This window comes from Pinus tabuliformis, chromosome 7 (genome assembly GCF_031772625.1).
Source record: "Pinus tabuliformis cultivar Carrire ecotype Pingquan chromosome 7, CPIR1, whole genome shotgun sequence".
NCBI classification, from domain to species: Eukaryota; Viridiplantae; Streptophyta; class Pinopsida; order Pinales; family Pinaceae; genus Pinus; species Pinus tabuliformis.
In genome coordinates, this window is record NC_142293.1 from 648428454 (window position 1) to 648500542 (window position 72089).

Consider the following 72089-nt stretch of genomic DNA (forward strand, 5'->3'; position numbering starts at 1 on the left):
TGATCGTAGACCTCCGCGAGGGTTTGAAGGATATTTTAACAGAGTTTCAATAACATGCCCCAAGAGTTTATCGATTTGGCATGAAGGAAGATCCGAGGCGTTGGAAGACATCAAACTAGTCTTTGGATGTAGAAACTTGGTTCTTGCATCCCCCCATATTGCGTCGGGTGAGACTGCAGCATGTTTTGCATAGGTTGTTGCCGAAAGGGCCAGTAGTGTAGGGTTTTGTTGATTAGTGCAACTAAATTTGAACTTGGGTCAGGACCCCCTAAGCCAACAAATGGTTCTGTTGCCGAGATCAGGATCTGCTTGAAAGAGATGTGTGATGTCGCATCATTGGGATTCGACCAAGAAAGAGATTGAAAAGTGGTTGGATCAGAAGATTCACAAGTTTGCGGTGAAATAAAATAGGAACATGCACCTGTGTAAGGAAGAGTGGTTGAACATGTACCTGTATACAGAGATACACAATATCTTCTTCTGCATCTTCCCCATCAAACTGTACAAGTGGTTAGCCAAATTGACAAACAGTCAAGGAAGGTGGAAGCTTGATAGTCCTATAGTGTGGACTCTAGAATTAATGCGATGACTAGAAGCCTTTGAAAAAAAGATTGCACAGGTTATCGATCATTGGATCGATCAAATTCTAGGAGGATTTGTTACATAATTTACAATTTATACCTCAGTTAGCTATGGCGAAGCGGAGCGACGATTTTTCAAAGGACCATGATGTAAGTACTTAAGATCATTGAATACTTGGATTAAAACACTTTTATGTGAAAAATGAGTGATGCCATTGCCTTGATGTTCAGAGCTACGCGAAGTGGAAAATTATTTAGAAATTACGAAGGATCAGGACTAGAGTATAGTCCATTGATTGGACCTCCTTCAAGTGACGACGAAGGGGTGGGGCAGACTACACCGCGAAGCATTGTTCAGCTAATCACTCAAGGGATTCCTCGATAAAATCATCCTTCCACTCCACCTCCAACTCCAACTCCACCACATACACCTTCGCCCACACCCCCACCTCCACCACCACCATTCAACATGGGGAACACAACGAAGATGCCGATCTTCAAGGGCATATGAAGTGAAGATGTAGAGTAGTCTTGGTTTGTTGCAAAAATTGTATGGGAAATGCAATAGATTACTGATGACAATATAAAGAAGGCACAGTTGGTTACCGCTTTGCAGGATCGCATGCTAACTTGGTACTTTAAGTATTTTTTTGATAATCCTCTTGCAACACTAGCAGAAACTAAGGCGGATTTAAACAAAGAGTTTAGTAAGCCTTAGTCTAACTCTCATTCAATAATTAGATTTAAAGAGATTATGATGAGGGTCGATGAGACGTCTTGGGAATTTGATCAGAGGTTGAAGTGTCAGATCAGAGAGGCTAATATGCAGATCATAGATAGCCAACATTGCGAATGATTTATAGCATCGCTTTTGCCCCACTTGAGAATCACCCTATCACAATAGAAAATATAAACATAGGCATAATATTTACATATTACAATGAGGTTGCAGACATCCCCTATTCATGATACAAACTTGGGAGTACAACAGATCCACTCACAATTAGCAAGCTTACACCTATAGTTACAAAGTTTGAAGAAAGACAAGGAGATTAAACCAAAAGTGTGGACAGAAGTTTTGTGTTTGAAGTGCAAGGGCCATGGGCACGATAAGGATCACTTTCCTGTGTATGCTAATTATATTACCAGAGGGGGGCCAATTCCCCTGAAGCCAAAAGCTCTAGCAGGGTTGAGCATGGGGGCTACACTATGGTGTGCGATTTGTCAGGTTGTTGGAAAACATGCGACAAATAATTTCCATTTACTTCAAAAGTTTGTCTAGACACCCCAGTAGTTGTTCTATAACTTCTACAAACCAGTGGGCCACAATGAGCACCAATGTCGAAGCTATGAGCTGATGATGGAAAGAATACCTACATACCAGATGCAAGCAAAAACTTGGCCTCCAGATCAAGGCTCAGGAGGAGCGCGTGGAGGATATCAGGGTCAAGGATGGGGCTGAGGAGGAGGAGGACCTGGTAGAGGTTGCAGTCAGAATATCTGCTACAACTGTGGACAATCGGGGCACTATGCGCATGAGTGCCAGAATCCTACACACCCATCATGTCAATATTGTAGATAGTTTGACCATACTATAGAAGAATTCCCGGTGCTAATAGCTAAAATGAAAGAGAAGAAAACAAAACCTCAACAACCTACACAGAATCTACAAATGATGAGGGTTGAGCCCTGCGAAGAAGATAAAAGAATTAATATTGTGCTAAGAATTGGAATGACGACTAGCGTTGATAAGGGTAAACATCCCGAAGAAGAAGGATGGGTCTGCAAAGCACCAGAGAAAGAAGCCGAATTTGACCTAGACCGTGCTAAGGAAACTTTTATGGAAGCTAAGAAGAGATTCGCAGAGGCCTCCACCTTAGGAAGCTAAGAAAATATAAGAACCAGCGCGCCTGGAGAGGTTGGTCCTTCTATACTCAGTAAGTTTTTGGAAACTTACATAAAGATTGTGCAATAGCAAGGCTGTGGAAGGCCTGAAAGAATTAATAAAAAAATGTGCCAGCAAAGAGAAAGACCTTGATGGTGAGAAATGCGATTAACAGCATAGATAGGTGATTATGAAATGGACCAGGTCATTTTGGATCAGGGGTCCAATGCCAACGTATTATTGAAAGAGACATGGGAAAGGATGGGGAGGCATGTGTTGCAATGGTCTCTGATTCAGCTTAAAATGGTGAACCAAAAGAAAATCATCCCCATGGGATGACTATATGGAGTAACATTTGACATTGAAGGTGTGAGCACGGTGGCAGACTTTGAAGTTATAGAAATTGTTGATGACAGTAATCCCTATCCTGCGCTCTTGGGAATTAATTGCGCAATATATATGAATGGGGTAATTAATTTAAAGAAGAGGACAATGTCGTTTGAAAGAAAGCCACTTCAAGTTATAGTGCCACTAGATCCCGCAGAAGGGGCATTCTATATTGAACTAATCCATGGTTATGTAGAAAGTGATGAATGAACTGGATCATATTTACAAGATAACAGCACAAGATCAGGACAGGATCAATCCAATAGAAGATGGATAGATTTCATGGGATTGGGAGAGTTCGTACATCTTTGATTCAGAAGAGGAGTTAGAGCATTCGCAGAATCGCTTGCATAAATTGTCTACATTGTGATGCAATATGATGATGAAGTCGTTGCACTGTGTTTCGTCAGAGGTAAGAAAATTACCTTATTATGATGGTTTAACTGACATAGATATGTTTTTGTATGAATTTGAGCATGAAGTCCCTGAATACCACTGCTTCCAAGCATTAGAGTTGGCACTGCGTGCTACGCCTGCACGATGGTGGGGAATGCATAAGGATAGTTTTGCTGGATGGAAAGATTACAAAAGAATGATGAAGCTATGGTTTGGGTTTGATAACACTAGAATGACTGAGAAATATAAGGGAAGGGACGATCCACGTGATCACCTAGTGAAATGGACTAAACCGTGGGGAACAAAACCACAAATAGAGAGGGTACACATATTTTTCCATACCTTGGATACCATCCCCATGAACTAGTATGTTGAGATGGAGCTCTGCCATGGCATCGCCGAATGGGATATATTGAAGGAAGGGTTCTTATTGACTTTTAGTTTTGAGGACAGGTTTGCGAGTATCGATGACACACTACAGGAAATTAAAGAGGTTATCTTCAGAACACCGACGAAACCTATGGAATGGACCTAACCAGACTAGAGCACCCAGCTGTGCCATGTATTAGAGTGCTATAATGTGACCACTAAAGAAGAAGAAGAAGACCCAAGGAACATCAATATTCTGGAGGTGGAAGGGCATCGCGAAGTCGAAGGACCACAAATAGAAAACCTAAACATCTCCACACCTTTAAAGACAAAACAAGTAAACATTGGCACTAAAGAAGAACCAAAGTTTGCAAAAATGTGAGATTACTAGGATGACACTACAGTAGATAAAGTTGTTGAATTACTCCACGAATACCAGGATCTCTTTCCCACTAAGTTTTCAGATCTAAAGGCCATAATCGATGATTTGGGTATTATGAAGATCACATTGAAACTAGACGCGAAGCCTATTAAACAGAGGACTTACCCCCTTAATCCTAAGTATAAGGAAAAGGTTCGCCACGAGATGGATAAAATATTTGAGGCAAGCATCATAGAACCTATTAAATAATTTGACTGGGTGAGCCCAATGGTGGTTCAAGAAAAGAAACAAAAAGGCGAAATAAGGATCTGCATAGATCTGCGAAAGCTTAATGATGCATGCGTCCATGATCCATTTTAGACATTCTTTAGAGAGAAAGCACTAGACAACATTGGAGGGTAGGAGGCCTATTCCTTTATTGACAGATTTTCAAGGTATCATAAAATTAGGATCATGCAGAGGATAGAAGAAAAATGACCTTCGCAATGGAGTGGGTTTGTTTTCAGTACACTGTGATGCCATTTGGACTAAAGAATGTGTCTGAGATATTTTCCCAGGTAGTCATCACTGGATGGTGTTTGGATTAGTGAAGCGCCACATAGCAAGTCTACACCTGATGTTGGATACATGTCGCAGATACCAGATCGCATTGAATTTGAAAAAATGCATATTTTGTGTTCTTTTTGGGATCTTGCTAGGTCATGTCATGTGCAAGAAAGGATTTTTGGTGGACCCTACAAAGATTGCGGTAATTGTGAACTTGAAGGTCCATAGGAATGTTGAGCAGCTAAATGCAACTTTGGGACATATGCGATATTATAGAAAATGTATTAAAGCCTATGCTCAAATTACTGCACCCATTTTTAAGGGAGAATGTCCCCTAGGGTCTTGGGTTAATACCCTAGCAGAGCGGGGCTCATATATAGAGAAAAAAAAGCATTCCACATGACCATGATGCTAATATAAATAAACTAAGCAAAGAGGGGTGCACCTGGGGGTCCTTCATTTGAGAAGATCCAGCTAGGGTCCAAACCCTCTTGGAGTTCCTTTTGCTCCTTTAACCTGCAAAACAATCAATTCAAGAATTCACAACAGTATATGGACTAAACATCATAAAGAAATCAACTTCATATCATATTGAAATTTAGTTATGCAATTGAAATAATCATTCATTTGTAAATCATAACATTGATATCATAAACATGAAGAAGATTCATATCACGAACAAGACAAGTGTTTCTTTTATTATAGATAACTAAAGTTCAAAAAGGAATGATTTCACCTGAGTCTTCCTTTCACAAGCTCCAAGCGGAACCATCCTCTGGATTCGTCCAATCTCAAGCCTTCAACAAGATCCTTCCATAACTCACTCAAGGATATCTCAACAAATGGAAAGACATCATAACTCAAGGAAACAAGGGTTTCCCGTAATGGGGGAAGTGTTGGAAGCACAGGGATCTTCAGACCTAATCTGGGATAATCTCAACAGAGTGATTTTTCTCTCTATTCTCTCTTCCCTTAGGCCTTCCCATTGAAACCTTTTTATACTTCTCCCAAAGTAGTTTTTTAGTTGGGAATTCATTGGGAATAGTTGGGCCATGGGCACCAATTGGTAAACAACAGGTAAAACCCACGATCTCTGCCCAAAATTAAGGAGATTTAATTCTTTTAAGTGTTTTAAGACATATACGCAGGTTGGGTATAGACAGACCCATGTACACACACGTTTAGCTCAGGGAAATGTCGCGTATAGGGAGTAAAACACTGTTTTTTAAGTATTTGGACCAGGTTTGGAAGGAGAGGTTGCCCTAGGCCATGAGTGCAACATCACAAACATCAAGAGTGATATTTGGAGCTATAACAGATGCCCCCTAATATATGAGGTCAAAAGGGGTACATGATGGCTGAAATATATCATGTAAGTGCATGGAAAGGAAACCTGTCAAAAGCTGAGAAGGACTTCACCAGAGTTCAGCCTGCTAAGCCACAAAAGGAGATCAGAAAGAAGCATCGTCTGAGGCAGCCATACCCATTCTCAGAGAAGGTAAAGCATGTCTACATATCAAGTACAAGTGGATCCATCAAATATACAAGTATAAAGCACTGGAAGATACATAATGGATCATCTGATCATGATCGAACAAGTACATGTCTGAATATCACATATAAGAATGTCAATGATGCTAAAGAATGAAATGGATCACTGATAGAAAAGACTGATCCCCAAAAGTACCAAATGAACATGATGGAGTAAGATGGTACTACACTACAAACTCAGGTGCCAGCATATAAAATGTCGCCATGAATGACTGCAACATATAAGGTGGAGTGGTATCAACCAGCAGCAACAAGAGCAACTGTCCAGTGAACCAATGAATGTTGATGCAACCTGAGGTCTTCACCAACTACCGTGGTACATTTATACACCATGGGAATAAATGATCTAAAGTTAACCATGTGAGAGATCATTTTATTACTGGTCATTGATGTATACCGTTAACAAACACGAGACTACTCATCAATAATGATAATGGCGTCAAGGTACCCAGTACAATATAACAAGTGTGAATAGATGAGCTGGAGTTGAACACCTGTAAGAATCTATCAATTAGGAGACAATGATGATTTCCCACTATCGATAGCGAAGGATCTGCCACTAATGACTACAAACCCCAAGGTACTGCCAAATGGACTCTAGATCTTTGCCCCAAAGCAATGAGTCATAGTCGATAGGGAAATATCCACTAGAAGGAAGGCACTAAGGCATCCTTCATCAATATAATGCGAGTGTAACCTGTAGGCCAATTATGTGGAAGGAATCGGATGAAAAAAGATGTAGTAACCCGACCAAAGCACGCTTCCGGCGTACACAAGATGTGGCTAGCGCATGACAGAAACCTTGTGAACCAACCAATAATGAAAGCTGACACAGAGGAGAGGTATCCACCAATAGGGTCAAATGGAGACCAAGGTACTGCACAAATCTCAATGTGTGATAGTGTAAGCTGATGTCGAACACAAGGGAAACCACTCAGTCAAAGACCCATGATGTTGATCGATGATGAGCACAAGGTGACCTATCAATAATGAAAATAGGGCTAGGGTGCGGCTCTAGGCCTATCCTTAGAGCAAGATGTCATTGTTGATAAGGAAAAGACCCGCCAACAAGAATTCAATGAGGACCTTCTCAAACCGGCACAAGCAAAGGACCAATATAACTAATGTGATGATAGACAATATACTGACAACCAAGGATGCCCAACTGAAAAATGAGTCAAGAGACACCGTAGAGAGGCCAACTTAGGCTGACTTCCCCTGAAAAAAAGCATGACTCAATGTGACTATGTGGTAGCATATGATGACTTTGTATAAGTTTGCCATGCAGGAGGCACAAGCGAACCCTCCATATGATTGGAAGAGATAACCAATCGGGGGAGAACTGACTCAATAACAAGGTTGAGGTGTACCTAAGTCAAACTAAACCCCACCCAAATGGAGGAGACTTTGTTTTGAGTGCTCTGTTCAAGGGCGACACGACTGACTCTAGCTACTAATAATAAGTGGAAATACTGTCCCGTTCCCTCTCCTTTTGGAATATATAATTTTTTTTGTCTTTTTATTTAAGCTGGAAAAAGAATAAAAGAATGCTATAGTACAGTGGAAAGAACGAGTGTCTGTGAAACATATGATCTAGTTCCTGGGTTTGGCACATTCCTATGCTCAATGCCGGGAGGTGAAAACTGGTTAAAGACACTCAAAGGTGTGTTCCTTCCACAGGTCAAGGTGTGTCAAGTTGCAAAAGTCAACGGCATGCAAGTTTGATTTTGCAGTTGTCATGGTCAAAAGTTGGCTTAAACATGAGTCCAAGTGAAGCCGACTCAAGGCCAAAAGGTGCAAATGGTCAAAATGCAATGCAGTAGTACAACTTAACACAAAGGAGCCTCTAGGGTGTAAGGTCAGAACAAAGCGGAGAAGCAAAGAGGAATGAGTCTTCAACGCATATGTCATGGTGGGACTACAAAGGACTCCCGAGCCTACTCAGATTGAAGCGGCATGGGCAACAAATGTCAGTGAGGTGCTAACTATGATGCCCATGAAAAGGATGGCTCTACCATTGTGTTATGATTTAAAAAATGGCGAGTGAAGGTGGTTTACAAACCATAACACGATGGGATCGACCCTATGGCAAGTGTATCAGCAAATGGAGGCTAGTATGCATAATGCAACGGAAAAAATGGCTTCCCTAACCTATATGCTAGTGAAAAACGATACCTGCCATGATGGTTCAGCAGTCATGGAACCATCTCGAAACTGTCAAAAAAGCGTCCAAAATGTCATGAAAATCAAACCATTCTCGACATTCCAAGCTCCCAAGTTAAAAGTTACCTGAGACAAAAAAAAAATGAAGGTTTGAAATTTTTTTGCATTTTAAAAGCCTATAAACTAGTTTTTTGACTCACCATTATCATAAAGGAGTGGAGCAAAAGGAGAAAGCATTGCCATTCGCCAAAACCGACCGTTCAAATTGTTCCAAAATCACCAGGTAACCCTTAAACTTATCTTGCATTCAATTGTGATTGGTTTTAGAATTTTTACTTTAAGTTTTGCTGTTGAATTTTTGTTAAAAATTTCGTTGCGGCGTATACGTGGGTTGGATATAAACAACCCATGTATACGTAGGTCCTACACGCGACTGTGTGTAAAATGGACCAACGTATACGCCGCGAAAACTTCAAACAAAAAATCTAATGGTCCAAATTCATTTTTTCTTCAAGATGCCAGTCACTTGGAGAGAAAGAGAGCATACCTTAGTGGATGATGAGGTTATGAACGATCCTAATGCTTTGGATTCCTTACGAGGATGTGGTTTGCTAAAGTTTTTTAAAATGCCGAATATGAAAGCAAACACCTGCCTGCTTGACATGCTCATTCACTACTGGAGCATCGAGGATGACGCGTTTATGATTGATCAGATGCTGCTCAGGATAGAGGTTGAAGATATTTATTTCATCACTAGCCTTTCTCAGAGGGGAGAGGTGGTACATTCCACGGGCAGGTCACGAGGCAGTCTCTCCATCGAGGACTACGTACATATCTATTGCCCGGGTCATCCTGAAAAGGTTGGAAGTCAAATTCCAATCAAACATGTGGAGAGTTTATCTTTGAGAATAATCCTATTCACCATAGCTAGAGTGAATGGATCAGCTTCTTTGCACCAGGCATCACGGCTAGCCATGAGCTTTGTGGTAGACTGCCTCACCACCATCTTTGATTGGTAAACTCTTGTTGCTAACCTGATGAGCCAACTTACTTCTATTAAGAAGGGACAGACCAAAAACTTCGGATATGGAACTATCTTGTGCTATTTCTTCTTTGAGATGGTCCCAACACTTCATCCTAGAGTACCGGTTTTGATCAGCACCCCACGAGATCCACGCATGGGTAGGTGGGATGACTTGATGAAACGTCTAGGAGGTGGGGATGTCCCATGCACTGCTTTCGACGATGACTTTTTCTCCTGGTGGGAGAAATAGATCATCACCATAGATGACTACCCTTATGCTGGGTTGGATTTCTGAGGAGATCTTGATCTAGCCTTACCACCGACCGTAGCATGGGGTGGCATAGGTAACAAATATTTTTGATTTTACGATTTTTTTTGTGATTTTTCAAATATAATAATAAATTTTGAAAAATATTTTTGATAGGATTCAAATGATTAACATGATGATCATGTTCTAGATATTAGGCCAGTGCAACTAGATGGGTTCCCACGACATGGACGTCGTGGCCGAGGGGCCGAAGAGGTGGCCGCAAACATAGAGCGACTTCTACACACTATTCATCAGCACTTGGTGAGACTAGCTCACCGAGTACTGATGGAGGCCGTAGAGGATCTCCCTATAGATATGCAACGTCATGTGGTTGGCATGCCATGAGACTGGGTTCGCACTCTTAGGCATGTGGCCAAAGCAGTAGTTGCATACTTAGCCACTCATCCTGAGTCGGGGCATTAGATGTACTGGACATGATTATGGGCATTTGAGTCCCAATTTTTGTATATTATTTTGGATACACATATGTACACTCGAGATGCTTTATGACATATATATACAGTTTTGACTTTTTGATGCTTGATTTTATTGTGATGAATGATTGATATGCCAGTCTAATTCTTAACTAGCGATAGAATCTGCTAACCAATTATGAGATCTTGGAATGTGCAAATAATTCATGTAAGTAAATGATCTTTGCAACAACCTCACCCTTAAATACTGGCGATATAAACATGGATCCCTTACCCGATAAATGTTCTTCAGTTGTGACACTATCAATTGTGAATCAAGATAAACTACCAACAAATCAATTTCATAAGAAATTGCTTCGGATAGTAAATTAATGACAGTAGTATACTCAGCCATATTATTTGAAGTAGGACCAATGCATACCCATCTTGACACCATTAATTGACCAGTTGGATAGTGGATTACCCAAGTTGTGGAAGCAAGGTTCCGAGTGTGCTGACTAGCACCATCGGCGAATCCAAAATAGACCAACTCATCCATCAACACCTGCCACAACAGATCAAAAAGTGTTGATATCAAAAAACTCTCGATGTGATATGTACAAATATACAAAATGTACAAAAAATTAATTGCCTAGCTACTACTTAAGCAAAATACTTCTTGAGGTAGAGCCCGTTTCAGGGCTCTGCCAACTTCTTTCCTTCAAAATCGATTAACTCATATGCCCCTTTTTCTAAAACTCGTTTAGTTATAAAGGGACTGTACCACATAGGTTTTAACTTGCCTACCCCCAAGGTGTCCTTATCTTGGTCATAGACCAAGACAAGGTCACCTTCAAAAAAGACTCAAGGACGGAAAGCTTTGTCATACTGAGTTTTAACCCTTTTCTTATGAGCCTCATTGATTGTGGCGGCATCTCGACGCTACTCATTGAGATGCTCCAAATGAAGGAGGTGCTCTTAGAGACTAGAGGTCTCGGGAAGGAGCTCAATAGCCAACTTAAGAGATGGAATTTCACATTCAATAGGAAAGACAGACTCCATCCCGTAAACTAACTAAAAAGGTGTAAAACCTGTAGCAGTCTTTACGGAGGTTCACTATGCCCAAAGAGCCGGATACAACATAAGATGCCAATTGGACTGTTTTTTGTCGATCGTCCTTTGTAGGATCATCTTAAGGGTTTTGTTCACTGCCTCAACCTGTCCATTGGCCTGAGGATAATATGGAGATGAGTTCTCCTGCTGGAAACCCAATTTAAGAGCCAATTCAGACATTAGTTGGTTCTGGAAATGACTGCCATGATCAGTGACAATCTCTCTCGGGATACCGAACCTTGAGATAATCTGATTAAAAAGGAATAAGGCTTATGTTTCATAATCATTTTTATAAGTAGGCATGGCCTCAGCCCACTACTTGAAGTAGTCTATGACCATGATAATGTACTTGTGATTTGCTGCTGAAGGCGGATTACAAGTTGTAAAATCAATACCCCACTTAGTAAAGGGATTGACAGTGACAACGGGGAAAAGAGGAGCTGGATGTGCATGCATCTTCCGAGTATAGATTTGACAGGGGTGACAGCATTTGACTACTTCAACACAGTCTTTGAAGAGCGAAGGCCAAAAATAGTCGGCATGCAAGATACGCTGAGCTGTAGCAAGCCTTGAAAGATGACCACCACAAGCTCCACTGTGGCAATCATTAAGTATTGACTCTGCTTCCTCTAGGGTTAAACAATGTCGAAGTATTGAATGAACCCCTTGATGATATAATGTGTCACCGATGATGAGATAGTTCTTAGCCAGGTGACATAATTTTTGGCGTTCATCCTTAGAGAAAGTAGAGGGGAACTGCGAAGTTTGGAGATAGACAATGATATCTCCATACTAAGGGTCTAGTGAAGAGATGAGGAATAAATGTTCATTGGGTAAAATTCATTCATAAACCGTATCCTCTCCACAAGGTAGGTCAGAGATTAACTCTGCAAAAACCATAGATTTCTTAGACTTGGCAGACAAGAACTTGAAATTGAATTTTTGTAAGATGACTATCCATCGATTATATATGCCCCCAATCACTCGCCTACTGAGGACAAATTGGAATGGATTGACCATTGCTAAGACAAAAGTTTTGCGTAGCAAAATATAATGACAGAGCTACTGGACAACATGAACAGCTGCCAAAGCCAACTTCTCAACAGGGGAATAGTGAAGTTCAGGACCTATCAAGCCTCGGCTTAAATAATAAAGCACATGCTCTATGAGAGCATTGTTTTCTTGAAAGAGAACCATACCTATGGTTGATTTTTCCGCAGCGAGATATAAAAGGAAGTCCCTACCATAATCTGGTGGACTAACAGAGACTAATGCCTTTTTCAAGGCATCGAACGACCGCTGCGCAAAGTCATCCCACGCATATGGGACTCCTTTATGTAGGAAACACATAAATCCTTTAGTGATCTCGACATAATTCGCTATAAACCTTCTTAAGAAATTAGCTTTCCCTTGAAGACTTTGAAGTTGTCGAATTGAGGACGGGGGAGGCAACTAAATTATTGCCTCTACCTTGAAGCGATCAACCCGAATCCCTTCATTTGATACAATGAACCCTAATAACTGACCTGATGTAACCGCGAAAATGCACTTATTGGGATTCAACCAGATCTTATAAAATCAACATCGCTCAAAAACCAATTGAAGGTGACTAGGATGATCAGTTCTCTTTCGAGAACAAGCAGCTAGATCATCCAAGTATGCTTTGATGATATGCTTAATGTCGTGGAAAGCATATGACATGGCCCACTGGAAAGTAGCTCCAGCATTTTTAAGACCAAAAGGCATCTTTCTGTATGCAAAGGTACCCCAGGGACATATAAAAGCTATCTTATGCTGATCTTCAGGACAGATAGAGATCTGATTATAACCGGAAAAATCGTCCATGAAGGAGAAAATATAATTGCCCGCACACTCATCAATAATTTGATCAATAAATGACGTGGGGTAATTATCTTTGGGACAAGCTTTGTTTAGGTCCCTAAAGTCAATGCACACTCGGATTGTTCCTTGATTTTTATCCACAAGGACTAGATTAGAAACCCAATCTGTAAGAGGAATAGGGTATATGAAACCCGCCTTGAGCAGCTTCTCTACTTCAGTTTTATTGGCTGTTGCTTTCCTAGGATTAACCAGCCAAAGCTTTTGATGAATTGGTTTGGTGTTTTCATACATCTTGATATCATGTTGAACTATGGATGGATCAACGCTAGGAATTTCTTCATAAGATCAAGCGAATACATCTCGAAATTCCTTAAAAAGGTCGGTGTAAATTTGAATTTCTTCATGGGAACATTCGGCTCCGATGAAGAGATTCTCGATCACGCTAGGGTTCCTAGAGATGTTTATAGATATTATTTTTGAAATTACCGACATATTACCTTCATCATGAAAGTGTGCTAGAGCCAAAAGGATTTGATACCGTACAAACATCGTTAGTAAAGAGCTCGGAGAACCTAGATTCTACTTCCTGCAATGGAGGAAGAAAATATGAACGATGGTGTAAATCTTCCCAAGGTCGATGTACACCCATCATCACTTCTAAGATCGCTTCCTCAGATGGTAAAACCATATCTAAAAAGTCCATAGCGGAGTTAGAATCGAGGGTCCAAGCTAGGGCCACATCGCCATCTAGCTCCTCCTCAGAGAAAGGAGTAGAAAGGCTGTGTGTAGAGTTAACAATAGACTGATATCTGAGCTCTGCTGCAGACATAGAAAATGTTATTCCACCAACTTTTCCTTCATCTAATGTGTTTGTAGGTGAAGGCAAGGTCCAAGGATCTGAAAAGTAATGAGTTCGAAAAAACCCTTCTCGTGAAGATTCCTTGGTTGATGAAACAACATTGATTTTAGCGATAGGAGAGGGAAGATCAAAGGTACCCATCAATGAAGAATACATCCCAACTCCCAGATTATCGGTAGGTAGACAAGGGTTATCCACTAAAGGAACAGTAGAGTTTGAAGTTGCTCGAGGATCAACTGGACAATAATCCAATTGATCAACCTTAATGATTTTCCCTTCATGAGGAAAGCAAATAACACGAAACGGAGTCGAAACAATGGCATCCATTTTGTATACCCAGTTCCTTCCTAAGAGGAGTTTTTAGTCTAGGTTAGCATCAATGACTTCTACTTCAACATTAACGACTTTCCCCCAACACATATGGGAAAGGCCAAGATAATACCATGCGGCTTATGAGAATGCCCGTTAAATGCAGTCAAGAGGGTAGGTGAAGGAACAGCAGAAGGCGATCAGATGGCCTTCCAACATGACATTGACATGACGCATGTGGAAGTTGCTTCATCAATAACGGTACGAAAAATGTCAATTTTTTGGTATGTAGACATTATTTGAAAAGCTATGTGATGAGGGAGTCGCTTTTGACATTTAGCATGTCAAAAGTGAGCACTAAAGAGTTATTTGGATCAACTGCCCCTATCGTCGAAAGTAAAACACTTTGTTGAGTTGGACATGACTGGATAACCTCTAAAGCAGACATAGCGCATGGACTTTGAGCCAGATCCTCAACAATGGAGTAGTTCTGGGCGGTCCTAGCATTTGGATTAATAGTCGTGCGTTTAGCGGAACCTTTCGGTATCTGTGGTATAGTCTCGACAGGGGGTCGCTCAATATGAAGGTTGATACTTCCAGGAGTAGTTTTGTCCTTAGATGTTTTAGCTTCACCATAATCACATAATCGAGTGGCCACATGGACATTAGAATCCATCATGAAAACATTTGATAATTTCTCCCCTTCTTGGTTGCCCCCTGCAGAGGTACCAGGGTTTGAATTCGCACTAGTAAGCAGTTTTTGCCCTTGTGGAAAAGGATTAGTTAACATAGCTTGAGAACTAGAAGTCCCTTTCTACCCTAACAAGTGTTGAGCATCTTTAATCTTTGGGCAGAGATGAGTTAAATGGTCTCCATTGCATAACTTGCATAGAAACTTGACTTTCTTTTTAGAATCATTTCTACCACCACCAGCATTATTGCCGGATTTATTTTCGTCAGTCTTCCCATCTTGACTCTTTTTCTTACCTCATCCTTTCTTCTTCCCATTGGAATTTTTATTTCTTTTTGGGTTGGAAGATTGGACGGCATTAACCGAAGAGGGTTGGGAAGACGAAGGGTTAGACAATGTGACCTGGTTGTTAGGAGAAGTTTGTAAAGACAACTGCTGCAATTGGGTCAACAGGTTCACTACATTTGTGTCTACCGATCCAATGATACCATCCGCATGGGGACCTAGCTTCGACTTGGCTATATCAACCTTAGTCCTATGAGCATTAGGGAATATTTTTTGTAGAATCCTAGACTGAGAATAAATCAATTCTAATTGTTGGGCCCTAAAAATAGCTTGCTCCTCAAAATAGACTCCACACATGGAGACATCCTTAGAGATTTCAGGTTGTAAAGATTTCAAAAACCATTCGAGACGGTACTCTGTAGGGATTTCGGCTTTAATGAGCCTCTTTCTCTATCTCCATTCCTGAATATGATCAGAAATGTGGGTTGCCGTATCCTGACGAAAATTGGCTAGAAGTTCTGTTCTAGCATCATAACGGACGGGCAACTGGAAATGATTTAGGAAAATATTAGCTAAGTCGGAAAAAGATGTAAAGCTACCCCCTGGAAACTCTATATACCACTTGGCTGCATTACCAGTCAAGGTGCATTGAAAAAGTCTCAACCTAACCGAATCATTGATAAGGGAGTTTGATGAGCACCACAAATGGAATGTGGTTAGATGGTCGCCCGGGTCTTCACCGCCCTTCCACTCGAACTTCAGAATGTTCAAAGGGAGTTTGGTTGGGACCAGAGGTTAGGCCAAATTGTATTTGATTGGATCATTTGTTAATTTGGTGAGATCCGGCAAATTCAACATTCTTAGAAAAGGAAGCCTAGGAGGACCTTGGGGATTCCACCCAGACTAGGCGGAGCTCCCAAAGTTTTGAAAAGATTGGCCTGGATTTTGGAAGGCACCAGGCTTCTCTAAGTTACCCATAGAACCAGCTGAACCAAAAGGAAATTCTTGTGATCTAGCAAAACTCGGAGTTTGACCAACTCCGGCTGAAAAACCTCCATAACCGATGAAGCTTCCTCCTAAAGGATTATAAGGAGTTGATAACCCCTGATAAGGATTCCAAGTAGAAGCTAAGGGAGGAATACTTTGAAACGTGCTAACTATGGAGTACGGCCTATTCCCTTGTTGGATGAAAAATAGATTCCCAGTTCCCATGCCACTAACCGCAGGGTTAGTCCAACCTTCAAAGGGATTTTTTCTTTGTGCTGTAGCGGAAAAAGGCATAGATCCTATTGTCGGGTTGGAATGTGGTATATGACCGCTTCCAAAAGGAAAACCCTGGAATGAAGTCGACCCACCCATCATGGATGTGGAGGCACTGGAAGGAACTGACGAAATACCCTGTGAATGGGTGCAAACGGAAAAACCCAGAACTAAAAGCATTGGCTTGGGAATTTCCACTCATAGAAGGAATGGAGGTAGACCCAACTAAAGATGTGCTAGAAAAAGACCCAAATAAAGATGTAGAGGGGATGTAAATAGTTCCTCCCCCTTGTACAGATGTTGGAGTTTGCATAGTTGTAGCACTTGTAGTAGAAGCCATGCTCCCAGTAGTGGTCATCGATGATAAGTGCATAATATGACCTGGACTTGATGGTCTATGCATCAGAGTCCCAACGTATTGTAATATGTTTGGATGGCTAGAAGGTAGGGGAGAATTCGGAGCCATTGACGACTCTGGGAGTTCTTCTACCTCTATGTTATCTTCCGATTGAAAGAGAACTCGAGAAAGAACTGGAGTGCTCCTCTCTTGTTCTACGGAAGTACCAGGCCTATCTTGAACACTAATGCCCCCGAGGGGAGGATCAATCCCCGATGCATCAGCTGCCGCAGAATGGAACTAACTGGCAGTATTACCTCTATGCCTTCTAGGAGAAGGCTCTAAACTTGGTGGTGAAAGACCACGAAGTCTTCGAGACTGTCTAGGCGATCGATCAACCACTTTGAATTTTTTATTAAGCTCTAATTAAAGACTCAAGAAAAAATGAAAGCTAGGCCAACTAAGAGCACAGAGCACACACTAAAAAGTCCCTAAAAGATATCATCCAGTCAAACAGATTTCAATTATTTCTGCTCCAGGTGATGAGGACCGGACAACAAAATACAAGAAAGTGAAGTAAGGGGCCTTATGAAGATAGTATGGGATAATGACGGCCCAGTCCTACCAACAAAGGTAACAGAGGAAGTTATGCTAACCTCCTAACAACAACCTGTGCTAGTGCAAGCCCCCAAGCTTCGCAAGGGAGCCCTCCAGTAGTACTGTTGAGAGTGATACAATGTCGACCTCAGGTGCCACGGGATTCCCCTTCGCAACCACCTATGTAGATCCCTAGGAGAAACAACTAAGGTCACCAAATCGTGTCAGAAGCCAGGTGGAACAGTCTTGAGGTAATATTCGACAAGTAGGAGAGGGGGTATCTCTCTTCCTTATCTTCAAAAACCCTTGTGCTTAACTCCCAGATTCGGATCTTTCCTAGTCTTCCTAATGCTATTGGATTTGCACTCACTATTTAGACTCCTATGTTTGACAATTTAAATGGCCTTGGAGATTTTTCTCTCCACTCGCCTAATCCAAGGCCCTAAAATATCCTAAAACTTGTTGGTGTGTCTAACTTAACAATTATAAAAAAGTTTTAGTGTATTTTAATTAGCGCTTGTTTTTAAATGGGTTGTTCTTTAAGTCAAGGGATAAGAGGAAGTGAAACTTGTGGTGTTTTGATGCAAAAGAAATTAATAAAAACCAAACTATATGCAAATGCACTCGTTTTGTTCTTCGATGAAAGAAATTTCTACTAGGTTTAGAGGAACTTCTAAGAAAGCAACAAATTTTCTTTTCTTTTCTCTTACTCAAGCTTCACACTCACAAAAATTAACAAAAATATGGATGCCCTAAAAAGATGCACAAACTTGTCCTAGTGCAATGAGTACATGCTAATGCAAAACTTAAGACTATTCTCAATCAAGAAATGAAAGTAACTTGTTTATCAATACTAATTTGCCACTTAAAATGTTTAGATGGAATATGAGTTGCTAATGCTCATTTTCGTCTCTACACTAAAAGCAAGTTTCAAGACAAACAAAAATGCACTTTCATTCACAAAAAGAAACTAAATCAAAACAAAGTTCAAGAAAGCAAAACCAAGTTTTCAAGAAGTTTTCTTCAAAAGCAAAAACAAAAATGTCTTTTCAAAAAGTGCTCTAAACAAGACTGAAACTTTATGATCGAAGAATAGGCAACAAAACACTTTTGCAAGTTAACAACACAAGACGGGTGAAAACTCAACAAAAAAAATGTGTTTCAAGATGCTCTTAACAATCAAAAGCAGCAACAAAAAGCTTGGCAACAAAGACCAAAAAGATCGAAAAGACAACTTTCAAGAAAGTGTCAATCAACAACTTTCAGAAAGTAAGAAAAGCAGATGGTCACAAAGATGTAGTTTTGACATGCAAACAAAAAAGTCACCAAAACAAGATTTGACACAAAGATTGAGATCAATCTTTCTGCCTTGGAAGACCAGAGCAGCCAAGATTCCCAGTAAGAAATCTTGTGTGCTTAAACAAAAACGATGACACTTGCCACAAAACAAAACAAGACCAACACTTTCCACAATTGGAGAGAGTTTTAAATCATATACTTGCTGTAAAAATAAAGACTGACACAAAAAGTAACTATTCCAGACTAATTCAGTGTAGCAGATAAATCTTCAAAAACAAAAATATTTGAAGAATCTTGAAAATTTTAAGGTATACATGACTGTGTTAGTGCACAGCTGCGTGTATACACTATTCACCCTAAGGAAACCTACATATACATGGGTTGACATGAGGAAACATGCATACATATGCTTCTATAAACTAGAAAAACAACATATATAACAGATTACAAGAAAAAACAAAAAACAGTCTAAAGATACTGATCAAACTTACAATTCAAGTTCCTATAGGAACAGACTACTCAGTCATAGCAAGTAAATAAACAGTTGAGCCTTGATTGGCTTGAACAAACCCAAACTAAGAACAACAATACTGTTGTCCCCAGTGAAGTCACCAATTCCGTTAAGGGAGAATTTCCCCTAGGGTCTTGGGTTAATACCCTAGCAAAGTGGGGGTTATCTATAAAGAAAAACAAGCATTCCACACAACCATGATGCTAATATAAACCAACTAAGCGAAGAGGGGTGCACTTGGGGATACTTCGTTTGGGAAGATCCAGCTAGGATCCAAACCCTCTTGGAGTTCCTTTTGCTCATTCAACCTGCAAAATAATCAATTCAAGAAAGCACAACAACATATGGACTAAACATCATAAAGAAATCAACTTCATATCATATTGAAAGTTAGTTATGCAATTGAAATAATCATTCATTTGTAAATCATAACATTGATATCATAAACATGAAGAAGATTCATATCAGGAACAAGACAAGTGTTTCTTTTATTATAGATAACTAAAGTACAGAAAGGAATGATTTCACCTGAGTCTTCCTTTTGGAAACTCCAAGCGGAACCGTCCTTCGGATTCATCCAATCTCAAACCTTCAACAAGCTCCTTCCATAACTCACTCAAGGATATCTCAACAAATGGAAAGACACCATAACTCAAGGAAACAAGGGTTTCCTATAATGAGGGAAGTGTTGGAAGCACAGGCATCTTCAGACCTGATCTGGGATAATCTCAACAGAGTGATTTTTCTCTCTATTCTCTCCTCCCTTAGGCCTTCCCATTGAAACCTTTTTATACTTCTCCCAAAGTAGTTTTTTAGTTGGGAATTCATTGGGAATAGTTGGGCCACGGGCACTAATAGGTAATTAGCAGGTAAAACCCGCGATCTCCGCCCGAAATTAAGGATATTTAATTTTTTCAAGTGTTTTAAGACATATAAGCGGGTTGGGTATAGACAAACCCACGTACACATGCGTTTAGCTCATGACAATGTCGCGTATAGGGAGTAAAACATTGTTTTTTAAGTATTTGGACTAGGTCTGGAAGGAGGGGTTGCCCTAGGCCATGAGTGCAGCATCACAAACATCAAGAGTGAGATTTGGAGCTATAACACCCATGGACAAACTACTAAAGAAGGACATGACATTTTGTTGGGATGAAGAATGTCAGCACAACTTAGATGTGTTGAAATACAAGATGGTCACTGTGTCGATCTTAGTATTTCCTGATTGGAAAAAAGAGTTTCATGTACATGTGGATGCCTCTTGCATTGCATTGGGTGCAGTGCTAACACAGGCTGGTGAAGGAGAAATGGACCATCCTATAGCCTTCGCAAGTAGGATGTTATCAAAGGCTGAGAAAAATTATCCAACAACTGAGCATGAAGGGTTGGCCATGGTGTACGCGTTGCAAAAGTTTAGGCATTATCTATTAGGGGGTCATTTCAATATTTACATAGATCATTTTGCCTTGAAATACCTGGTCAACAAGCATGTGTTGGGGGTGGGGGGGGGATCTGCAGATGGTTGCTATTATTTTAGGAGTATGACTTTGAAGTCATTATGAAGCTGGGGAGGTTAAATCCCAGAAATTATCATCTATCGTGAATTGAAACAGGGGAGGAACCTAATAATTTGGACGAAGCATTGCCGGATGCGTAGATCTTTGTGGTGCATGTAGGAGATGACCATTTTGTAGACATTATTCACTTCTTGACTATGGGGATGGCACCAAAAGGATATACAAACTCCACAGTTAAGCGAACTTGAGCCAGAGGTGATCTGGGATGGGTGACCTCCCGGGAAGTCCTCGTTACCGGGTGCAAGCCCTGGAAGTGATCATTGACACTATGTGATTCATTTCACTATTTTCAATCCCACTTCTTCACCCCTGTGAGCATCACCTGATGCAGTAATTGCTAAGTGAACTATTCAAAAATCATGAGAAATTAGTCAATTACAACTACCTCTCATGGAAATGGTCATATGTGAATGACTTACATAACATAGTTGAATCCCAAAATGATATCTAATATAATGCATTACGTAAACCCCCTAATACTTAAAGTATATACAAGTTAGCAGAAGAAGGAATTAGTAGTTCACGTGAGTGATTTTTTAGTAATTGCGGGACATTTGTATAAAACGGGTGTAGATGAAATATTGCGAAGATATGTGTTAGACTTTGAGCGGGACAACATTCTCGCCAAAGCTCATGGGGGAGTTGCGGGAGGCCATTATGCAAGTAAAGAAACTGTGTAGAAGATTTTGTGTGCAGGTCTATGGTGGCCAAGATTGCACAACGATTCTAAGGCATACTATAAGGCGTGCGATACATGTCAAAGAACTGGTAGACCATCATGAAGAGATGAGTTACCACTACATCCTTAGGTATCTTTGCAACCCTTTGAGAAGTGGGTGATTGATTTTGTTGGGCCAATTCAACCCCGTGGAAAGAAAAGGAGTGCACACTATATTATCACTACAACAATATCTAACTAGATGGGCGGAAGCACAATCGGTTAAGGATTATACAGGGGCTATGGCAACAAAGTTCTTGTTTGAGTATGTCTTAACCAGATTTGGATGCCTGAAAGTGTTAATGAGTGACATGAGTATACACCTTCTAAATGAGACGATCAATGCGTTGACTGAGGAGTTTTAAGTCTACCATCAGAAGAGTACATTGTATCACCCACAGACGAACAGAACTATTGAAGACTTTAATAAGGTTTTGGAGAATGCACTAATGAAGGTCTGCAACGTGTAGCGGAATGACTGGGATGTGTGCATACCTACAGTACTCTGGGCTTATAGGACTACTTGTAAGAAGCTAACAGGGCAAACATCATTCAGATTAGTATATGGGGTTGAATCCGTAATTTCGATGGAATACATTGTGCCTAGTTTATGCATTGCAGCTTTAACAGATATGGCAGATCGTGAGGCCTTGGAGGAACGGCTCACGCAACTGATGGAGCTCAAAGAAGATCGATTTTTGGCAGGATTCCATCAAAAAGTATAGAAGGAACATGAAAAAGCATGGCATGACTGCCATATCAATCTTCACATGTTCAAGGTAAACGATCTTATACTCTTATATAATAGTAAATTCACTAAATTTTTGGGTAAATTCTAGATGCATTGGTTAGGGCCATATATTGTCAAAGAAATTATAGATGGTGGCACAGTTCAGATCACGAAGTTGAATGGGGAACCCTTCCCAGGAAGAGTGAGTGGTAGTAGATTGAAGTTGTATACAGGGGATCCTATGCAATGACTATATGGAAGCAAGATAGTCTTAGTGCTCCAGGCAGTTACAAGAGAGTGCGGGATTATAAACTACATTACCCAGTTTAGAGGACAAAGAAGTGAGTAGGCTACGTGAAGAGTGACGACGATTCAACCAATGAAGCTGTGCTCAAGAGGCTGCACTAGAAGGGAATGTACCACGCAGCCTAGTAGGAAAATGACTGTTGGTGTTATTGTTCATGACTGGATGGCCAGAAGACGGTTAAGTGGAGTGAGGTGGTGACAATAAGGAAAAAATCATTGAAGATCTACCACCAAAATAACATTTATTATCAAAATTTTGGGGGAACAGTTGGATTTGAATTCAAAAACCTCTATAAATTACGTGTGCCAGTCCAACATAGAACACTTTTCACTCTAAGATTTATGGTGAATTTCAGTGTCTGTCACCTATGAGCCGAGAATTTTGTGAAGAATTCATGTCATGAGCAAATGTTTCTCCCATAGCCCATGAGTTATTTATGGAGAGAATGCCTACCACTAACCCCACCGAAGCCTTGAGTTCGAAAGCCGCCATGTCCGATGCACCAAGACTAGAAGTGTCGAGTGTAGAGGCTACTCCTGCAGTGCCCATGGTGCCGAGGTTTCCTAGGCTGAAATAGAGTATGGATAAATACAAACAACCTGTAATGAAAGAGAACCAACTAGAAGAAAGGGAGAAATAGAAGAAGCTAGTGCTGGTGCGCACATCACCTAGGTGACCTACCGAAGCATAGGCAAAATAGAAGAAAGATAAGCAGCCAGAAAGAGTAGTGGACCTGGAGGTGGGAGAATTCCACAGAATGGATGATATTGATGCTAAAATAATGGAACCCATGACGAGGCTACCTAATTATATCCCTCCATGAAAGGGAAAAGAAAAGGTCACGAAGGACCCTGGTACTAAGAAGTTTACAATATCCATGCCCCTGCTGCCTAAGCAGATCCCTTTTGAAGGTCCTCGGCTCACGTGGATCCCATTGTTAAAGATGGAGGATTGGGACCTCATGGACCACACTAAGTTTCCACATTTGGTGATAGACAAATATATGCGGAAGGTTTATTATGAAGAAATAGGTGTTACAACATTGGAGACAATGGAATGGATATGTGGTGTCGAGCAATCAAGGTTTCTCAAGCTGCTCTTGGTGCCACATTATCAACACACCCCCATTAATAAGATATGTGTGTGCCAACTCCTCACACTAGTGCATGATGGGTGATTATGGCTAGGAGAGCATATCCCCATCACAGACATGTTGATTCACAGAATCATGCAGCTGCCTTACAAAGGCACAAACCCAACCAAGGAATTTGGAGGGAAGACTGGGGAGAAAGAGATTTCACACAAGATGAAGAAGGATTATGGCCTCCTCAATAAGTCACGAGGGTATTCCATTCTTTCTATTACAAACTAGGCAGTTTAATTTGCTGCCCAGAGTTTAGCAGGGAAGGTTATGAGAAAATGTTGCGTGGACGAGGTTATGGTGCCAGTGGTTTCACTTGTTGCATAATGTGTGAAATGTGTACAGTTTAATTATGCTCGGTACCTTTGTCAGGAGTTCCTATAGAATTACCGCGAGACCCAGGAGGAAACCAAGTCGTTCCACTACACTTGGTTACTGCTATCAATTTTGGTCATTGCATGGAGATTGCCGGAGGATAGCCAATTTCCTTCTCTTGAGGAAGGATTGCTAGAGGCATCGTAATTCACCTCGTTATGATCTATGAAGTATGTCACGTAGATTATAGAAGCAAATATCTTTTTTACGTTTTTGGAAATGGATCTCCATATGGAAGTCAATTAGCACCCAAGGTTGTCCCCAACCTCGTTCATGCAACTGTTAGCCTACATGAAATTCAAGGCTGACTTCCATAGAGTCTATATCTAAGCATGGAATCAACTAGAGTAGAAATGGCACTAGTTTCCCTATTCGGTGTCAGAAACAGACGTTCACGAGGTCATAGGGTTATGGCCTATAGAGTGGTGCAACTCGTCAAAAGTAGATGTTGGAACAAGCACAGGTGTAGAAAGTTCTGCTGTGAAGAAAAGAAAGGAGGCCACTAAGAAAGCTGTGCATAACCTAGAAGAATAGAAAGAGAAGAAAGTTGTAGAAAAGGCTTGCATAGAGCAAGAACGTGCTACTAAGGAGCAGGAAAAAAAGAGTAGCGTGAGTCATAGAAAGGTGATAAGTCACCTTCGCCGGAGAGAGAGAAATAATATCTTTTAGGACAAGGTGATGGAGGTGATGAAGGGTAGTGCACCACCTTTATTTTGAAAATACGTGACATAGAGCAGAAGGGTGGAACACAAAAAAATCATAAATCTAATAAAACACGAGTTGATCCCACGGCATTAACAGAGGGTGATCTCAATGAGATTGGCGATAAAATTTGGGCTACCACAACCAAAGTGCTACAACAATTTGAGCAGCAATACATACAGATGCTTGGGGGCATCCAGAAATATCTGTGTGAGTTGCAGCTCCAAGCAACCAAAATTCAAGAAGCTTTCGAGAAGGCGAGCGATGTGAAAGCCAATCTGACTCAAGGAAAGAATACATTCGTGGAGATGGACTAGCTGTAGGATGTCATAGTCTTCCCTTTACCTGAAGGGTCAGTCTGCATTGAGACAAATGAAGAGCGTGTGACACTTCACACAGTCAAAAACATGGGAATGAACCTTGTCGCACTATCACTTGAGTCCCTACATGCATTACATCAAGGGGTCATGGAAGAGCTCAAGATCAGAGAACAATGAGCACTCTCTGTCGTCAGTGAGTTCAAAGTCAACAATTAGCAACTATTCGTTGAGAAGATGCATGCTCTAAGGAGGCACTACAAGTGCATAGTTCATGTCTAGAGTTAGCAGTAGTGGAGCATGTAAGTCAATGCCTAAACTTCATATCTTAGAGGATGCACAGCTTGAAGCCAAAGTCAGAAAATTAGCCGCTAGTGTGCGTGAGGCTAGAGCAAAAGTTGGACAAGTCACTTTCAAGTTCAACATGAAAATTGCAAAGATGTAGTTAAAGTTGCAGCCCACAACTTCGCCTAAGGTCTAGGAGTAGTGGGAAGTTGTAATTAAGGAAGGAATGGCTACCTTAGATGCCACAGTCACTAACTATGCGATGTTGCTTGATCATGCGATGGAGATATTGACCAATCTATAGGAGGATCTAAACCTACAGACATTGAACATAAAGGTAAGGGAGATTCAACACCAATATTATGAGGTCAGGGTGACTACACACACCTTAGCACCATCACAGTGCCTTGCCAAGTTACAGGAAGGAAAGTAGTTACTGGAATAGGTAGAGGAATCGTAGAAGAAAGAGGCCTTGCTAAAGGCCAGGTTGCAGCCTTGGTTGGATGAGGCTTATTAGGGTATGACCTCCATTCAAGATACACTTAAGGGACTGCAGTAGACACAGTGGATGATGAGGCTAGTAGTAGAAGGAATAGCCACTAAAAAATTGGTCGAAGAGGATCAACACACAGCGGCACAGAGTGCTACTAAAGCTGCAGTGATCCAAGTGGAGCTGGGGGATCTTTGTAGTAAGATCGTGGCACCAGAAAAGTGACTCGAGGGTGAGTCACGATCTTTGTCTTGGGGGCCTGTTGGGATGGGGTCCCCTAGGTTAATTTGGGGTTAAGATAACCCAAATTTTGGTACAATTTTGTAAATAATTTAAAGTCTTCACGATTTGTGGATGCGGAGCACGTATATGGATAGGAGTCAAAGGCACTTATCCTATTGTTTTGGATAAGTTTTGAGTCAATTTTGAGATTCACCCATGGTCCACAGACCATGGAATTGTATGAAAAAGACTATAAATAGGCGTGTATTAGAGATTCTAAGGTAGTATAGTAGAAGAGGGTAAGATGGAAGAGAGAAAGGATCAATAGGTCTTAGAAGAAGAAAGGCTTTGTAGCTGAGTGCGCAGAGGCCTAGGAAGAGTCCACAACTGAGTGCGCGAACCCATGAAGTTGTGTGCATAGGGCAATTTGTGTTTGTAATCATTGAATTAAAGATCAATAAAGACAATTTTCCGAAGAATTCCTCAGTATTTATGTTTGTCCCTATTAATGTTATATGTTGTTGACAAATGACTTGTTTTATGAAACATGGATTGAATGCTATGCGATTCTCTTGAATAAGTCTTAATTATGTACGTGATGCATGTTTAAATACATTCACAAAGATTCTAGTGATTCCTCTTATGTTTATTAAAAACTTAAGTAGATCTGCAAGAACACCAATTTAGGATTTCGTTCTGGTGCGCGTAAGTAGCTAAATTAACTATTAAAGGTTCACAAGCACTGATTGTAGACCTTCGCGAGGGTTTGAAGACTATTTTAACATAGTTGCAGTAATGTGCCCTAAGAGTTTATTGATCTGCATGAAGGTAGATCCGAGGCACTGGAAGAAATCACACTACTCTATGGATGCATAAACTTTGTTCTTGCATCCCCCCATACTACTTTGGGTGACACTGCAGCCTGTGTTGCATGGGTTGTTGTTGAATGGGCCAGTAGTGTAGGGTTTTTTTGGTTGGCATAGCTAACTCTGAACCTGGGTCAAGGCCCCCTAAGTCAAAAATTGATCTTAAGAAAGTAGCAAAGGATATCCAAGCCAACATATGTGTGTTTCTACCTTTTGTCTTGTTTTATAACCTATGTGGCTAAGGAACACAAGTAGCTACAGGTGCGTAAACTCTCACACTAGTCCTAGACAAGCCTTGATCTTACCTTATATTAGCACATTTAACCATCACATCCAATTTAGATACAATTTGACTTGTATTGGGTACTTTTAAAGATTTAAGACTGAGTAAGGTGTGCTTTAGATTTTATAGGAAGGTCTAACAATATTTGTCTCTAGGTCAGTTAAAGCACAAAATATGGTATTGTAAGTGGTTTTAAGTGCTTGCATAAGGCTCTACCCTAGCATGTTTGGAACTGTGTAAAGATCCTTTTAAAGGATGTAAGGGTTAAGTCTTTAGGTCTCCCTAAGTTGATTTGACTTTGGTTTCCTTTAGGACTAGTCTATGGGATTTTTTTAGGTTTAAGGCTCAGATTTATTAGGTTTCTCTAGGGTCTCTATTAGGACTAATTTTTATGTGACATTAAGGAAGAAACATTCAATAAATTCTCAAAGATTTGGTAGCATTGCGAATTATATAGGTAGGTATGATTGTACCTCATTTATAATTGCTTTGAAACCTTTTATTACACACACACACACATGTATAACTTATTATAGGAAGAAATTCTCAGGTACGCTTTATTGCATTAACCCTTGTTTTTAGGTAGAGGTAAGTTTTGTTAAGGGATTGGTTGTATTTATTTTCCTTTGGGTATTGGGTTTCATTTGGGCTTGATTTCAATTGTAGGCTTAACATAGTTCAAGCACCCTCAAATACTACAATGGAATAGTGACATGAAGATAAGGTCCACTAGTGAGATCAAGTAAGGTAGCAAGGCACAAGTAGTAAAACAATGAATATTGAAGAGTAACTCAAGCAATGAAGCAATGACGAAGGAGCATGTGAATTTCAGTAGTATTCACATTAATATATCGTTGTATTGTAAATATTTTGTCCAAACTTCATTTTCATTCATCAAAGTCAAAGCATTATACATCATTGTAATTGGGCCATTATCCTTGGTACGAGAGCCCACATTTTGTAAAGAATCTATGTCTTTGACTAGAGTTGAAGAAGGCAAGTTGTTTTTGGGATAAGGGTATTTTCTTCTATTTTGAACTAGGGTTCTTTGTTTTAAGGTTTTTAAAGGACAAGGGATTAGGTCCTAGAATTATTATTGGTAGCTCAAAGAAAAATCATCGAATATCACTTTAACATGGATAATTGTCCCTTGTATGAGAGTCCACAATTCTTCTATTTATTTTTTTCTTTATAGGGTGGTAGGTGGTGCTAGGAAAGTGAATGAAATCACCTTCAGGTTGGGGCCTACAAACACTTTAGGGTGGTAGGGTGTTGCTAGGGCGAGTTGTGGCTCACTAGGTTTTTGAGGAATCCTTTTAGCTGACTGCTGATAAAAATAGGGCTTTGGGGCATCCTTCCAATGGGAGCTAGAGAAGAATTTTTTTATATAATTCTAGGAATTTTCATCTTTCTTTTCAATTAGGGCCGAAGATTAAATAATTTATTAGAAAAGAATTTAGTGGTTTTTGACCAAGAGGGGGTTTTCCACCTAGAAACTATTGTGCCTATTGTCTCTATCTTTATGCATTGTTGTTTACTAATTCATTGAATAATTTTAATACTGCTAAAGCTTAAATAATGCTCTAAAAATATTAATTAAGTACTAATTGCTAAGAAATATTGATTCACCACCTCTTAGAATTTCCAGCAATGGGTTTCAGAGCAGGTTTCTTCACTAGCAGTTTAATAATTGGAAGGAGATGATGGAGTACACCAATCATATAGTTCCTTTGTTTAATGAAGATCACTATGCACTATGGACTAGAAGGATGTTGGTTCATTTACTTGCACAAGGATATGAAGTTTGGGAAATAGTCGAATGGGGTTGTAAAACAACAACAAATGAACAAGGTAAGAAAAATGTTGTATATGATGCCAAAGCCAAGGTTCTTATTATAAGTGGACTCACTAAATTTGTCTATGTTAAGGTAATGGGTTGTAAAATTTCTAAGGAACTATGGGAGAAGCTTCAAAACGTATATTAAGGAGACTCAAAGGTCAAGGAAGAAAAACTTGAAATTCACAGAGCTCAATTTGCACAATTGATGATGATAGAAGATGAGAACATTACAACCTACTTTAAATTTGTAGATGAAGTAACAAATGCCTTGGAAGGGTTAGGAGAACTAGTTGATAAAAAGGTCATTATTCAGAAGGTCCTAAGAACTCTTCCAACAATATTTAATCCTAAGGTTTCTATCTTAGAAGATAGATCAGGCTTAAGAAACCTTAGTATGGACAAGCTACATGGGATACTTATAGCTTATGAAATGAGGATTGAAGAGGAATATGGTTCATATAATATAGAAACTACATTTAAAACATCCAAGAAGATAGGGAAAGGAAAATAGGAATGTAAACTGAGATATAGTAGTTGCAAAGAAGAGAAAGAAGAAGAATCAGATGAAGAACTTTCCTACCTTACAATGAAGATGAAAAGAGGAACATGTAAGTAAAAAGGAAGAAATTCATTAGTATGTTTTGAATGTTGTGAGATTGGTCATTTTTCATCTAATTTTCCTCATAATAATGAAGCATTTATGAAAGGAAAGAACGGTCAAATAAATTTCAACAAGCAAGGTTAGAAGGAAGGGTTTAAGAAAAGCTTCTTCTCCAAGGAAGATAGTTCCTCATCTGAAGAAGAGAGTGACCGTGATGATGAAATCAAAGAAAGAGTATTATTTATTTCTAAGCATAAAAAAATGAAGAACCTAATGAATAAGAGGATGATGAAGAAGAAATGAATGAAATCTAATTTCAAGACGAAGTTATTAGAGTTATAAAAGAACTCAAAGAAGAAAGGAAAAATGTCAATTCTCTGGAAGCTAAATTGAAGTAAGTAAAATAACATGCCAAGCACCTCACAAAAGGAATGAAGAAGAAATTATCAACCTTAGAGTATAGTTATAAGAATCCAAAGTAATTGAAGAATCACCCAGGAAGGAATTAAAAGAATGTAATGAGGCAAGCAAAGAACTAGAAACCATAATGGTCTCTCTATGAAAAGAAGCAAAAAGGGGACATGTTCTACAAAAATTTGAAAATAGCTCTAGAAGCTTGAATGAGCTCATTATAAATCAAAGGATATATAGTAATAAGACTGTTCTAGGCTACAAAGAAAAAATTGAAATGGGTTCAAGTTCCTCCATGAAGCAAAAGGTAAACGGATAGAAAACATATGCAAAAATTATTAAAAGATCAATCAAGAAAGGAAGCTTCCCAACAAAACCAAAATTTGAAGATATGGAAGAAGACCCTTCAACAATGGTTCCATAAAGAAGGTTTCCTCCTAGCTATCAACCCGTATTTCATGTATTTTGTTATTCATGTGGAAAGTTCAGACATAAAGCTATAAATTGTCATGCTTATGGTTGGAACAGAAGGAACTTTGAAAGACCCTTTAAGAATGGTTACCCTAGAAGTGTGCAGGGAAATTTCAAGCAAAGATACAATAGGTTTAATTACTTAAGAGATGAAGTAGAATATTATAAATGAAGCAATTTTGGACATTTGACTAAATATTGTAGGTTTGCTGCTACCCCAAGGGAATCACAATAGAATTAGAATGAATAAGTATGGAAGAAGAAAACTGAAAGATGCATTCATTCTCTAAAATATCATAGCAAAAATAATGTATGGTATGTTGATAGCGGTTTTTCAATAGATGTGACTAGAGACATGAATAAATTTGTATCGCTTAAAGAAGGAAAATATGGAACAATATATTTTGGCAATGACATATCTACAAATGTTATAGGAACATGCACGGTCAAGCTTGGAAGCAAGGATGCTATAGCAAAGGATGTGCTTCTTGTTGAAACTATGAATCAAAGTTTGTTGAGCGTAGAAAAAATGTGTCATAAAGGACATACAATGTTATTCCACTGAAAGAAATGTGAAATAAGAAGAGACAAATCTGGCCAACTAGTGGCTACTGTAACTAGAACTCGAAATGGAATATACACTTTGGATTACATTGTTAAATGATGTTTCTTGGAAAAAAAAGATGAAAGTTGGCTTTGACATAGATGGATGGGAGATATAAACTTGATAACCTTGTTAGAATTAGTAAAAAGGATGTTGTGAGGGAAATGCCACTGATTTAAAACTAACCAGCACTATTTGTGAACACTGTAGGCATGGAAAACATACAAAAGTTGAATTCAAGATGAAAGAACACTCCACATAAAAACCTTTGGAATTGGTACATACTTATATATTTGGAACAATGAAGAATAAAGGACTGAATGGTGAATTGTATTTTATATTAATGAATGATGATTATACCAGGATGATGATAGTTAACCTTTTGAAGAAAAAGTCTAAAGGATTTGAATGTTATAATATCTACATGGAAATGGTTGAGAATGAAACTAATTTGAATATTAAATGTTTAGGATATGACAATGGTGGAGAATTTACTTCCAAATCATTTCAACATTTTTGTGATGACCTTGGAATAAAAAGGCAATTCTCAACATCTAGTACACTGCAACAAAATGGAGTTGTCAAAAGGAAGAATAGAATTGTACAAGAAATGGGAAGAATAATGTTGAATGATTCAAAATTGAATGACAAATTTTGGGTTTCAGAAGTTGATACCACAATATATATTTTGAACAGGGGTTTCTTAGAAGAAGTTGTGATATGACTCCATAGGAACTATGGAGAGGAAGACCAACAAATATCAAACATTTTAAAGTGATTGGAAACAAATGCTTCATTAAAAGGGAAGATAAAAAACTTGAAAAATTTATTCTCGAGTAGATGAAGGCATCTTTGTTGGATATTCATGCAAAAGTAAATCTTATAGATGTTATAATCAAAGGTTTAAACTAATTGTTGAAAGCATCAATGTAACATTTAATGGATATTGTGGCCCAAATATTGAACAAGAAATATATTATTCAAGCAAATAAGAGATACAAGAGACAAAACCAGAAAGGATCAAAGAAGAATTCCCAAAGCAAGCAAAATCGAATAAGGAAAAAGATACTAACAAGAAGATACAAGATATGAAAAACAAGTTGAAAAGAAAGCACCCTCAAAGACCCCTAAAGAATGGTACCAAAATAATCGTCCTTCAAATCAGATCATTGGGGATCTCAATGAAGGTAGAAGAACTAGAAGAAATCAATAGCTCTGTGTACCACAACGAGCCCATGTTTCTCTCTTAGTTACATTTGAGTTGAACAACTTTGAAGAATCCAACCAAGATGAACATTGGGTTGTTGCTATGAATGAATAATTGGATCAAATTGAAAAGAATGATACTTGGGAATTGGTTCCATCATTCAAGGATAAAATTGACATTGGCACAAAATGGGTTGTTAGGAACAAATTTAATGAGGATGGACAAGTTACCAAAAACAAAGCAAGGTTGGTTTGCAGAGGATATGCGCAGGTTGAAGGAATTGATTTCAAAGAGGTGTTTACTCCCATTTCTATAATGGAAGGTATCAGGATGTTCTTGGCTTATGCATGTTCGAGAAAGATCAAAGTTTATCAATTGGACATAAAATAAACATTTCTAAATTGAGACTTATAAGAATAGGTATACATAGAACAAAATAAGGTATGTTTTCTCACATACAAGAAAGATTGTTTTTGCAGGTTAAAGAAGGTGTTGTATGGTGTCAAACATGCACCCAAAGCTTAGTATGCCCATCTTGATAGGTATTTGAAAAACAAGGATTCAAGAAAGGAAATGCTAGTAGAAACCTTTATGTAAAGGTTGAACATGATAGGCTAATGATTATTGATGTATATGTGGATTTTATAATCTTTGGAAGCGATGATGATAGGTTAAGAAAGAATTTTGCAGTAGATATGCAAAGTGAGTTTGTGATGTTGTTACTTGGTGAGTTAACATACTTTTTAGGAATTTAGATATATCAACAAGACAAGGGAACATTTATCTGTCAAACTAAATATATCAAGGAAATGTTGAAGAGATTTCAGATGGAAGATTGCAAGCTAGTTCTCACCCTAATGGTGACAAGTTACAAGTTCAGCATAAATGACTCATCCAAATATGTGGATAAAAGGATGTATAGATATATGATTGGTAGTCTTCTATATGTAACAAATTATAGGACAAATGTGATGCAGGAAGACGAATAGGTAGCACGATTCCAAGGTCAACAAAAGAATCTCATGTCATTGTAGTAAAGAGAATATTTCGATATCTTAAGGGAACAACAGAATATGTACTAGGGTATCCTAAATGAAATGAATTAACCATTGTCACTTATACAGACACTGACTTGGAAGGAAGTGTTAATCATTAGATATTATTAGTGGAGCATCTTTATATCTAGGTGGGTGTCTTGTTTCATGGTTGGTAAAGAATCATTCGTCAATATCCCTATCCACAACGAAAGCATAATACATAACAACATCGACCTGTCGCATGCAAGTCCTCTGGGTGAAACAAACCTTGCAAGATATTCAAGTGAAGTTTGATGAGCCTAATAAATATTCTTTGATAACACCAGAGCCATCAATATCTTCAAGAATGTGATGCATTGAAAAATGAAACACATTCTGATTAAGTACAATTTTGTTAGAGAACAAGTTGCAAAGAAAAATATCAAAGTTAAATACATTGGTAGAAAATAACAAATCGTTGACATCTTTACCAAACCTTTATCACATGAGGCATTTGAATATCTTCACTAAAAACTTTGGATTCTCCCAAGTTCCCATTAGACTGTTATTTTATCTCATCAAGTAGAGAAGGGGATTTGAGGCAGGTTATGTGTCAATAGGAGAGGCAGGTTTTCAAAGGGAGTTACCCTTCACCATTGATTTCAAAGGGGGAGAGAAATAATTAGGAAGGCTAGAAGCATGATTTCAGGGGGATTTATGATCACAAGGGGGGTACTTGTGTTGTCATCAATTCTAAAGGGGGGGATTTTTGATAGGTGGTTGTCATTGATGTCAACCCAAGCAACACTAGGAGCGACCTCGCTATTTGTTGGATATTTTGGCTTAATAAATCATAGTCTTTAACATCCAAATCACTCTTGTTGGTTCATTCTCAAGAAGATATTTCTTGTAGTATGTGGCACAACATGTGGTTCCTCACAGATTGAGAGTTATTAATGTTTGAAATTGGAGACCCCCATTAATGGGCTAAAACCCTACAAGGTAGGATCATGCCACACATTTAATGGTTTCAATCATCAAACATCTCTTCTAAAAGGCTATTAAATACTATTTATGACTTACATCACCTTAGGCAACGTGTCAAAGTATTTTAGGGTATGTTTCTTAAGAAATGACCTTATTTACTTCCTAAAGGCCAATGACCCTCTTTTCTTAGGAACAAAGGTATATTGTTTAGTGTCTTAAACTTTATAATGGAGCCCTCCAACATCTATGTTGTAGGAAAATTAAGAGTACCTCTCCTCCAACGGTCACCCTCCAAGGGGTTATAAAAACATAGCTAATATCCACCTCAAAATATGATCTTAACATAAAATCCTTAGAAGAAATAACTATGCACTTCTTGGCCTTCTTATGCAATTACTGTAGGATTTGAATTATGAGGGGAATTCCATTTGAAAGGTTAAGGTTTGGTGTAGGTGTGTTGACATAAGGAGAGTGAAGTCTAGGCAGTAGAGCGAAGATCATTTGGCAATTTATGCTCCTTTCCAGGCCTACAATAACAAAATTTGGTCCTGAAGTAGACTAAGGGTTCCATTTATGGTGTCAAAGTTTGTTTTGGGTGCAAATTGATCTTAAGAAGGTAGTGAAGGATCTCCAAGTCAACGTACATGTGTTTATACCTTCCATACTATTGTAATAGCCCTATGGCTAGGGAACACATGCTGCTACAAGTGAGTAGACTCTCAAACTAGTCCTAGAAAAGTCTCATTCTTACCTTAGATTAACACATTTTACCATGAAAGTCAATTTTGACACACTTTCACTTGTATTAAGACTTGTATTGGGTTGTTTTTAAAGCTTTAGGACTGAGTAACATTTTCTTTAGATTTTGTAGGAAGGTCTAACAATATTTGTCTGTAGGTCAGTTAGAGCACAAAATAAGGTCTTGTAATTGGTTTTAAGTTTTTTCATAAGGTTGTATCCTAGCATGTTTGGAACTATGTAAATTTCCTTTCAAAGGTTGTAAGGGTTAAGTATTTAGGTATCCTTAAGTTGATTTTATTTTGGTTTCCTTTAGGAATAGTCTATGAGATTTTTTTAGGTTTAAGGCTCAGATTTATTAAGTCTGTCTAGGGACTGTATTAGGACTAATTTTTACTAGACATCAAGGGAGAAACATTCAATAAATTCTCAAATATTTGGTAGCATCAAGAATGATATAGGTAGGTATGATTTTACCTCATTTATTATTGCATTGAAACATTTTCCTATATATATATATATATATATATATATATATCTTATTGTAGGCAGAAAATCTCAAGTACTTTTTATTGCACTAACCCTCTTTTGTAGGAAGAGGTAAGTTTTGTTAAGGGGTTGGTTGTATTTATTTGCCTTTGGGTATTGGGTTTCACTTGGGCTTGCTTTCAATCGCAAGTTTAACATAGTTCAAGCACCCTCAACTACTGCAATGGAAAAATGGCATGAAGATAAGGTCCACTAGTGACAATAAGTAAGGGAACAAGGTACAAGGAGTAAAACAATGAAGATTGTAGAATAGATTAAGTAATGAATCAGTGAAGGGACAACAAGTGAAGAAATGACAAAAGAGTAGAATCAATTTTTTGGCTTGATGGGGCCTGGTCCTGGTTTAGAGTTAATTAGCCAAACAAATCCCTGTACTATTAACCCTTTCGGCAAAAGCCCGCGGAGCGTAGACTGAGGTCTCACCTGAAGCAGTATGGGGGGATGTTGGAACCAAGTTTCCGCACCCTTGAGATATCTGAGGGGTTGACTTAGTCCAACTAGGAATAGCTTCACGTAGATCACTCCACACAATTCCCTAACCTGCGAGGCCTTCCCGCTCTATCTCGACCGCCTTCGCATAACCCTTAATCAAGGGTTGAGGTGATTTCACGCTGCTAAGGTAGCGATCTATGCTCTTTTCCAGAGTTCTACTACGGATCTTACTTATCCTCTTATAGTGGTTAGTTAACTTTTCTTAAACTGATACTTAGTTTATATTCTCTTGGCACATTCATATAAGTTCACACAACAAATAAACAATAACTTGCAATTTATATCCAATATACTTCAATGCATAAAACAACAAAAAAGGTGCACCGAATGATAAGAACTTTTCTTTATTACTTCTCAATCAATTACAGACTCAACTCGTCCTGCACACTCAATTGCAGGGGTCCGCGCACTCAACTGTGGACTACTAGGCCTCTGTGCACTCAGCTGTAGAGCCTTCTCCTATCCTAAGATTGATGACACGACTTTACACTTCAACCAAGACTTAATGCTTCATCTTCTCTTAGATTCTTCGATTTAATAAGCTGTCTCTACAACTTAGAGCCTCGCTCTATTTATACAATCCCATGGTCCGTGGACCATTGGTAGAACTCCGAAGCCAACATTATATTACAAAAGTAAGGGCGGAGAACCCTGTGACTCAGTTACAACTTCGCGCTCTACGCCCATACTTCGTGGAGTCTTTACATCGAACATAGACAAAACTTGGGCTTTAAGCCCCAAAACTTTCTTTGGGGGATTCCATGCCCAATAGGTCCCCAAAAAAACATCATGACTCTCCATCTAGTCACTCTGTCGGTGTAGAGATCTTCACACGGAGACCTCCCAACTCTGCTCGAACAGCTACAAGGTTGGCAGCACACTAAGCAGCTACCTACTGTATCTCCTGGACACACTATTTAGAGACAACAGTATTTGAACTACTTCTTTGCATTTGCTCATGCTTCCCCTGCATCTGCGTGAGCTTGCCTTCAATTGATGTTGTGATAATGAAGATTTCATCAATCCATGGTTGGACACACACCTTCAACACCGCTTCTTTGTGCCACGCCGCGTCTACCTGCTGCTTAAGTTCCTTAGCCTATTGCATCCACACGAGCTTCTGTGTAAGGGCCACCATCTACGCAGTCCCTTTTATGTTGTCATATTGTTGTTGTAGCTCACATGCCTCTATCTCCAAGCATTGTATGTTCAAGTCCTCCTGCAAAGCGGTGAGAACCTCTAACAATTCATCTGAAATTTTGGTGTAGTCCCTCACTGCACTGTTGATCTCTTCTATAACTGTGGTGATGGCACTGGTGAATTTTTGTTGCCTTGATGGGGCCTAACCTAGGTTCATAAGTGTTTTAGCCAAACAAATCCCAAAACTACTAGCCCTTTTGGCAACAGTCCGTGGAGCGCGGACTGAGGTCTCACCCGAGATAGTATGGTAGGGTGATGGAACAAGGTTTCCACACCCTAGGGATGTATTGATTCGTGAACCAATCTTTCGCACTTGTAAAATTTCACGTAGCTATCCAACCTTCGTGTAGCCCTAGTACCGAGCATAAGGTGGTGCTGTCTAGATCCCTTACCCTTAGTATGTTTTATTGGTATTATAGATCTTGGATTAACTTAAATGGCCCCAATGCTTTCCTTTACCATTCAACATAAATAGACATGTGCACAATCATAAATTGTAAACAGATGCATAAACAGAAACAGAGCAATAGATATGTGATATTCCAAAACCAACTTATATTTATTAATTATTTTTCCAGTTACAATCCACTTCCTACCCTACGCACACAACTGCAGGGGTCTGCACAAACAACTGCGAACTCTACTAGGCCTTTGCGCACACAACTGCAGAACCTCTTCTACTATTATGACCTGTTACTCAGACTTACAAACTTAGATTGAATAAAACTTTCAGAAAGCCATACACTTTAGATCTGAACCAAAATCTTCCTTCTACACTTAGAGCCTTGCTCTATTTATAAATTCCCATGGTCTGTGGACCATGGGTAGGCTAACACATTCTAGATTACATTACAATATTTTAGGGTGGACTACCCTTCGACTTGACTCATTACAATTCATGCTTTGTGCACTTCGCGGAGCCTTTACAATACCAATACCCAAAATCGTGGGCTTTAAGCCCCAAAATAGTTACACGGGGGATCCACTACCCAACAAGCCCCGAACACAATCATCATGACTCATCCTGAGTCACTTGTCGGTGTGGCGAGACGCGCTGCCAAGGCCTCGTAATCCACCATCCCTGTGAGTGACGCACTACATTCTGCTGCTCCATCCTTGCCTCTTACAACACTTTGTCAAGCCCCTGCTCCATTACCTCTACTAATTCACTTAACCGATGATGCTCATTCTGCTCTACTCAATTAACACAATGAAACCTATCATAGGATTTTAGCTCTAGCTGAGATGCCAAAGGAGTGAACCCTTTGTGCAAGAGCAGCAAGCTTGCGATCTTTGGTCCAGTATACTTACTGTCTGTTGAAGCTTGTGTTGTATTTTTGCAAGAGAGATATTTTTGTTTGTGAGGTCCCAATCTTCAAGCTTTGTCTTGGGCACATGACCCAGGGATTCACTTTTCAATGTAATTCTGTCTTTTATCCCAAGATTCACCATCTTGCCCTTATCTTTCATAGATTTCTTACCAGACAACAGGTTTCGCGGCAACATTCGGACCGGCCCTACTATCTGGCTGGGGATTTTTGGCACTTCTCCCACCACTAACATTGGACTCAGTATTGTAGCCTTGGCGGTGGACATTATGCTATCCTGAAGGTCTTGCAGCTCTTTTGGCAATGTCACAACCACGAGGCTTACTCTCGACTCGTCGAAGTTCGACGAATCCATGCCTATTGGATAGCGCAATAACTTAAGTCTCAAGATGCCATAGTTTTTTCAGTCGATGACTAGTTGTAATTTATAGACCTGATGAAATTCAAATTCAACCGCTCCCCTCTTTTCTAGCTCATTAATGTGATACTGGTGGCATATCAGTTCAAATCTAGTTCTGACTTCATGTCTTAATTGCCCGCTGTCTGTTCCTTGTTGCATTAAATTGACAATCTTGCCATGAATAATGTCCTCAACGGCTACTTTCCAACCTGTTTGTGCAGCAACGCAACCCCTTATGCGTTACCGTGATTCCTACGATAGACTCACCCTACGTGGATCCCTGTTTCCGCGTAGCTTTCCTGCAGACTTGTTTATAGTCTCGCGCCTTCTTTCAACTACTTGGTGCACTGAGACTGTGCTTCAATTGGTTAGTCAGATAGCCAGCCCACTCATGTAGGGCTTCAGGTGACTTCCATTTACTCTTCCTAGAAAGGGCTCTCCATTAAGCTTACCGAGCTGGACCACGCCTGCATTTGTGACCTCTTTGACCACATATGGTCCCAACCAATGCATTCAGAGTTTTCCTGGAAAAATTTTGAACTTGCTGTCATATAGCAATACTAAATTGTTTACTTTGAACATGCGCAACTTGATATGGCGATCATGCCAAGCTTTCTTGCGTTGTTTCTATACCTGCTGATGGAATCCCGCCAGAAATCATTCTTCCTCAAGTTCTTCCAATTGCGTGAGCCTCTCTTCCAAGGATCCGCAGTCTGCCATGTCTGTCATTGCTGCTATCCGCAATCTGGGTACAATGTATTCCATTGACATGATGACTTCCATACCATAGACTAACCTGAAAGGTGTCTAACCTGTCAATTTCTTGCAAGTGGTTCGGTATGCCCATAGCACGACAGGTATGCGCAAATCCCAATCATTCCACTGCACGTTACATACTTTGGTCAATGCAGTTTCTAAAATCTTGTTGAATGCTTCTACTGTCCCATTCACTTGTGGATGGTACGACATACTTTGCTGATGATATACCTAGAATTCCTCAGTGAGTGTGCTGATAGTTTCATTTAGGAAGTGCATTCCGTGGTCACTCATTAGAATTTTCGGGCATCCAAATCGTGTCAACACATTATCGAAAAAAAATTTCATAGCTGTAGTGGCCGTGCAGTCTTTAACCGGCTGTGCTTCAGCCCATTGAGTCAAGTACTCTATTGTAGTGATGATATAGTGTGCGCCCATCTTCCCTCGAGGTGTGATGGGCCCCACAAAGTAGATCGCACATTTTTCGAATGGCTATAGCATCATCTATGGGTTTAGTGGCATTTCATCCCTTCGCGATGGTTTCCTAGTCCATTGATATACCTCATAGGCCCAACAGTATGCTTTCGAATCTTGATGTAAGGTTGGCCACCATAGTCCGGCGCGAAGAATATTTTGTGCTGTCGCCCATCCTGCATAATTTCCTCCTCCATCCCCCCATGTACTTCAGCAAGGATCTGTCCTCATTCAAATTCAGGTACATATCTTCACAATATTTCATCGTTTCCCATTTGTAGAGGTGCCCCTCGATAAAAGAAAAATCTGCTGCGCGTACCACCAATTATTTCTTCTGCTGAACTGAATATCCCTATGGTGCAGTCCTTGTGGTTAAGAAATGGATTATATCCTCGAAGTGGTCATCCAGCATGCACACTACATAGAGCTATAAATCAGGTAGTCCTTCTCTCAAATTTGTTGGCTCCTCACCGTTCTCAATTCGCGACAGGTGATCTGGGCCTATGTTTAAGTGTACCGGCTTTACAATGACCTCGAAGTCATATTCCTCGAACAGTAACAACCATCTACAAATGCGCCCCCCCCCCCAACACAGGCTTGTTCAACAGGTATTTTAATGCGGAATGATTGGTATACATCTTGAAGTTCCCACCAAGTACATAGTGGCAATATTTTTGGAGTGTGTATACCATCGCCAGTCCCTCGTGTTCAGTAGTAGAGTAGTTCTTTTCGGCTTTGGACAACCGTTGACTTGCGAACACAATCGGGTGATCAATGCCTTCCGCTCCTTCCTACGTGAGTACAGTTCCCAGCAAGATATGGGAATAAGTCCCCTAGGGCTTTGGGACAGAATCCTAGCAGAGCAGGAGTAATCTACAACAAGAAACACACAAACAACTCAGGCAACATGTTTAAATAAACTAACTATGCGAGGCTGGACATACCTAGATGTCCTTCGTTTGGGTAGTTCCAACCAGGGTTCAAACCCTCTGCAACTTCTGATGATCTTCAAATCTACAAATCAACCAATTCGAATACACATCACAGCATATAGATAAATAATTTTAGTGAAATCAACTTTATATAATATAAGTAAATGGTTAGTTATACATCAAAATAGTCATTCATACATGAACCATAACAATAACATCTGATGCATAAACAAAGTCGATATCAGGAACAAGACAACGTTTATTTTTATTGTAGAAAACTATAATAAACAAGGAAAGAGTTAACCTGAGTCTTCCTCTTCTAGCTCCAAGTGGAACCGTCCTCCAAGTCTGTCCAGTCCGAGTCTTCAACAACCTCCTTCCATAACCAATACCATGATTTGTCAAGAAAGTGGGAGAATATCAACACTCAAGGAAGCAAGAGTTTCCTGAACTTGGGGAAGTGCTTGAAGCACAGGGATACTTTAGACTTGATCAGGGGATAATCTCAGTATAGTAATTCTATCATTTCTCTCCTCCTTAAGGCCTTCCCATTGAATTCTTTTTATACTTCTCCCAAATTATTTTTTTAGTTGGGAAACAGTTGGGAACAGTTGGTCCATGGGCACTAGGAGGTAATCAATAGGTAAAACCTATGATCTCTGCCCATAGTTAAGGAAATTTAATTTTTTAAGGTGCTTTAACACATATACGCACGTTGGGTATAGACTAACCCGCGTGTACATGCTTTTATCACAAGGAAAAGTAGCGTACAAGAAGTAAAACACCATTTTTAAAATATTTGGACCAAGTCTGGAAGGAGGGGTTGCCCTAGGCCATAAACCAGGCATCAAAAATATCAAGGGTGATATTTGGAGCTATAATAGATGCCCCCTAATATATGAGGTTAGAAGGGGTACATGATGGCTGAAATGTATTAAGTATATGGAAAGGAAACCTGTCAGAAAATGAGAAGGACTTCACCAGATTTCAACCTGCCAAGCCATAAAAAAGAAGATAAAAAAGAAACTGTTGTTTGAGGTGGGAATACCCATCCTCAGAGAAAGTAAAGCATGTCAGCATATCAAGTACAAGTGGATCCACTATGTATACAAGTATAAAGAACTGAAAGTACATAATGGATCATTTGATCGTGATCGAACAAGTAGGTGCCTAAATATCACATATAAGAAGATGATCAATGAAGTTGTAAGATGAAGCTGATCACTAATGTCAAAAAATTGATTACAATATTACCAAATGAACATGATGGAATAAGATGATACTACATCACAACTTGGGTGCCAGCATATAAAATGTTGCTGTGAAGGACTACAACATATAATGTGGAATGGTGTCAACTAGCACCAATAGGAGCAATTGACAAGTGAACCAAAGAATGTTGATGCAACCCAAGGTCTTCACCGACCACCGTGGTACATTTCTACACAATGGGAATAAATTATCTAAAGTTGACCATGTGAGAAATCGTTTGATTACCAGTCATTGATGTATACCGTTAACAAACACGAAACTACTCATTGATAATGATAATGAGAGTCAAGGTACCCAATACAATATAACAAGTGCGAATAAATGAGCTGAGGTCGAACACCTAGAAGAATCTACCAATCAGAGGACAATGACAGTTTCCCACTGTTGATAGTGAAGGATCTACCACTGATGACTGCAAACCCCAAGGTACTGCCAAATGGATTCTAGATCTTTTCCCTAGAGCAATGAGTCATAGTCGATAGGAAAAGATATGCTAGAAGGAAGGCATTAAGGCATCTTTCATCAATCTAGTGCAAGTGTAACTAGTAGGCAAATATTGTGGAAGGAATTGGACGAAAAAAGATGTAGTAACTCGACCGAAGCATGTTTCCAGTGTACACAAGATGTAGCTAGCGTATGATAGAAACCCTCTGAACCAACCAATAATGAAAGATGACACAGAGGCGAGGAATCCACCAATAGGGTCAAATGGAAACCAAGGAACTACACGAATCCCAATGTGTGATAATGAAAGCTGATTTCGAACAAAAGGGAAACCACTTAATCAAAGACCCATGATACTAATTGATGCTGAGCACAAGGTGACCTATCAGTAATGAAAATAGGGCCAAGGTGCGGCTCTAGGCCTGCCCTCAGAGCAATATGTCGTTGTTGATAAGAACAAGACCCGCCAGCAAGAATTCAATGGAGACCTTATCAAACCGGCACAAGAAAATGACCAATATAACTGATGTGATGACAAACAAGACATTAAAAACCATGGATGACTGACTGAAAAATAGGTTAAGAGACATCACAGAGAGGCCAACTCGGGTTTACTTCCCTTGAACAAAATCACGACACAATGATGACTATGTGGCAGCATATGATAACTATGTATAAGTTCGTCATGCAGGAGGCACGAGCAAAATATCCATATGATTGGAAGAGATAACCAATAGGAGGAGAACTGACTCAATAACAAGGTTAAGGTGTACCTAAGTCAAACTAAATCCCGCCCAAAATGGAGGAGAGAATTTCTTTTGAGTGCTTTGTTCAAGGGCGATACAACTGACTCCAGCTACCAACAATATATGGAGATGTTGTCCTGTTCCTGCTATTTTTTGGAATATATAATTTTTTTGTATTTTTGTTTAAGCTAGAAAGAGTATAAAATAATGCTATAGTACAGTGGAAACAATGAGTGTAAGTGAAACAGATGATCTAGTTCCTGGGATGGGAACAATCCTATGCTCAATGCAGGGAGGCGAAACTGGTCAAGGACACTCAAAGGGATGTTCCTTCCATGGATCAAAGGGTGTGTCAAGCTGTAGAAGCTAAGTGATTGTAGGTTTGAGTTTGCAGAAGACAAAGTCAAATAAGTGGCTTAAACACGAGTCCAAGTGAAGCTAGCTCAAGGCCAAAAGCTGCAAATAGTCAAAATGCAATGTAGCAATACAACTCAACACAAAGGAGCCTCTAGGGTATAAGGCCATAAATAAGTGTAGAAGCAAGGAGAATGTGTCTTCAATGCACAAGTCATGGCAGGACTAAAGAGGACTCCCGAGCCTAAGAACAATAAATCAGCATGAGTGCCAAGTGACAACAAGGTACTATCTAGGGCACTCATGATAAGGTAGGCTCTACCACACAAGTCATGAGGCCAAAAATAAGCATAGAAGCAAGGCGAATGTGTCTTCAATGCACAAGTCATGGCGGGACTAAAGAGGACTCCCAAGCCTAAGAACAATAAATCAGCATGAGTTCCAAGTGACAACAAGGTACTATCTAGGGCACTCATGATAAGGTAGGCTCTACCACACAAGTCATGATACTTCTAAGCAATGATAAGGTTCTGCACCATAACTTGGTGGAGTCGATCCTAAGGAAAAAATGGGAAAGGAAATTGATAAATGCACAATGTAGGTGAAAAAAACTAACCTATATGCTAGTTTCGAGGACCAATACCTATTAGAACGGATCAACCATAAAAATTTCCAAAGGAGAAACCTTCCAAGTTCTGTAAACATAAATAAGAACACTAGACAAGAGGTTAATACATCCCACATATAAACTTAGTAAAATCTTGTGTTATAGAATACAAAACTTGAAAATGTGTACCTTCTATATACAATATGGTACAAGGAACCACGCAACCTTGTGGCTTATGCATAATAGTTCTTCTGGACAAACCCCCTGCAGGGCTCAAGCCAAGGACTCCTTTGGTAGTCAAAACTCATAGCTTCAAAGAGTTCCTCCTGTGAAGGCAAATCAAGTTCTGATAAATCATGAGAACTATAAGGATCAAAAGAGGGAATTAAGGGGTCCCATGTCCCTATATGAAGAATCTCTCGGTCAACTGCGGGGACCAAGTCCCAAGAAGGAGAATAATAAGTCAAAGGATCCTTCTCAGAAGCGATTAAACATTGAGGATTCAATGCCACATAATTCACTCGTAGCGGGGTAGAGTCTACTTGAACACTTGGAACAAACCAAGGGGTATTCTATAGTAAATTCGAATTAGGGTGGTGATTATCAGATGTAAGCTGATCAATAGTGAAAATATTCCCTTTATGAGGAAAACACATCACTCGAAAGAGTGAAGAGACCACAACATTCATAACATAGACATAATCATGCCCGAGTAGCATATTAAAGTCTAAAGGGCTATCAACCACCATCATATCGATTAAGACATTCTTCCCTCCTAAAGTAATAGGCAATTGAGAAAGAACACCCATAGATTCACTCGGTCTTATATCATAGGCTAACAAATGACTCTATGTTGTCAACAACATTGGGGAACCCAAAGCTTTCCAAGTCAAAGAGGATATAATACTTGCAGAGGATCCTTCATCCACCATACATCGGTAGACATTTGTGGAATTAACTCTGACCTTTATTTGGAAATGTCTAGTGGAAGGAAGACGAGGCTCAACAAGTCTATCCCAATCAAAGGAGACAATCCTAGAACTTGGAGGGGGAGCATTCAAAGCAACCGAAATTCCCCCTATACCAGAAGGCTTTGTACTAGAAATCAAGCAGACTCTTTTGTTAGGCACTTCACCCCTCAAAAGAGGAGTGTAATCAGCTAGAGATTGCACTAGGTCTACCACATTATCAACCAATGGTTGATGGGATTGATGAGAAACCATATCAGATCCAGGAGTATAAGAACTTTTATACTCGGACCATATCCTTCGTACCTCTAGAATACCAGGGCATAAATGGGTAAGATGGTCTCCCTTGCATATCTTACAAGGGAAATTAGGTTTAAAACTTCTACATCCAGGTTTCTTATCAACATCGATTCTGCCAGCTTGAATAGCACTGGTTTGTGGAGAGTCGCGAACATGACTTGTAGTGGTCAGTGACTCTTTGCTAGTATGACTTGCAGTGACTAGACTTATGCCCCTATCATGACTTGCAGCGACTGAAATCTAATCTTCAACATGACTTACAAAGGTTGATGGTGAATTGCTAGTATGACTTGCAGTGACTAGACTTGTGCCCCCCGTATGACTTGCAGTGGTTGAAGGCTCATCTTCAACATGACTAGTAGAGGTTGATGATGAATTGCTAGTATGACTCACAGTGACTAGACTTGTGCCCCCTGCATGAATTGTAGTGGCTAAAGGCTCATCTTCAACATGACTAGTAGAGGTTGATGATGGATTGCTAGTATGACTTGCAGTGACTAGACTTGTGCCCCCAGCATGACTTGCAGCGGCTGAAGGCTCATTTTCAACATGACTATCAGAGGTTGATTATGGATTTCTAGTTGACTCGCAGTGACTAGACTTGTGCCCCCAGCATGACTTGCAGTGGCTGAAGGCTCATCTTCAACATGACTGGCAGAGGTTGATGATGAATTGCTAGAATTATTCTTCTTCTTCATCTTCCTCTTTCTCCTCTTTTTAGATTTCTTATTACAATAACGAGGAGAAAGAGGAATCCTAGATTTCTCTTTGAAAGAATATGAACAATTAGCATCCATGTGATGCCCCTGAAATAAATCATTCATTTGAGAAGCTTCAAGAACATCTGGAATATTCAGAGTGGACCACAACCAAATTGGTAGTCCAACATTCAATTCGAGAATATTCAAAGTGGCCATCAAGGGAGTACCAACGTTTCCAAAGATAGGAAAAGCACAAGGATCCCCTTTTGGGAGGGTACCTCGGTTTGTTTCCATGGGAATATGGGCCATATCTAACTTATTCGCAGATCCTTCCCTTACGGGAATGTAAAAATGACTTTTCAAGGAAGATAGATACAAAATAAAAACCTTTGCCCTTGAGGAGGCAACTCCACAACTTTTGAAAGAAAGATCAAAAGTCTTTCAAGATTGGCAGAGTGGTAGGTTAGTCACTCATAATCTAAAGTCCAAAAGTGACTAGACCAAAATAACTAAAGCCAACTATATACGAGCAAAGAGCACTCGACTATAAAGTCCCTAAAGATACAACCAATCAAGAAACTTCCAAGTATTTCTGCTCTGGGTGATGAGGACCAGACACTAAAATACAAGAAGTGAAGTAACGGACCTTCCGAAGATAGTTTGCAATAATGATGGCCCAAGCCTACCAGCGAAGGTATCAAATTTAGTTATGCTGACCTCCAGACAACAGCCTTTGCTGGTGCAAGCCCCTAAGCTTCGCAAGTGTGCCCTCTAGAAGTACTACTAAACGTGATGCAACGTCAACCTTAGGTGCCATAGGATTCCCCTCCGCAGCCACCTATGTGGATTCCTAGGATAGGCAACTATGGACACCAACTCGTATCAGAAGTCGGGTGGAACAATCGTGAGGTAGGATCTGACAAGTAAGAGAGGGGGTATCTCTCGTCTTTATCTTCACTAACCCTCGTGCTTTACTCCCAGTCACGGAGCTTTCCTGATCTCCCTATGCTATTGGATTTCGCTCTTTAATCAAACTTCTATGTTTTAAAATTTGGAGCGGCCTTGAGAATTAACTCTCCTCTAGCCTAATCCAAGGCCCTAATAAACCTAAACTTGTTGGTGTATTCTGATGACAATGCAAAAATGTTCTAGTTTATTTTAATTAGCGCTTGATTTTAAAGGTTGTTCTTTTAAGTCAAGGGTATGGGAGTGAAACTAATGATGTGTGTATGACTCAACCAAAATTAATGAAAAAGTAACTACATGAATGCAATCATTTTTCCTTCGATGAAAAGATATCTCTACATGGGTTCTACGAAACTTCTAGAAAGCAAAAAGCTTTTTCTTTTCTTTTCTTGCAACACACTTCACACATGCAAAAACTAAAAAGATTACTAATGCTTTAACAATGGAAACTATCCTAATGCAATATCCTAAATCACTCTTAAAAATGAAAGCAATTGTTTATAACCATTAATAAGCCAACTTAAGTATTGAATATAATATAAATTTTGAATGCAAAAAAAATCTCTCCAAACAAGAAGGACAGATCGCAAAAGATCACAATTCACTTTCAAAAAATGAAAAAAGGAACTAAAAACTTGGCTAAAGAAAAGAAAAGCAATGTTGTTTAAGACTTTTTCTTTTTTAAGAAACAATCAGAACAACTTTTCAAAAGCACTCAAAATTCCACCAAAGACTCAAAAACCGAAAGCAAAGAAGAAGGAAACTTTATAAGTTACCAATTCAACATGAATGACGTCTTGAACAAAATAGGTGTTTCAACTTGCACTAAATGATCCAAAAGTAGCAAAAGGAGATTTCAGAAACTGATCAAGAAATCAGGAAAGACATACTTTCAAATTCATCAACAAGAAACTTTTGAAAAGCAAGAAAAAGTGTATGGCCACAAAAATGATATGAAACAAAGAAAGCAAACCAATAATGAAGTTCGACACAAATCTTGCAAACAATCTTCTGTTCTCGAAAACTAGAACAATCAAGAACCTCTATAAGAAGCCTTGTGTATTCAAAAACAAATCATGAAACTCACTCAAATGCAAACCGAGGTCAAAAAATTTTCAAAGCAGGAGAGAATTCAAAACAGTAAGCTCACTGAATAATTAAAATATGGAGACAGAAGCTGACCACTTAGAAACCACACAGACCAAGAAACAAATCTTTCTAGGCAGAATGATTTGAAAAAAAGCATGCAAAAAATTGTATACGCGACTGTGTCCCTACACAGGTGCATGTACATGCACTTCTACCAAAAGAAACTCGCGTATATGCGGTTTCAGTTCACAGAAACAAGCGTGTGTACGCTTCTGTAAATAGACGAAGGTGCGTATATGAAGTTTTACAAGAAAAATAAAAAAGTGAGGCCTGATGAAAAAGATCAGACTTGAAGTCTGAGTTCCTAGAAGAGAAAGAAATATAGTCACAACAAGCAAACTAAGAACTGAGCCTTGATTGGCATTGAATAACCCAAACTAGGAATAATAATATTGTTATCCCTAGCAGAGTCACCAATGCAGTTATGGGAGTAAGTCCCCTAGGGATTTGGGTCAGAACCCTAGTAGAGCAGGAGTAATCTACAACAAGAAACACACATACAACTTAGGAAACATGTTTAAATAAACTAACTATGCGAGGATGAACATACTCGAATGTCCTTCGATTGGGTAGTTCTAGCTAGGGTTCAAACCCTATGCAACTCCTGACGATCTTCAAATATGCAAATCAACTAATTGAAATACACATAGCAGCATATAGATAAACTATTTTAGTGAAATCAACTTTATATCATATAAGTAAATGGTTAGTTATACATCAAAATAGTCATTCAAACATGAACCATAACAATAACATCTGATGCATAAACAAAGTCGATACCGGGAACAAGTCAACATTTCTTTTTATTGTAGAAAACTATAATAAACAAGGAAAGAGTTCACTTGAGTCTTCCTCTTCTGGCTCCAAGTGGAACTGTCCTCCAGGTCCGTCCAGTCCCAGTCTTCAACAGCCTCCTTCTATAACCAATACCATGATATCTCAAGCAAGTGGGAGAATATCAATAGTTAAGGAAACAAGAGTTTCCTGAACTTGGGGAAGTGCTTGAAGCATAGGGATACTTCAGACTTGATAAGGGGATAATCTCAGTATAGTATTTCTATCATTTCTCTCCTCCTTAAGGCCTTCCCATTGAATTATTTTTATACTTCTCCCAATTTAATTAGTTTTTTAGCTGGGAAATAGTTGGAACATGGGCACTAGGAGGTAATCAGTAAGTAAAACCCGTGATCTCAGCCATAGTTAAGTAAATTTAATTTTTTTAAGTGTTTTAACACATATACGCGGGTTGGGTATAGACTAACCCATGTGTACACACTTTTATCATAGGGAAAAGTAGCGTATAGGAAGTAAAACATTGTTTTTAAAATATTTGGACCAAGTCTGGAAGGAGGGGTTGCCTTAGGCCATAAACCAAGCATCACAAATACCAAGGGTGATATTTGGAGCTATAATACCAACATAGTCCGGCGTGAAGAATCTTTTGTGCCGTCGCTCGTCCTGGGTAATGTCCTCTTGCAGCCCCCCCATGTGCTTCTGTGAGGATCTATGCTCATTCAAATTTAGGTACATATCTTCGTAATATTTCGTTGTTTCCCATTTTGTAGAGGTTCCCCTCGATAACAGAAAAATCCGCCACGCGTACCACCAATTCTTTCTTCTGCTGAACTGAATATCCCTGTGGTGTGGTCCCTGTGGTTAAGAAATGGATTATATCCTCAAGGTGGCCATCCACCACGCACACTGCATAGAGCTATGCATCAGGTAGTCCTTCCTCCAAATTTGTTGGCTCCTCATCGTTCTCAATTTGCGGTAGGTGATCTGGGCCTGCGTTTAAGAATCTCAGCTTTACGATGATCTCGAAGTCATATTCCTTAAACAGTAACAACCATCTACAAATGAACCCTACCAACATAGGCTTGTTCACTAGGTATTTTAATGCAAAATGATCAGTATACATTTTAAAGTGCCCACCAAGTAGATAGTGGCGATATTTCTGGAGTGCATATACCATCACCAGTCCCTCGCATTCAGTAGTAGAGTAGTTCTTTTCAGCGTTGGACAACCATCGACTTGCGAATGAAATTGGGTGATCAATGCCTTCCACTCCTTCCTGCGTGAGTATAGCACCTAGCGCGATACACAACACATCAACATGTACATGAAATTCGATGTCCCATTTTGGGAAAACCAAAATGGGAGCGAATGCCATTTTTCCTTGAGGATCTCCAGACTTTTCTTACACTCATCATTCCAACAATATGTAGCGTCCTTTTTCAACAACTATTCCATTGGTGCCATGATTTGCACATAGCTCTTAATAAACTTCCGATAGTAGTCAGTGTACCCTAATGTGGTGCAGAGTTGTTTGACACTTCGCAGCACTTCCAGATTGAGAATGACAACAATCTTCGCAGGGTCCACCATCAGACCTTGTTTGCAAACCACATGGCCGAGCAAATTTCCAAAGGGGGTGAAGAAGGTGCACTTCTTAATATTCAACGCAATCTGGTGTTGTTGGCAAGTATCCAGCATCAACCGTAAGCTTGCTATATGCTTTTTAACTAACCCAAATACAGTCTAATCATCGAAATAGAGCTCCAAAAACTTGTGGATAAATTCCTTGAACACGGACACCACTACGCATGCAAATATCACTGGCACATTCTTCAGTCCAAAGGGCATAACAGTGTACTGAAAACAACCCCATTTGATGGCGAAGGTTGTCTTGCTCCTATCTTCTGGTGCAATATTAATCTGATGGTACCCTGAGAACCCATTTGTGAATGAGTAAGCTTCCTGTCCACCAACATTTTCCAATACTTCATCTGTAAATGGTGTTGGGAATGGATCATGAATACAGGCATCATTAAGCTTCCAGAGGTCTACGTAGATCCTAATTTCACCCTTCTATTTTTTCTCCTGCACTATCATAGGACTCACCCAGTCGGACTCTTCCACTGGTTCAATAATTCCTGCTGCAAGCATTTTTTCCAATTCTTCACGAACCTTTTCCTTATACTTCAGATTCAAATGGTAAGGATGCTGCTTAACTGGCTTCGCGTCTAGTTTTAGAGTTATCTTCATCATCCCTAGGTCACCGAGGATCCCTTTTAACTCCATGATTTTGGTCGGGAATAAGTCTTGATATTCGCGAAGTAACTCGATGACCTTATCCACCATGGCATCATCCCAATAGTCCCCAAGCATTGCGTACTTCGGTTCCGCATCTGTACCAATGTTTACCTGTTTTGTTTTTAGTGGTGCAGTGATGTCAGGGTCCTCGATTGACGGTCCTCGAACTTCACGACTCCCTTCTATTTTAGGAATATTAATATTTTGAGGGTCGTCATCATCGTCCTCCACTTGTATGTTGTAACATTCTAGGGCATGGCTTAACTGAGGTGAGCATACTGGTTGAACTATTTCCTTTGGTTCCTGTGGTATTTTGAAAGTGGCGGCTTTCACAACTTGTAGCGCATCGTCAACAATATTCCCCCATAGGTCTTCAAATGAGAACGTTAACACAATCCCTCGTGCAAGATATCCTATTCGCCTGTACCGTGTCGAACTTCTATCTGAGTATACCAGTTTATTGGGATGACATCTAGGGTATGATAAAATAAGTGTACCCATTCAGGCAGGGGTTCTTCTCCATAGGCTTTGGTCCATTTTGTGAGGTGTGTGCGCAGGTCATCACGTCCATCATATTTCTCGGTTATTCGTAGTTCCGGCTTCCCAAACCTTAGCTGCATCATCCTCCTACAGTCGTGCTAGTTTTCAAAGTTTCCTTCATGTGTTCCCCACCAACGTGCAGGTGTCGCACATAGCACCCACTTTAATGCATCGAACCTCTGGTGTTCTAGTACTACACTCTCAAATGTTCAAGAATTCATCCACCGCTATCAATCCATCATATGTTGGTATATCTCAAGCTTGGGTAGTTACGCAACATAGTGATTTAGTCATCATATTAAAATTTAGGATCGTTACTTCACTCAACCGATTGTGCTAGCATTCATCTTCTTTGTTTGAATCTGAAGGGTAGGACCCTGTGCACTCCCACAAGACCCTTCCACCTGCAGTTGGATTTAGCTAATCCTAGTTTCGCGTGGTTATCTTGTAGATACAATGTATCTCCTCGTCGCCTCCATCATCATGCATAGGTTCAGTGTAGTGCTCTCCTTCAATTGGATCCAGTGGAACCACTATGCATAGGGAATTTTCCTCGAATATCATCTTCCGTATTTTTAGGTTGATGACTCCATTCATATTCATGGCCCAGTCTATTCCTAGCAATGTAGGGTAAGGGTTACTGTCATCTACAATCTCTATTACCTCGAATTTCATCTGCATGCTCACACCTTCGATATCCATTGTTACCCATTGCAGTCTCCCCATGGGCAAGATCTTTTGTTCGTTCGCCATCCGTAATTAAATAGGAGACCATTGTAACATGGGCTTACCCATGCGTTCCCATGTTTGTTTTGGTAACACATTCGCGTCCGACCCCAAGTTTAAGATTATCTGATCCATTTCATACTAGCCAATCTACATTGTCAATCTCATTTCCCTCCCCGTGTGCAGAGCATGCTTCCCCAATTTTCGGACTACATGTGGTTCCCCTAATCCTGCGCACCTCGTGATCAACTCTTGTAGTCCTTTGACTACCTTATTGTCACGTAGCAACTTCATGCATGTTTCTAAAAAGGTAGTTAGCATAGAAGGATCCAGTCTTATCTCTGGGTGATCCTTACTACCTGAAGTAGAGGCCTCTACAAAGCTCTTCTTAGCTTCCATAAATGTTTCCTTGGCGCGTTCCAAATTAAACTCAGGTTCCTTTGTAGGAGCCTTACATACCCAGGTATCTTCCTCAGGCTACTTCACCTTATCTTCCCCTGTGGTTGTGCCACTTCTGAGCATCATGTTTACGTTGGGGTCTTCTTCGCATGGTTCGGACTACATCATTTGGATATTTTGCGTCAGAGTAGGCTGTAATACCCATTTTTTGTGCATTTGTGTGATTAGCTTCGGGAAATCTATCATTTCATGATCAAACTACTCACAATACGGACAAGATATTCTCATTTGGTTGGTACAATCACGAGCGTAGTGCCCGAGTCCTCCACAATTATAACAGATTAGCTATCCACGGCCCCTTCCGGGCTCCATTCCTCCTCCTCCTCGACCTCACCTTTGAATCCACCCCACGCTATTGCTGCAGCTAGATCGAAGCCTCGTGTTTCTGTCTACGTTCAATACGCTGGGGTATTATCCATCATTAGCTCATAGCTCCGACATGTCCATTCATCATGGCCCTCTGATCTACAAAAATTACAATATAGTTGCTGCGGAGTCTGTGTGTACTTCTACAACAAGTGACAGTTGTCTGTCGCGTGCTTTCCTCCCACTTGACAGATCGTGCACCAGAGCATAGGTACCACACTCGAGCCCACCAGTGCCTCTAGTCTCAACAGCATTGGTCCCTCTCTCGCCAAATAGTTTGTGAATACTGGACAGTGATCCTTATTGTGGCCCTGGCCTTTACATTTTACGCACTACACTTCTTCGTGTGCCTCTTGCCGGGGCACCCTATCCTGCTTCAAACTCTGGATCTCCAAGCATAGGTTTTGTAGTTGCATGTGGATTTGTTAGACTCCCAACCTTAGATCCTGTATCGGTGTTTCATGCAACCTCATTTCCATTTCCAATGCTTCTGCTTGGGTTGAGAGCTTCTGTTGTGACAGTGTTGTCCTCAGGTGTGGTGTCAAAGATGCCACAAACCACGCATGGTGTTGCGCATTTGTCAGTGTCATATTAGCCTCACGGATCGTACTTTTCAGTCTCTGATCCAGATCCCAGGGGGTTTCACCTAGAAGCATTGCGATCTCCTTAAATTTGATGATCGATTGTGTTTCAGATTTCAGCCAACTAAATTCTTTGTTCAAGGCGATCTGGATCTCCGCTATTCCTGCATTCAGGTGATCATTCGAGTGCTTGATATACCGCTTCAACATGCGGTCGTGCAGCGCACTTACGAATGTGGCCTTCTTAATGTTATCATCCATAACCTCGTATGCTTCCCACACTACTCTTACTACGAACCAAAACTGATTTGGATTTTCGTTCCCTACTCCTATAAATACAGCTAGCTTGATCGTGCTCGCCATACTAAACTACTGGTTTGGTGGAGGTGGTGTGGGTGAAGATGGGGACTGCACTCCTTGGATAATCCCAAGCACGCTCTTCCTCACCCACTCGCAGAGTTGAAAATAAAGGACTATTTCCCAACCCTTCGATACCCTTGTAGACCTTTCTGCTCTACTTCATTCCACTCATTAATGGATTCACATCACCCATTTTTCACATAATAGCATCTTAATCCAGGTATTCAATGATTTGATGTACTTACGTCATGGTCCCTTGAGAAAACGTCTTTCTTCTTCGCTGTAGCTGATAGTCGTGTCTATCCCAAATTCAGTGATAAACCCTCCTATTATCCGATCCAGCCAATGGTATATGGCTTGCGCAATCTTATCTTCAGATGCCTTTAGCCTGTGCACCAACTTTGGAGTCCATACTATCGGTTCATTGAGCTTGCACCTTCCCTGGCTATTGGCTAGCCTTGTGATCCAATCATACATCTCTGACAAGAAGGTCGCGAAGAAGATCTCATGGATTTTTGTATATATGTAGTGATACAACCACCTCTTCTCAGATATTTGCGGGGTTTTGTTTTCCTATATCACAAACTTGTGAAGCCTCTGATCCAACCACTCTTCAATTTCTTTCTTCATAGGGTTCCAATGTTTTAACATCAAACATCCCTTAAGCAGATCCTGGTCCCAACAACGGAAGCATTTTTTGGTTTGATGGGGCCTGACCCAGGTTCAGAAGTGTTTTAGCCAAACAAATCCTGAAACTACTGGCCCTTTCGGCAACAATCCATGGAGCACGGACTGAGGTCTCACCCAAGGTAGTGTGGGAGGGTGATGGAACTAGTTTTCCGCACCCTAGGGATGTCTTGATTCGTGAACCAATCTTTCACACTTGTATAATTCCACGTATATATCCAACCTTCGTGTAGCCTTAGTATCGAGCATGAGGTGGCACTGTCTAGATCCCTTACCCTTAGTATGTCTTATTGGTATTATAGATATTGGATTAACTTAAATGGCCCCAATGCTTTCCTTTACCATTCAACATAAACAGACATGCGCACAATCATAAATTGTAAGTAGATGCATAAACAGAAACAAAGCAATAGATATGTGATATTCGGAAACCAAATTATATTTATTAATTCTTTTTCTAGTTACAATCCACTTCCTACCCTACGCACACAACTACAGGGGTCCGCACACACAACTGCGGACTCTACTAGGCTTCTGCACATACAACTGCAGAGCCTCTTCTACTATTATGACCCACGACTTAGACTTACAGACTTAGATCAAATAAAACTTTCAGAAACCCATACACTTTAGATCTAAACCAAAAGCTACCTTCTACACTTAGAGCCTCGCTCTATTTATACATTCCCATGGTTCGTGGACCATGGGTAGGCCGACACATTCTAGATTAAATTACAATATTTTAGGGTGGACTACCCTTTTACTTGACTCATTACAATTCATGCTCTGTGCACTTCGCGGAGCCTTTACAATACTAAAACCCAAAATCGTGGGCTTTAAGCTCGAAAACTGTTACGTGGGGGATCCGATACCCAACAGCTGTTGCCTCACATCTGGAGGAGTTGAGGGTTGCGCCTTCAACTGCAACTTTGCTATCTAGAGGTTTAGTTCGAGTTGAACCTTAGTCATCTCATCTCACACCTCACGCACCCCTACTGCTAACCTCTAAATGCGCACCTCTATTTGGATGGCCAATGTAGGGACTGTCTGGCAAACTTCTTCAAGTACCTTCACTATCTACATGTGCTAGGACATGACCTCGTCGTGCTGAAAGCTCAACTACTCCATGTTGATTCTTTGTTCGTTCAATACCTACAACGCATGGCTCTCCCTAGCCTACAGTTCTGCAGTAACTCTGTCCTGTAGGACATAGAGCATCTCTCGAGGGAGCGCAGCCATGTTGATCCCTATTCCCTTTAACGCACTAACCATAGGCCTATTGGCCTCATTTTCTGTAACAAGTGCCCCCTTTGGTAGCACTATCGCATTGGTTGTGTGAGCATGCAACATTTCCTCAGATGCAACCGTTCCTACTGCGAGGATGGTTGAGAGAGTACCAGCCTAAGGAGTGTGCACTTGTAACTCCTGAATCTGTGCCTGGAGGGCCCCGAACACAATATGATTCTCCTCCGTGACTTGTTGGAGGGCCTCTTTAGTGACGTCATGCACCATATCCCCTATTTCATGCATATCCCCCATAGTGAGGGTGATCAGGTCGAAAGAAGTATTAAACACTTTTGACTTCTTTCGTGGCTCCAGTAGTTCTCTCAGGCACTGGAACTTTAACTGTGTTGACATTGTTTGTGGTTCCACGCCACCCTCCTCTATCTCCATCTCTTTTTCCTGCTCAGGAAAAGGTGATTTCCATCCCTCGTGCTCCTTTTCTGCTACCTTCTATGCTTATGTTGCGTCCTTCTGTTGTTCTGCGGCTGCCTTTGCAGCGTCCCATGCCTCCTGTGCCTTTGCTGCTACGACCTCTTTTTGTCTCTTCTTTGCCAACTACACCATCCATAGTTTTGCCTCTTCCTTCTTTTTTTGCAATAAACTTGTCTGCTTCCACCACAAAGGTGGCCGAAGTGCACCACTCCGGCGGCCACGCCTCAAGTATGTCAAAGATAACATCTTCCGTGGCCATGTATGGTAGTTCATTCCACTTATTTGCGGGGTCCTTGTGTGCCGTGATGTAGACGTGATGGAAGTCCACCTTAAACTCTATGAAGCTTTGTAAACTATTATAGACAGTGGGTGATAACCACGGCATTCGGTTAATCCCCATTCTGATTTTCATCTCCATGAACACCCAAAATATTTTACTATCTCGGATCCTGTGCATGTCTTTAGTGGTCCACAATGAAGCGTACTTTGTGGCCTCTGGGAGATACCTCACAATTGTGGGGAACTAGCGATCCTCAGGAAATTCCTTAGCCACCAACACTGGACAGCAGAAGTCATGCATAGCAGAAGGTTTTCCCTTGTTCCTGTGCCTCGCGGAAATTCTCCACGAACTCCTTCTACAAGTATTTGGACCAGTTAAACTCGACCCCCTCTGCACACTGATCAGAAAGTGCAACCACCGAGGTAGGCACCTCATCTGCGTGACACTTCCACATGACCTTAGCCGCCAGTATCTAAGTCATGACTTTGACTGCCTTGTTGTTGATGCTGGAGATCATGTAGCCCCTCTTCTTCTTGTCTAGCTTATACTTCCTTCTCATGGCCTCTGCGATGGCCAAATCACCGCTTTTACCTTTTGAAATGTTTGTTGGGTCTTCTTCTTTACAAGGGAGTCGAGTAATTCTATGGATTGGGTGGTCCGTGATGGGGATGGGCTCCTCCAACCACAAACACCCGTCATGCACCAGGTAGAGAAGCTTCCTGATGATGAAGATGGTCACTGGGGTGCAATGATAATGTGACACCTAGAGTAGGTTCAACAGCCCTGCCTTTTTGAATCCACATAACCACTTGCGCTGCTCCAACTCTATGACCCCCGACGCGGTGTGTTTCTTAGGCTTCATGAGCTATGCGGTCACCAAGTGAGGTAACTTCTCATGTTTGGGGAGATCCCAATCTTCAAACTTCAGACTCGACATCCATTCAAGGTGCTCCCCTTTGAAAATGATATTGTCGTGTAGCAACGGAGTCATCCAAGTCCTTGGGCACCCTTGCCTTCCCCTTCTATGGAGGAAGATATGCAGGCAACCTAGTTAGAGGGTTCGCACACTCGGTTTCTTCCTCCATGTATTCATACTCATCCTCTTCTATAACGATGTCCTTAAGGTCTTCCTCCTCCTCAACAGTTTCCAAATTAACCGTTTTCTTCTTTTCTTCCATTGTTAACTTAGTTCGCAGCGGGTTTCAAGGGGACACGCACACCAGAATCATGGGAAACTTATCTTTCTTAGGTATTGCCATGTGTGGTGATTTAGGGATTTCGGCAACCATCTTGGCACTTTCAAGGGCATATTCTATGGTCATGGCCTACGCAGCCTCTTAGGTGGTCATTTCTACGATATCCCTCGCTTTTCTCCCTCAAACGAACTTTTGCATTCAAGAGTTCTTAGAGCTTAAGATTACCCGACTGGATCTCTACATCAGGTCCCAAAGCATTCTTCTTCTTCCAACTGCGTGATCCCATATTTCAAGGCTCCACAATCTGTCGTATCTGCGGGTGCTGCTATGCGCAGACTAGGCATGATATACTTCATCAGTATTTCAGTGCTCACTTCATAAACCAACCTAGAAGGTGTCTGTCCCGTAAGTTTCTTTCACGTCACCCTATAAGACTATAGGACTCCTAGTACATGTAGGTCCCAATCGCTTTGCTGCGCATTACATATCTTGTTCAATGCTCTACTCACTTCGTGAAAGGATTCCGCGTGGGCAACCGTTTGTGCGCTCATTCTTTCCACGCTCTATCATTCCATCTTGAAGAGTCGTTCACCCATTTTCCTCCCCAACACATGCTTGTTTTCCATATTTCCCATCGCGAAGTCCATGTGCATCCGCACAGGTGGTTCCATAGGTCTATACCCATATGGATAGATGTGCATGTGGACCATCATGGCCATTGTATCTAGTTGTTGGTCGCCCCATATGCTTCCCAAATGATGTGTGTATCTTCCTCCTACATGCGCGCTAGTCTTCAAATCTCCCTTTGTGCATACCCCACCACCTCGTGGGTGTAGCGCGTAGTAACAAATTCAAGGCTTCGAATTGTTGTCTTTCTGGCACCTCCCTTTCAAATTGGTCTAGGAAAGCATCTACCTCTCCTAATCCATCGTAAGTGTAAATCTCTCATTTTCATTGATACACAGTGCAGTGATCTTGTCATCGTATTACAGTTTAACATGGTTACCTCATGTAACCTGTTCTACCACTGCTCTATCTCCTCATCTGAATCTGAAGTACAGGAGCTTTCGTGCTCCCATGAAATTCATCCATTTGCAGTGGCATTTACCTAGTCTTTTTATCTCGCGGTTATTTTGTAGATGTAGTCAAAATCGTCATCACTTTCATAGTTTCGCATTGGTTCAGTAGCGCGATCCCTCAGCAGGGTCCAACAGTATTACTACATGTAGATATTTCTTTTCGAAAATAATCTTGCACTTTTTCAGATTAATAACCCAATTCAAGTTAGTGTCCCAATCAATTCCTAAGAGCGTGGGATAGGGATTGCTATCATCAACAATCTCTATCACTTCAAAATCTGCTAGTGCGCTTGCTCCCTCAATATCCGCAGTGAATCTCTGCAATCACCCCTCGGGTATTATCTTCTATTGGTTTTCCATGCGCAAATGAATAGGAGACCACTGCAGTGTAGGCCTCCCCATGCACTCCCATGTCTGATTTAGCAGAACGTTCGTGCCTGAACCTAAATCCAAAATTACTTGGTCCATCTCATATTCTCCAATCTATGTGGTTAACTTAATTTCTCTTCGTGTTCTTGTCTTGTGTTTTCTAATCTTTCAAACGACACGTGGTTCTCCTTGTGCGGTCCCCATGCATTTGTTAATGAGTTCTTGTAATCCCTTTACAACCTTACTATCATGCAGTAACTTCACACACATTTCCAGGAAGATTGTGAGCATCGATGGGTCCATCTCTGGCTCTGGTCTATCTTTTCTTCCTAAAGTCGAGGCATTAGCAAAGGTCTTCTTAGCTTCCATAGAGGTTTCTTGAGCACACTCCAAATCAAACTCCGCTTCTTTCACTGAAGTTTGTGAACCCAAGTACTTTCTTCAGGCTGTTTGCCTTCATCATCTCTCATCGTAATTCGACTTCGGAGCATAATATTCACATTTGGATCATCCTCGCACAGCTTAGACCTCATCATTTGTAGGTTCTGAGTCAGGGGAGGTGTTGGGCATGGAATCCACCCAAGGCATGTTTTAGGGCTCAAAGCCCAAGTTTTGACCGAATCTTGTTGTAAAGCTCCGCGAATTGTGGGCACGGGGCGCGAAAGTATCATAAAGTCATAGGGTTGTCTGGCCTAGTTTTGTAATGTAATGTTGGCTGGATAGACTTATCCATGGTTTGCAGACCATGGGATTGTATAAATAGAGTGAGGCTCCAAGTGTAAGAAAAGGGAAAATAAGTAGGAAAAAGTCTAAGTGATGAAGTCGCAAGTTGAAGTGTGTCTTTGGGTTGTAGAGTAGGAGAAGGCTTTGTAGCTGAGTGCGCAGAGGCCTAGTAGTCTGTAGCTAAGTGTGCAAACCCCTCAGATCATGAGACGAAGGATTGTCCCACACTAATAGCGAGGTTGCGTGATAAAGGAGCATTCCAACCTACCCTAACTCAGAACCTGCAAATGATGAGGTCTGAACCACACGAGGAAGACTCGAACGTAAATATCATGCTTCAAAGTGGTATCATGATAGGAGATTTAAAAGGAAAGCAACCCGAAGAGAGTGCCCAGGTTCGCAAGGCTCCAACAAAGGAACCAAAATTTGATTTAAAAAGTGCTAAGGAGACATTCATGGAAGCTAAGGAGAGCTTCAAGGATGCCTCTACTTCAGGAAGTGAAGACAAACTGAAACTCGAAATGGACCCATCAATGCTCACTACATTTTTGGAGACGTGCATGAAGCTGCTACACAACAACAAAGCTATGAATGGGCTACAAGAACTCATCGCTAGATGTGCTGGAACCACGCTAGGAGAATCGCGCATAGTCTGGAAGCTCAGGAAGAACACAACACAAACAGGAAGAGAGATGAGATTGACAGTGCAGATCAGGGAATATGAAATGGATCGAGTGATTTTGGATCTAGGACCGAACGTGAATGTTCTACCAAAGTAGATGTGGGAGCGCATGGGTAGGCCTATGCTGCAATGGTCTCCTATTCAATTGTGAATGGTGAACCAGAAAAATATCCTACCTATAGGAATATTGCAGGGAATAATAGTAGATATCGAAGGTGTGAGCGTGCTAGCAAATTTCGAAGTGGTAGAGATTGTTGATGACAAAAATCCCTATCACACACTACTGGGAATAGATTGGGCCACTAAGATGAATGGAATGATAAATCTAAAGAAGCGCAATATGATTTTTGAGAAAAAGTCACTGTGCGTAGTGGTACCTTTAAACCCTGTGGAAGGATCGCGCTACACAGAGCTAGTGTGCAACTATGATAGCGATGACGATCTAGACTGTATCTACAAGATAACCATGTGGGAGCAAGACTGGGTAACTCCAACAGTGGATGGCAAACTCTGATGGGAGTGCAAAATCTCCTACACCTCAGATTCATACGAGGAAATAGAACAATGGAAGAACTGGTTACACGAGGTATCCACGCTCAACTGTAACATGATGACAAGGTCACTGTGTTGCATGGAAATAGAGGTAAGAGATCTACCTACTTATGATGGATTGAGTGAGGTGGATGATTTCCTAAACAAATTTGAAAGAGAAGTACCGAAACAACAGTGTTTTGATGCTCTAAAATGGGTACTACGCTCTATGCCCACAAGATGGTGGGGTACACAGCAAAGAAGTTTTGAGGACTAGAAGGAATGTAGAAGGATGATTCGCATGTGGTTTGGAAAGCCTCAAATGCAGATGAAAGCTGAGTAAGATGAATGAAACAACCCACATGCCCAACTTTCCAGTTGGGTACAAGCATATGGTACGCAGCCTGCACGAACGCACACCATCCTCGTGATAAGAAACACGACCAACAAGTAGGAGGGGGCAAGATAATGGTGTGAATGACCCCTCTAGTTGGGACTAGGAAGTATGGTAAGACCAAGCACGCAGAAGAATATTCACATAGAAGATTTTGACAAAGTACGCGAAGCACTGAACACGGTCCACCATGTGAAATGAACTAATTGGGACTTGCGTGTGCCAGTGGTTCTCTGGGCTTATAGGACCATGTGCAAAACCTTGGCCTCATGGGCACTTCCACAGCTTTAGTATGAAACGAATGTTGTAATCCCTATGGAGCATGCAAAGCCTAGTCCTCACATAGTATCACCAGTAGAGATGATGGTTCGCAAAACCCAGAAGGAAGGGATCACACAGCCATGAGAAACAGAATGCATGGGACTTAAGGAAGAAATCCAAAAGGGAAACCTTAGACTCCAAAAACTTGAAGAAGAAAGGGTACGGTTAAGGACGAAAAGCACTTTGATGGACGCATAAGTCAAGAATATGGAGGACGAAATAAAGAATATTTTCTCGGCAAAAAGACTAGAATGGTAAGGCAGGGTGTGTGTGATCCTGATGACAGGGTTAAGGCCTATTTACATGAATTGATTAGTCTAATGCCTTGGCTTGGACCCCATATTGTTAAGAATAATGAATAGGGTAGCGTGTTGCAAGTAATAAAGTACTCGATGCTGACCATAATAGTAAAAGGCAAAAATTCTCCAGGAAACATGATGAATGATCAGATGAAACTTTTCACAGGTGGTGTGAGCACCTGACTAGCCAAGGGAAGGACAGTCTTAGCACTCCACGTAGTTGGAAGGGAGTGCAAGACTATAAATTATTCTTCCCAGGAGTTGCGCGATATTGGAGGTGCACGCAGAAGCAAATAGTCACAAGGTCCGCGACCACACACGAGAGGCTGGGCTGCCACACGGGTTGGCCAGAAAGTGACCACTGAAGTCACTATTCATGATGGGTTTCTCAACATGAGGCCAAATGGAGTGAGCGACAGACATTTAAGACATGATTTATGGGAAAAATATGGGAGAATATGCCTCCAAGGGAGCATTAATGAACTAGATTTGGGGGAAATGGTCGAATTCAAATTCCAAAAGCGCTATAAAATACAAAGGGCTACCCAGCAAAAAACACTTGGTCATTTTTGAATTGAGCGGTCGAGAAAAACCCTGATTGTTGTGAGCCAAGCATTGATTAAGCCCCTGAATTCGTGAGTGATAGATTGTTGCACAGATACAATGGCAACAACTAAGGATGGTATGGAGATAGCAGAAGTGACCGCTGAGGAGGCTGTGCAGGCCCTAACTATGGGGGATGTTCCAGAAGGTGTCGAGATTGTGGAAAAAATCCTGAAATCACCATGCATGCCAAGACCCAAGAAGGACAAACAAGCAATGGCTCCCGTATGCGTGTCCCCGCGGAACTTGCTGCGCAACAAACTATTGATGGAGGAGAAGGGGAAAGCCATCACTATAGAAATAGACGAAGAAGAAGAAGATCTGCAGGATCTTACCATCATAGAAGAAGAAGATGAAGGCATGGAGGTGGATACTCAGCCTACACACTCTACGACAAAACTACCCACATATGTCCCCCCGCGAAAAGGGAAGGCCAAAGTGCCCAAGGACCTGGATGAGAGCAAGAGCTCTCTCTAGACCTTGCTCCTCCCAGATGGCATTATGTTTGAAGGCACGCACCTGGGCCGCATGTCGAGCTTGAAATTTGAAGATTGGGACCTCGCTGACCACGAGAAGTTCCCTCACCTTGAGACTGGAAACCTCATGAAGCAGAACATTGTGGGGGGGGGTGACAGCATTAGAGCCGCAAAAGTGGTTGCGCGGAGTGGAAAAGGTCGAGCTATTTAACCTACTCTGGGTGCTGCATTTGCACTGTGCCCCAGTAACCATTTTCGTCATCAGGCATCTGCTCAGCCTTGTGCATGATGGGTGTTTATGGCTAGAAGAGCCCATCCCCATCATGACAGACTTGATTCATCATGTCTCTCGGTTTCCATACAAAGGAGAGGACCCCGCGGCCATATTGGAAGGTAAGGGCAGTGATTTGGCCATCGTGGAGGCCATGAAGAAAAAGTACAAGATTGAAAAGAAGAAGAGGGGCTATGCCATCTCCAGCATCAAGGATAAAGTAGTACATGTGGCAACCCAAATGCTGGAAGGAAACGTTATGTGCAAGTGCCACGCAGATGAGGTACCTGTGCTAGTGGTCACATTGGCCGAGCAGTGCACAGAGGGGGTCCAGTCTAACTGGTCTAAATTCCTCTGCATGGAATTTTTAGAGAATTGCCACAAAGCCCAGGAATAGGGAAAAACGTTCCACTATTCATGGTTGTTGCTGTCCATAGTGCTCATATCTAGGGAATTGCCGGAGGATAGTCAATTCCCCATAATTGACAGAGATTTACCGAAGGCCGCAAAGTACACTTCGCTTGGGCCACGAAAGATGCTAAAAGGATATGTGATAGCAAGATCTTCTGGGTGTTCATGGAAATGAACCTTAGAATGTGGATCAACCGTAAGCTACGGTTGTCACCCATAGTTTAAAATAGTCTGCAAAGTTTTTCAGAATTTAAGGCAAACATGCATAACATATATATCAGGGCATGCAAGGACCTGAATAAATAGTGGAAAATATACCCTTTGTACCCATTGACGACACCATTTTTAATGTCTTGGAGGCATGGCCGCCGGAATGGCATGTCCCAGACATTGCAGAAATTGAAAAGTTGGTAGCACAAAAGAAGAAAGACGAGGCCAAGCTGCACATCGCATAGTTGGCCGAAAAATGAAGGAAGAAAATAATAGGAGCAAAAGTGCAGGCAGCACAGGACACAGTACAGAAAGTAGCTAAGCAGAAAAAGGCCGCAGCATCACAGGAAGCAGCAGTGAAGGCAGGCGAGGGCCAAACAACACCTTCGCAGGGGCAGAAGTAGAGGAAGCAGAAATAGAAGGAGGAGGCGCAGACCCATGAACTACGTCAACACAGCTGAAGCACCAACACCTAGCAAGGTGGGCAGGGTTCCGGAAGAAGGTCAAGGCCTCGAAATTGTCCATTGACCCGATCACCCTAATCGAGGGTGATCTGCATGACATCAACGAGACAGTGTGTGATGTCACCAATGAGGCTCTCCAAGACTTCATGTAAGAGAACCATATTGCGTTAGGGGCCCTCAGAGTGTAGTTGCATGAATTACAGGCATGTCCTCCTTAGGTTGGCACCCTTTTGACCAACCTCGCAGTCAGATCCATGATAGCAGAGCAGATGTTGTGCACGTAGATGATGAACACAATAATGCTGCCAGAAGGGGCACTAGTGACATCAAATGAGGCTGAAAGGCCTTCGGTTAGCATGCTGAAAGGTCTCGATGTTAATCTAGTTGCCCTCCCGCATGAGACATTATATGTGTTGCAAGATGAGATAATTGTAGAGCTGAGATCTAAGGAGAGCCGCACACTCTAAGTCGTTAGTGAGCAAAAAATAAATATGGAACAAATAAGCTTATAGCGTGACGAATTGGTGTCACAAAATCAACACTTGATATAAGTGATAGATGATGCTTGCCAAAGCGTCCTAAAGTTGGCCATCCTAGCAGACATACCGGTAGAGGCGCAGATCCACAGGTTAGCAGCAGGGGTCCGTGAGGCTAGGGAGGAAATAAAAAAGGTTCAGCTGGAGCTGAATCTTCAAATCGCAGAGCTGTGGTTAAAGGTGCAACCATCCACTCCCCCAGAAGTCAAAGAACAACACGCTAGCGCTATCACAATGGGGTTGGAGGAAATTTGAGGTGCAGTGCCAGACTACACCAATATGTTGGAAGAATCACTTGACGTCCTCTCAAATTTGTAGGAGGAACCCAACATCCACTGCCTAGAGACAAAGGTGTGAGAACTCCAATAGAATTATTATAGTGTCAGAGGAACTACACAAACAGTGGTCCTCACCTAGAGGCTTGCACGGATGTAGTAGGTTAAAGCACTGAAGGAGAAGGTGGACACAACACGACATAAGGAAGCAGTCCTAAAAGTGTGCATCTAGCCTTGGATGGACGAGGCGTTCACCATCACGATAGACATCAAAGGCAAGATCACAAACATGCAAGGGATGCAAACATTGATGTAGATAAGCACTCCCGACACAAAGGTCTTGGAACAGCGTATGCAGCAGATCCAGCAAGCAGCAACTCAGTGTGTTGTTGACTTCCGTGCAGTTCAAGAACAGTTGGAGGGACTTCGTGCAAAGATCGTCACACCGACAGAGTGACTCGAGGGTGAGTCACGATGTTTTTGTTGGGGGCCTATTGGGTATGGAATCCCCCCAAGGCATGTTTTGGGGCTCAAAGCCCAAGTTTTGACCGAATCTTGTTTTAAAGCTCCGAAAATTGCAGGGGAGGGGCACGAAAGTATGATAGAGTCATAGGGTTTTTCACCCTAGTTTTGTAATGTATTGTTGGTTGGATAGACCTATCCATGGTTTGTGGACCATGGGATTGTATAAATAGAGTGAAGCTGTAAGTGTAAGAAAAGGAAAAATAAGTAAGAAAAAGTCTAAGTGATTAAGTCACAAGTTGAGTGTGTCTTTGGGTCGTAGAGTAGGAGAAGGCTCTGCAGCTAAGTGCACAGAGGCCTAGTAGTCCACATTTGAGTGTGCGGACCCTTGCAGCTAAGTGAGTAGGGCAAAGTCAAGTCTCTGACTAAGGAAAGAATTAATAAAGACAATTTTTGTTATAAATTTGTGTATCTATTCTTGGGTTGATGAATGATTGATGTAATTTGCAAATATACTGTTTATTTACTGCGTGCACCTGTATCAATGGTTTATATTGTTAAGTATACTTAAAGCACTCAAGTAGGCAAAGTTAATTAACTAACGTTGGAATACCAGTGAGGTCTTGGGTAATAATGCAGAGTGCGACATTCAGCGCCTGGGTAGCGCTGTGTAAAGGGAGTATGTCAGGCTGCGAAGTATGGGAAAGTGCGCGAAGCAATCTACGCACAGGGTCAAACCGTGAACCAATTGAACTCCTCAGACATCTCCAGGGTGCGAAAACCTGGTTCTAACACCCTCCCATACTACTTCGGGTGAGACCTCAGTCTGCGCTCCACGGGTTGTTGCTAAAAGGGCTAGTAGTACCAGGATTTGTTTGGATAACTTAACTCTGAACCTAGGTCAGGCTCCAATAAGCCAACAAGAGGTGGTAGTGCTCCCTTGTCGCGTAGCCTAGCTATTTGTGTAGGACAATCCTCCATCTCATGATCATACAAGATATAGTATAGACATGATGGATGTGTTGGATTTTTACAATCACGGGCATAATGTCCTAGCCCTCCGCAATTGTAGCATATCAGTTGTCTGCGACCCCTCCTAGGTCATCCTCCACCTCGGCCTTGTCCGCGCCCCTGGAATCTGCTTCGCACCATGCCTACACCTTGGTCTATGGGTCGCGTTTCGGCCTGAACCCTGTAGGTGGGAGTTCTATCCATCATTAGCTCATAACTTCTACATGTGCACTCATCGTGTCCCACCGATCTACATAAATTACGAAACAACTGTTGTGAGTTCTGCGTGTACTTTTGCAACAAATGGAAGTTGTTTGTAGCATGCTTTCCCCGTATTTGACAAAAGGTGCACCACAGAGCAGGTGCCTTGCTTGGTCCTGCTTATGCTTCTGATCTTAACAACATCGATCCCCCTCCTGTAAGGTAATTTGGGAATACCATGCAATGGTATTTATCATGATCCTTACCTTTTTCATTTCACACACCACACCTCTTCATGTGCTTCTGGTCAAACTGTTCTATCCTATTTTAGACTCTGCATCTCGAGGCATAATTTTTTCAACTGCACGTGGATCTACTGAACTCCCAAGTTAGGATCTTGATTGGGGTTTCATGTAGCCTCATTGCAATCTCTAAAACCTCTTCCTGAATTGTTAGCCTTTGCTACGACAGCACGTTCCTCAAATGCGGCGATAGTGATGCTACAAACCATTCACGGTGTTGTCCATCCGTCAAAGTCATGTTAGCTTCGTGAATCATGCACTTCAGCCTCTGATCCAGCTCCCAAGGAGTCTCACCTAGTATCATCATGATCTCTTTGAAACCAATGATAGACTGCGCTTCTGACTTCGGCCTGCTAAACTCCCTAGTTAGCGCAGCTTGGATAATTGAGATTCCCCTCATTCGGATTATCACTTGAGTGCTTGATATACCAAGTTAGCACGCGATCTTGCAGAACACTAACCAATTTCGCTTTCTTGATATTATCATATGTAACTCCTTATGCTTCCCATATGGATTTTACAATGAACCAAAACTGGTCCGGATCTTCATTTCCTACTCCCTTGAACACAGTCAAATTTATCGAGCTTGCCATATCAAAACGTAGTGGCGGAGGTGGTATGGGTGAAGATGGAGGTGATGACGGTGAAAATGGTGGTGGTGTGGGTGGAGCTGGTATGCATGGAATCCTCTACCTTATCAAATGGATCACACTTCACGGAGATACCTTCGCGAGCTATTCCTCGTCCTTTCACGGAGGTGAAATCAAGGAGCTAGTCTCTAGTCCTACACTTCCTTCGTTTCTGTAAATTCTCCCACTTGGCATAGCCCCGAACATCAATGTAGCTGCATAATCCTCTTTTCACACAATATCATTTTAATCCAAGTGTTCAGGGACTTTACGTACTTACCTCATAGTCCCTTGAGAAAGCATCACTCTGCCTCGCTATAGCTGACCGAAGTATCTACCATGAACTCATTAATGAATCCTCCTATAATCTGATCGAGCCAGTGATGAACAATGTGCACAATATTATCCTCCGATGCTTCCATTCTGCGCACCAATTCTTGGGTTCACACAATAGGTTCGTCGAGCTTTCACCTTCCTTGGCTCTCTGCTAGCTTTGCGATCCACTCGTACAACTCAGTAGGGAAAGATGTGAAGAAAATTTCGTGGATCTTTGTGTATAGGTAGCAATCTAACCACTCTTCCTTTGATAGTCATGCATTCCTATTCTCTTGCGCCACGAATTCGTGAATTTTCCTATCCAACCACCCTTCAATCTCCTTCTTAGTTGGATTCTAGTGATGCGACATCAAACATCTCTATGCAGATTTCAGTATCGACAATGGAACCATTTGTTGGCTTGATGGGGCCTGACCTAGGTTCAGAGTTAATTAGCCAAACAAATCCCTATACTACTGGCCCTTTTGGCAATAGACCGCGGAGCGCAGACTGAGGTCTCACCCGAATTAGTATGGGGGGATGCTGGAACCAAGTTTCCACACCCTTGATATGTCTGAGGGGTCGACTTAGTCCAACTAGGAATAGCTTCGCGCAGGTCACTCCACACACTTCCCTAACCTGCGAGGCCTTCCCGCTCTATCTCGATCACCTTCGTGCAACCCTTAGTTAGGGGATAAGGTGATTTCGTGCTGCTAAGGTAGTGATCTGCACTCTTTCCCTAATTTCTACCACGGATCTTACTTATCCTCTTATAACTATTAGTTAACTTTGCTTAAACTGATACTTAGTTTATATTTTCTTAACACATTCATATAAGTTCGTGCAACAAATAAATAGTAACTTGCAATTTATATCCAATATACTTCAATGCATAAAATAGGAAAAAAGGTGCACAAAATGATAAGAACTTTTCTTTATTACTTCTCAATCGGTTACAGACTCAACTCACCTTGCGCACTCAACTGTAGGGGTCCCCGCACTCATGTACGGACTACTAGGCCTTTGCACACTCAGCTGTAGAGCCTTCTCCTATCCTATGACCCAAGACATGACTTTACACTTCAACCAAGACTCAATGCTTCATCTTCTCTTAGATTCTTTGATCTAATAAGTTGTCTCTACAACTTAGAGCATCTCTCTATTTATACAATCCTATGGTTTGCGGACCATGGGTATAACTCTCAAGCCGACATTACATTACAAAAGGAAGGCCGAACAACCCCGTGGCTCAATTACAAATTCATGCTGCATGCCCATACTTCGCGGAGTCTTTACATCGGATGTAGTCAAAACTTGGGCTTTAAGCCCCAAAACTTGCCTTGGGGGATCCCGCGCCCAACACAATTCAACAATATTCACATCAATATCTCATTTTCTTGTAAAGTGTCTATCCAAAAGCCATTTGCATTTATCAAAGTCAAAGAATTATACATCATTGCAATTGGACCATTATCACTGGTCTGTGAGCCCACATTTTGTAAAAAGTTTGTGTCCTTACCTAGAGTTGAAGAAGGCAAGTTCTTTTAGGATTAGTGTCTTTTCTTGTAGTTTGAAGAAGGGCTCCTGGTTTTAAGTTTTTGATAGGACAAGGATTTAGGTCCTATAATTATTGTTGTTTAAGTTGGGGCCTGTAAACACTTCAAGGGGGTAGGGTGGTAGTAGGGTAAGTTGTGTTTCACTATGGTGTTGGGGCATCTTTTAAACTAACTACTAATAAAACCAGGGCATTGGGGTCTCCATCCAATGGGAGCTGGATAAGAATTATTTTCTAGAATTATAGGAAGTTGTAGCCTTCTTTTCAGTTGGGGTTGAATCTTAAAGAATTTATTAGAAAATCATTTGGTGTTTTTTTGACCTGAAGGGGGTTTTCCAGCTAAAAAATATTGTTCCTACTATCTCTATCTTTCTGCATTGTATTTTACTATTTGATTGAATAATTGTAATACTCCTTAAGATTAATTGATGCTCTAAAAGTATTAATTAAGTGCTAATTTCTATGAAATATTAATTCTGCCCCCCTCTCAGTAATTCCAACAAGTGGAATGAGATTTAATTCTCAACATGAAAAACAATTCATGGTCCATTCTCTAATTTAGTGTAGTTGTAGTGGTGGAGAAATAGGATGATACAAAAATATGGTTATCCATGCTTAGAGTACACTCAGGCAATGTCATGCATAGAAGTTCCAACATCATTCTCTATGTAGAGAAAAAACAAAACTATGGATTGCAATAGTGAAACATGTGGGGAAATGCATTAGATAATGTATGCGTGTGATGATAAGAAAGGTCAAGTTTTCTTGAGTTGAAGATGGCCGAGAGTTGTTGACTATGTTGAGAGAATGATGATTAAGAGTTGTTGATTGTGATGATTGTGTAAGGGCGAAGAGCATAAAATTAAATGTTGCTTCAGAATGGATAGAGTGAAAAGAATTTTGAGGGTATGTTGCTAACAAGTATATAGGGCCGATAATTGGTAATGAGTAAAGAATAAAATTAGGAAAAGTTAGTGCCAATTCAGAGGGTCAAGGATTGAAGAACATATAACTGCAATCAGTCCCAGTGGGTGCCATTAAAAAGAACAATTATTTCCTTATTGAGTGTGGGTTAGATCCTACAAAATAGAGAGTTGGATCTTCCATAATGGATATATAAAGAGATCTTGGGGGTTGGTTCCTCCTACATGTTGGTTATTATGAAAATTCCATGAAGCTGCAAGTTGGTTCTTGCAACAAATCCAGGAAGTCAATGCTTCAATTGGTTCTTCTGGTAAGATGATTAGGTATCTATAGAAGAATGGAATTTGTTCTTCTTTCTATTGGGTTCCAGCAAATAATATAATGGTTTTGTTGCTTCCTATGAGTG